Genomic DNA, 72089 nt, shown 5'->3' with positions numbered 1-72089 from the left:
CTCCCCTGGCCCCCAGCCATGTGTGCAATGAGGGATCCACTCCCCACAAGCCTGGGTGGGAGCCCAGCTCAATTTGGCTCTCGATCTTCAGTGCCTAGAAGCAGGAGGCTCTTGGAAAATTCTGGTTGAGCGAATGAGAGTGAATATGAGAAGAAAACTTGCCTCAAAGAGGCGGACAGGGGCTCAGAAATGGCCAGAAACCCAGCCAGCCTCCCGCCTCTGCCTCAGCTTGCCTCACTGGAGGTGTTTCCCTGGGGCACAAGGTTGATGACTAGATGGGCCAGGACCCCTTCCCTCACAGACCTGGCTGCCAGCTTCTGGCCTCTCCTACTGAGGGAGCCAAGCAGGGGCCCACCCTGACCCTTGCCTTCCAGGGAGAGAACGTGTTCTTCTTGGTGACCCATTTCCTTGTGACACCAGAACAAGTTCAGGGCCGATGCCCCAGAGGTAAGGCTGCCTGAGAGCATCCGAGTGAGTCCCTGTTCCTCCACCAGCCCAGGGTCACCAGCCATGCCTCCTTCTCCTTCCCAGGTGACTGAGGGCTCAGTATGTGCTGCTGTGTCCCAGGCACTGAGCTAAAACCTTTTCGTGAATCATTTCATTCAGTCTCACAAACACCCTGCCTGGCAGGAAGTACTGCAGTCCCCGTTTAAGAGGAGAGGACTGAGGCCCAGCCAGGTTGAGTCCCTGACCCAAGACCTCCAGCCTGTGGGTGATGGGACTCCCCACCTCTGAGCAGTCTGCTTCCAGAGCTTTCCACCTTTGTTCTCTGTGAGGCGTCCAGGCCCCTCCGTATCCTGGTCCCTCCTCTGGACACTCTCCAGGTGATGAGTGTAACCCCCAGAACTGGACACAATGCTTAGGTGGGCTCTAATAGCAAGAGCCAAGCTGGATGATCACCTCCCCTTCTCTATGCCCAGCCTCTGTTAATGTGTCCCGGGGCAGCTTCTGTTTTTGTGGGCAAACACAGCACACTCCTTCTTATGCTGAGCTCAGGGTCACTCATGTTCTCTGGGTATTTTTCACTACAACTGGGGTCAAGCCAGAGTGCCCCACCCTCTTCTTGCTCATTTATCCAGAAGTACAGACTCTCCCCTGAAATCTCAGCTTTTCCTCTCGCCCAAAGACGTCCCAGGGATCCAGCGTCTGTCCCAGAGCACACTCGCTCTCCTCCCCAGCTGTGAACTTTTTCCAATTTTTTTATTGCCATAAAATATATGTAACATAAAATTTACCATCTTAACCACTTTCACGTGTACAGTTCCCCAACTGTGGATTTTGTCTGAACAGTTGGGACCCAGAACATAGCCCCAGAAGCCTCCCTCCGTGGTGACGTCTTTCATTTATTGGTCCAACATGGAATCGCTTGCTGGGCTGCAGGGTCACTGTGTGGCCCCCCATCCCCAGAGTCCTGGTCATTGGTCCCCCCACAGTTGCTGGGGGGCACATGTCCCTGGTTGGCCCCGTCCACAGAGGAGATGTGGCAGGTGCACAAAGAATGTGCTGACGTTCGGAAACACACGCGATATCCCCCCCTTTCTGAATGCTCAGAGACGTCTAGTTGATGTTTGGTTTGTAGACTGTTCTGAAGTTGTTCTGGGGCCACGGTTCTCTGTTTTCTGGAATCCACGTGGTTCCTCTTTGCCCGTGTCCAGTCTTCTGGCCCTTCCCTCGAAGCTGCCAGGGCTGGGTAATTCATCAGACCTGACACCCCAGCTTCCTGAGAATAGCAGAGTTCCTGCCAGCTCCTCTCAGGGTCTGGTTGTCTGGTCCCTCCCAGCACATGCTCTGTGCTCCTTGTAGTGTCACAGCCTCCAGGATACACCTGCTGAGCCTCACCCCAGACCAGGCTTACAGAACTCCACCCTCCCCACCTCCTGGAGCTCTTGCACACACAGCCTGGCCAGGGGGGCAGGGCCTGTGATGGGGCAGAAGCTGCAGCTGGGAGACCCAGGGAGGCACGTCAGCCAACCCGGGGCCTCAGGAAGGGTTTCCTGCAGGATGGGAGGCTGAGTGGGATCTAGAGGATGTCCAGGCAGAGGGGCTGCGTGGGCAAAGGCCCCGACTGTGTGAGAGGAGGCCCCTCCAGGGTTCCCTGCTGCTGAGTGGGGTGGAGCCTAGATTTGGACTGGGGCAGGAAGGGGGTAGCTCCAGATCACAGGGCCCTGTGAGCCCCTCTAAGGAGCTGAACTGGAGCCAGCAGCGGCAGGAGCCTCCCATGGGCTCAGGGGAGGGGCGCTCAATCATCTGTCATTGGGATGGGCCACTCGGGCTGCTGGAGGGAGGTGGATGAGGGCATAGATGGGGCCCCGTGGTGGCCACCATAGGGTCTTGTTGGAGGAGGTGGTGGCCCAGCCAGGATGGAGAGGAGAGGCGGAGTCAGGATATAGGTAGGGTCAGCGAGGCAGTGCACGTGGCCTCCCTCTCTGCCCACTTCTCAGAGTCCACCCCCCACAAAGTCCCACCGTCTCCTTTGGCTTCTCAGAGTCCCCGGCCCTTCCTGCCACCTCCTGCTGCCCATGAGCCTGGGGCCCTTGACTGTGGCGTCCACCCTCCGCCAGGCAGAACCATTTCTGTGTGAGTGCCTGATGCTTGAGGGTGCTTCTTCTCTGGGGTCTGGGACTCCCAGAAAGCTCACCACCATCCCCTCCTGGCTGATGCCCAGAACTCTGTGACTGTGTGCAGGCACTAATGTCCCTGTTTTACAGCAGAACAAGCCAGGAAGGGACTGGCCTATGGTTTCTTGGCCAGTGTGTGGGGTCCCACTTCCCTTCAGGCCCCTCTGAGGAGAGTCCTACCCTTTTATCTGCACGCCTAGCACCTCCACCCTGGCATGAACTTACCCTCCCAGAGTCCCTCCACCTTCCCTATTCTGTCCTCTGAATTGGACCAGAGTAGTCGAGGAGTAACTTCTCGAGGAGTAACTTCTGCCCCCATCAGGGATGCAGCACTGCACCCTGATCTGGCCGGGGCTGCTCCCCCTCCCCCCTCTGACCACCTCCTTTTATTTGCACCCTCCAGCTAGCTGGAGGGCTGGATGAGGCAGGGGTCAGGGCCTGCCAGTAGGGTGGCAGGAGGTCACAGGAAGCATGGAGATCCCTTAGGCCCACTTCCTGGGCAAGGGAGGGCATGTTTCAGAGGGGACCCTAATGGTGGGGAGAGGGCAGCCGCAGGGAGCCTGGCTAGGAACTGCTCCAGTGGTCTGGGATCTGAGAGCAGGGTGGAAACCCAAGACTTCCTGGGAGTTGGGCGAGGCCTCCAGGACCCAGAACAAGAGAGTTTCTGTGGCCCTCAGTGTAGCCAAACAGAGGTGTTCATCCCCCCATCCCCCACCTCGCCAGGCTGGTGTATCAGTGCACCCCACCAGGAGTGGGGTGGGCCCTGTGCTGGAAGCCAAGGCCCTGAGCCCCACCACTACACCACTGGCAGAGTCATTTCCACTGCTTCCCTCTCCCCAGGTACCCAAGCCTTTGCCTGCATTCTGGCCTGAGTCTATCCCTGCAGGACTTGCTGTGACTCACCTGCTATCCCTGCCACTGTTCCTCTGCATGCAGGGCCCACCCTAATCCCTGGGTGTCAGATCCAGGACTGGGCCCTGCCTCACAGTCACACATGCACTCAGCCCACCCTACCCATACCTCACACGGTCAAGACCAGAGCTCCCCAGGTTCTAGGGAAGATCTATTACTATGCCGGGTCACAGATGTAGCCCAGGCCACCAGGTAAGTGACTAGCCCAGGTCACTGGGGTGGCCTCAGGAGGCTGGTGGAGGTTAAGGTCCAGGTCTCGGGTGGCTATCTGGAACACACCCACTTTCCACTGCTGCAGACACCCTCCTTGATCCCTCATCCCAACACACATACTCCACCAGCTGGGCACCGTCCAGGCCCCTCAACACTGGGAGGTGTGGGGGCTGTGGGAGTTAGGTGAGACTCTGGTAAGATGAGGGTATGAATCTGGCTGAGAGGCCCTGGGCAGTCCCTGACCTCCTGGCACAATGGGATGTCAGTAAGCCACCCTCATCCACAGACGAGGGAGTGCCCGGCTTTGGGAGTGTTCTGTGAGTTGGCAGAACTCATGCTGGCTGTTCTGAGCTTCTAGCTACAGACAGTGTCCTGAAAGGAAGTGAGCAGACTCCTGGGGACAACCTCCACCCCTCCAGCTTGGGGCACCAATGGCAGCCCCTCCTAGCTGTGGAGCACCTGTCAAGCCTGCAGGACCCCGGGGGAACCTAACGGTAGCTCCTCACTTGTGGATATCCGTGAGACGTATCACAGACTGAGCATCTACTCCATGCCAGTCCCCGCATCTCAGGAGACACATAATATGTCTCATCACATGACAATCACACACCCCTCTCAGGCTTATTTATTCCTGGGGCTGCGGGGTCTTTGTCCTTCTGCTCCTCCCACTTCTTTGAAAGTGGAAAGGTTGGTGTGACAGGTGTTAACTTGTTTACAGCAAAATGATGACAATCCATCCAAGCAAAGCAAAACGAAAACAGACATCATCTTCCCCGAGAACTCTCTCCATGTTGTCAGGTTTAGGGGCACCTGCAGGCTGTCTGGCTCAGTGGGCTGGTGACAGGATGGTGGATTCCCAGACAAGATGGGGCCACTTAGAACACTCTGCCTTAGCCTGCCCCCTTGCCCCTTCTGATATTTGGCTGACATTGTCTTGAGGAACTTCTCAGATTGGCTCCCACTTCCTGCAGGGGTGACATCTCCCTTACCTCGCTCCTGTGGAGCCTAAACATAACTGAGCAGATGTTCCTTATTCTGAAATGTCTTCACAGAAATCCAGCAAAATTCATTTCCAGCCAAGAGGCTCAAGCAATTTTGTAACAGGAGCTCCCCCAAGGCCTTACCAATGACCACGTGAGAACTAGTGTGCAGGGTTTCAGAGCACTGACTTTTTATCACCCAGAGAGGGGTTCTCACCACACCCCTTTTTATAGGCACCAACATTGGTGGATATTCATGGCCAAGCATGGTTGATACAGTGAACTGTAAACTTCCAGGGATATGGCTGGGCCAGGTGCTGAACCTCACTGAGCAAGTCAGTTACACAGAGCAACACCATGAAGACACAGTGAAGAGAAATTACCAAAAAGTACAAGAGGAAGAAGAGAGAACACTTCCCAACTCATCACCCTGACACCAAACCCAACAAAGACATCACAAGGAAAGAAAACTATAGACCAATATCTTTTATGAATATAGATCCAGAATTGCTCAACTGAATACTAGCAAATTGATAGCAACTATAAAACTAGCAACATATAAAAAGGACCACGTGGGATTTATCCCAGCAATGCAAGATTGATTCAACATATGAAAATTAATCAATGTTATATGCCATACTAATAGAATAAAGGACAAAAACCACATGATCGTCTCAACAGACACAGAAAAAGACAGTCAACAAACCTGGAGTAGAAGGGACCACCCTCAACCTGATAAAGACCATCTATGAAAAACCCTTGGCTACTGTACTCAATGGTGAGAGACTGAAAGCTCTCCCTTTGATCAGGAACAACAGCAGGATGTCCTCTCTCACCACTTGTACTCAACATTTTACTGGAGGCTCTGGCCATGGCAATTAGGTGAGAACATGAAATAAAAGGAATCTAAATTGGAAAAGAAGAAGTAAAACTATCTGTAGCCTCAAATGACATAATCTTATGTGTAGAAAATACTAAAGAATCCACACACAAAATAATTGGAACTAATAAACAAGTTCTGCAAAGGTGCAGGATACAGATCAACTTACAAAAATCTGTTGTATTTCTGTACACTAGCAATGAACTATCCAGAAGTGAAATTACTAAAACAATTCTGCCTACACAGCATCAAAAAAATAAATTTATGTATAATCATATTTGGAACAAATTTAACAAAAGAAATGCAAAACTTGTATACTGAAACCTGTTAAACATCATTGAAAAAAATTAAAGAAGTCCTAGATAAGTAAAAAGACATCCCAGGTTCATGGAATGGAAAACTTAATATTATCAAGATGGCAGTACTCTCCAAATTGGTCTGCAGATTCAGTTAAATCCCTATCAAAATCCCAAATGCCTATTTTGCAGAAATTATCAAGTTGATCCTAAAATTCATGTGGAGATGCAAGGGACCCAGAAGAGCCAAAACAATTTTGAAAAGGAACAAAGTTGGAGGACTTACACTTTCTGATTTCTAAACTGACTGCAAAGCTGCAGGAATCAAGACAGTGTGTTACTGACATAAGGATCAATGGAATAGAATTGAGAGTCCAAAAATATGGCCAATTAATTTTAAAAATTTATGGCCAATTCAAATTTATGGTCAATTGCTTTTTAAAAAATAGACTTCATTTTTTAAGAGCAGTTTTAGGTTCATAACAACATTGAGCAGCAGGTGGAGTTCCCATATACCCCCAGCCCCTCCACATGCACAGCCTTCTCCACCATCAACAACCCCCGCCAAATTAGTACATTTGTTCAATTGATGAACAATTGATGTTATGATTGTTGACACGTCGTTATCACCTAAAGTCCATAGTTTCCATTAGGGTGTTGTACATTCCATGGGTTTTGATAAACGTAAAAGGACATGTATAGACTGCTACAGTATGCCGTAAAATTGCTCCCTGCTTCACCTATTCATCCCTCCCTCCTCACCAACCCCTGGCAACCACTGATCTTTTCACTGTCTCACAGTTTTGCCTTTCCAGAATGTCATATACTTGGAATCGAATCATACGGTATGTAAGTTTTTCAGACTTGCCTTTTTCACTTAGTAATATGCAAGTAAAGTTGTCTTATGTCTTCTCATGGCTTGATAGCTCCTTTGTTTTTAGTTCTAACTAATATTTCTTGTCTGGAGGGACCACACTTTATTTATCCATTCACCTACTGAAGGACATCTTGGTTGCTTCCAAGTTTTGGCAAAGATGAGCAAAGCCACTGTAAACATCAATGTGCAGGTTTTTATGTGGATACAAGTTTTCAACCCATTTGGGCAAATTCCAAGGAGTGTGGTTGCTGAATCATTTGTAAAAGTATGTTTAGGTTTGTAAGAAACTGCCAAACTGTCATCCAAAATGGCTGTGCCATGTTGCATTCCCACCAGCAATGAATGGGTGTTCCTGTTGCCCTGCATCCTTGGCAACGTTTGGTGTTGTCAGTGTATTATATTTTTGCCATTCTACACACATTCAGGTGTATAGTCGCATCTCATTGTTTTTTTTATTTGAAATTCCCTAATGACATATGATGCGGGGCATCTTTTCATAGGCTTATTTGCCAACTGTATATCTTCATTGGTGAGGTGTCTGTTAAGATCTTTTGCCCATTTTTAATTAGGTTGTTGGTTTTCTTATTGTTGCTATTTCAGAGTTCTTTGTATATTTTGGATAACAATCCTTTATAAGCTATGTCTTTTACAAATATTTTCTCCTAGTCTATGCCTTGTCTTCTCATTCTCTTGATGGCCAATCGATTTTTGACAAGAGTGCTAAAACAATTCAGTTGGGGAAACAATAGTCTTTTCAACACACTGTGCTGCAACAGCTGGATATCCACATGCAAATGAAGTCAGATTCCTACCTCACACCACACACAGAAATTAACTCAAATTGCATCAGAGACCTAAATCTACTAGCTGAAACTATACAGGCATCACTTGGAGATATTACAGGTTTAGTTCCAGACCACCACAATAAAATGAATTTTGCAATACAGTGAGTCACATGAATTTTTTGGTTTCCCAGTGCACATAAAAGTTATGTATTCTGTAGTGTATTAAGTGTGCAGTAGCATTTCATCTAAAAAAAAATGTACAGGAGTGACATCAGCAACATGGCAGAGTTAGCTGTTCCCTTTGTCTCTCCCCCTTGAAACTACAACTAAAAGGACATTCATTGATCAGTTGAGAATACCCATACAGCACATCAGGATCCCTGAGAGACCCGAGCAGCTATACATCTGAAGGTGGATGGACTACCCCCAGGGGAGTGGGTAAAGATAGTTGAGCACCCTCTAGGCCCCAGGCAGCCCAGCTCATGGGTGCAACTACTTTTCTGGCTGGAGTGATCATAGCACCACTGTGGCCCTGAGGCTGGGAGCATGCCTCAGCATGACTGTGGAAACAGGTGATGGCAGTCCTGAGCCCTCATGTGATTGCTTCCACATCTGGTGGGAGAGTCTCAGGGCCATGCGGCCCACAGAGAGTGGCGCAGGATTGGACCCAGTGGGGAAGCCCCACCCACCAAGCACAAATGCTGATGCAACCTAGGAGCAGAGGGCAGCTGAGCTGCTGCCTGGGCAAACAAGCTCCCAGCTGCTGTGCATACCTGTAGTACTGCTGCAGGCCCAAAGTGGGAAGCGTGTCTCAGCAGAACTGTAGGAGCAGGTGGTGGTAGCCCTGAGCCCCTGTGTGGTCACCCTTTCATCCAGTGGGAGAAACCACAATCCCACTGCAGTTCCCTGGAGTGGCTATGGCTCGGCCCCAGAGGGGAGGTTCTGCCTATCAAGCACAACCACTGGTGCAACCTAGGAGCAGAGGGCAGCAGAGATCCCAGTCCAGGTGAACAAACTCCTGGCAGCCATGAATGCCCATAGTACCACTGCAGCCCTGAAGGGGTAGCACAACTCAGCAGGACTGTGAGAGCAGGCAGCAGCAGCCATGAGCCCCCCTGCATGACTACTTTCCCATTTGGTGGGAGACACCACAGGGCCACTGCGATCCTAAGGAGTGGCCCAGGCTCGGACAGGCATAGCTGACAGGGATTGCTGCAGTGGGCTCAGATTACACAGTTCCTACTGCCCCCCAAATGGTGGCAGGTGGAACCTGCATACAGAAACTATCACTATGTGCTGGCACAAATCCACTCCATCAAATGGTATAAAGAAATAATTAATACTCCAGATCAGAAGGAAAAAGATAAACACCCAGAAATCAATCCTGAAGGCATGTAAATATACAATCTAAATGACAGAGAATTCAAGACAGCTATCATAAGAAAACTCAACAAGCTACAATAGAATTATGAAAGACAGTTCAATGAAATCAGGAACCAGATTACTGAACAGAAGGAATTCTTCACAAAAGAGATTGAAACCATAAAGAAAAACCAAACAGAATTGTTAGAGATGAAAAACACAATGGACGAGATAAAGAAAAATCTGGAGTCCTTAAACAACAGAGCTGACAATATGGAGGTTAGAATTAGCAATTTAGAGGATATGAATACAGAAATGCTTCAGATGGAGGAGGAGAGAGAAGTTAGACTAAAAAGAAATGAAGAAATTCTCCAAATAATATCCAACTCAATTAGGAAATGCAACATAAGTATTATAGGTATTCCAGAGGGAGAAGAGAGGTGAAAATGAGCAGAGAGCTTGTTCAGAGAAATAATAACTGGGAACTTCCCAAACTTGGAGAAGGAGCTGGAATTACATGTAAAAGAAGACAACAGAACTCCTAATTACGTCAATGTAAAAAGACCTTCTCCAAGGCATCTAGTAGTAAAGCTGGCAAAAGTCGAGGACAAAGAAAAAGTATTAAAGGCAGCAACACAAAAGAAAATAACCTACAAAGGAACCCCTATCAGACTATCAGCAGATTTTTCAGCAGAAACCTTACAGGCTAGGATAGAGTGAAATGATATATTCAAAATCCTGAAAGACAAAAACTTTCATCCAAGAATACCATATCCAGTGAAAATATCCTTCACATATGATGGATGAATAAAAACTTTCTCAGATAAACAAAAGCTGAGGGGGATCCTTGCCACAATACCTCCCCTACAAGATTTGATCAAGAAGGCCCTCATACTTGAAAAAAAAAAAAAAAAAAGAAAGAAAGGGTTTACAAGGCCTTGAGCAAGGGGATAAATAGGCAGACAAAATCAGAAAATTGCAGCTCTCTATCAGAACAGATTAGCAAACACTTAATTATAACTCTAAAGATAAAGGGAAGGAAAACAGTGAAAATAAATCTTATCACTTCACTTTAATCATAAATGCACAACACATAACAGAATAAGTTGTGAAAACAACAACTTAGAAGGGGAAGAAGAAAGGGATGAAACCTGCTTAGACTAAGGGAACAGAAGCTATCAGGGAATGGACTATCTCATCTACAAGATATTTTATACAAACCACTTGGTAACCACTAAACAAAAAATCAGAATGGGGGCCGGCCCAGTGGCACAAGTGGTTAAGTGCACGTGCTCCACTGTGGAGGCCTGGGGTTCACCAGTTCAGATCCTGGGCATACACCGACGCACCACTTGTCAAGCCATGCTGTGGCGGCATCCCATATAAAGTAGAGGAAGACGGGCATGGATGTTATCCCAGGGCCAGTCTTCCTCAGGAAAAAGAGGAGGATGGGCAGATGTTAGCTCAGGGCCAATCTTCCTCACAAAAATAAATAAATAAATAAATAAGAACAAAGATACAAATGATAAATAATGAGAAAACCATCATAGAGAGCCACCAAACTGAATTAGCAGTCCAAAATACATGGGATGAGAAACAAGGGAAACACATAACAACTGAAAAGCAAGTGATAAAATGGCAGCATCAAGGCCTCATATATCAATCTATCACTCTAAGTGTAAATGGATTGATTTTCCCCAGTCAAAAGACACAGAGTGGCTGGCTGGATTAAGAAAGAACACCCAACAATTCGCTGCCTCCAGGAAACACATATCAGCTTTAAAGACGAACACATGCTTAGAGTGAAGGGCTGGAAGAAAATACTCCAAGCTAATGGCAAACAAATGGAAGCAGGTGTTGCCATACTTATATCAGACAAAGTAGCCTTCAAGATAAAAAAGGTAATAAGAGAAAAAGAGGGGTAATATATAATGATAAGAGGGACACTACACCAAGAAGACATATCACTTATAAATATATATGCACCCAACACAGGGGCACCAAAGTACGTAAAGCAACTATTAACAAACCTAAAAGAAGATATTAACAACAAGACAATAACAGTAGGGGACCTTAACACCCCACTTACATCAATGGATAGATCATCCAGACAGAAAGTCAATAAGGAAATAGTGGACTTGAATAAAAAACTAGACCGGATGGACTTAATAGATACAATTACAGCACTCCATCCAAACACAGCAGATTTCACATTCTTCTCAAGCATGCATAAAATATTCTCAAGGATAGACCATATGTTGGGAAACAAAGCAAGCCTCTATAAATTTAAGAAGATTGAAATCATAACCAGCATCATTTCTGACCATAACACTATGAGAATAGAAATCAACTATAAGAAAAAATCTGGGAAAGTGACAAAGATGTGGAGACTAAACAACATGCTATGGAACAACCAATGGATCACTGAAGAAAGTAAAGGCAAAATCAAAGAATATCCGGCAACAAAAGAAAATGAAAATACACCATACCAACTCGTATGGGATACAGCAAAAGCAGTCTTCAGAGGGAAATTCACAGCAATACAGGCCCACATTAACAAACAAGAAAAATGCCAAATAAGCAATATTAAACTACACCTAACAGAATTAAAAAAAGAAAAAGAAACAAAGCCCCAAGTCAGCAGAAGGAGAGAAACAATAAAAATTACAGCAGAAATAAATGAAATTGAAATCAAGAAAATAGTAGGAAGGATCAATGAAACAAAAAGTTGGTTCTTTGAGAAGATAAACAAAATTGACAAACCCTTAGCCCGACTCAACAAGAAAAAAAGAGAAGGCTCAAATAAATAAAATTATAAATTAAAGAAGAGAAATCACAATGGATACCAAAGAAATACAAAGGATTATAAGAGAATACTATGAAAACTATATGCCAACAAATTGGACAATCTAGAAGAAATGGATAAATTCTTAGACTTATACAACCTCCCAAAACTGAATCAAGAAGAAATAGAGAATCTGAATAGACCAATCACAAGTAAAGAGATTGAAACAGTAATAAAAACCTCCCCAAAAATAAAAGTCCAGGACCAGATGGCTTCTCTGGAGAATTTTACCAAAAATTCAAAGATTTAATACCTCTCCTTCTCAAACTATTCCAAAAAATAGAGAAAGATGGAACAATTCCCAACACATTCTACAAGGCCAACAACACCCTGATACCAAAGCCAGACAAGGACAATACAAAGAAGGAAAATTACAGGCCAATGTCACTGATGAACATAGATGCAAAAATCCTCAACAAAATATTGGCAAACTGCATATAGCAATAAATTAAAAAGATCGTACACCATGATCAAAGGGGATTTATACCAGGGACACAGGGATGCTTAAACACTCGCAAATCAATGTGACCCACCACATTAAAAAATGAGGAATAAAAACCACATGATCATCTCAAGAGATGCAGAGAAAGCATTTGACAAGATACAACATCGTTTATGATAAAAACTCTCAATAAAATGGGTATAGAAGGAAAGTACCTCACATAATAAAGGCCATATATGACAAACCCACAACCAACATCATACTCAACAGGGAAAAACTGAAAGCCATCCCTCTGAGAACAGGAATAAGACAAGGGTGCCCACTCTCACCACACTTATTCAACACAATACTGGAGGTTCTGGCCAGAGCAATTAGGCAAGAAAAAGAAATAAAATGTATCCAAATTGACAATGAAGAAGTGAAACTCTCGCTGTTTGCAGATGACATAATTTTATATACAGAAAACCCTAAAGAATCCATCAGAATATTATTAGAAATAATCAACTACAGCAAAGTTGCAGAGTACAAAATGAACTTACAAAACTCAGTTGTATTTCTATACTATAATAATGAACTAACAGAAAGAGAACTCAAGAATACAATCTCATTTACAATCACAACAAAAAGAATAAAGTATCTAGGAATAAATTTAACCAAGGAGGTGAAAGACCTATACAATGAAAACTATAAGACATTATTAAAAGAAACTGATGATGACATAAAGAAATGGAAAGATATCCCATGCACATGGATTGGAAGAATAAACATAGTCAAATGTCCATACTACCTAAAGCAATCTACAGATTCAATGCAATCCCAATCAGAATCCCAATGACATTTTTCACAGAAATATAACAAAGAGGGCCGGCCTGGTGGCATAGCGGTTAAGTGCGCGTGATCTGCTTCGGCAGCCCAGGGTTTGTATGTTCGGATCCTGGGCACACACCAACGCACCACTTGTCAAGCCATGCTGTGGTGGCATCCCATATAAAGTAGAGGCGGATGGGCACATATGTTAGCCCAGGGCCACTCTTCCTCAGCAAAAAAGAGGAGGATTGGCAATGGATGTTAGCTCAGGGCTAATCTCCCAACCACACACACATACACAAAAGAAATAGAACAAAGAATCCTAAAATCCATATGGGGCAACGAAAGATCTGAATAGCTAAAGCAATCTTGAGAAAATAGAACAAAGCTGGAGGCATCAAAATCCCTGACTTCAAAATATACTACAAAGCTATCAGAATCAAAACAGCATGGTACTGGTACAAAAGCAGACATACAGATCAATGCAACAAAATTGGAAGTCCGGAAATAAAACCACACATATACACACAACTAATCTTTGACAAAGGAGATAAGAACATACAATGGAGAAAGGAAAGTCTCTTCAATAAATGGTGCTGGGAAAACAGGATAGCCACATGCAAAAGAATGAAAGTAGACCATTATCTTTTGACATACACAAAAATTAACTCAAAATGGATCTAAGACTCGAAGGGAAGACCTGAAACTATAAAGCTCCTAGAAGAAAATATAGGCAGTACACTCTTTGACATGAGTCTTAGAGGGATCTTTTTGAATTCCATGTCTACTCGGACAAGGGAAAAAAAATAGGCAAAGAACAAGTAGGACTTCATCATACTAAAGATCTTCTTCATGGCAAAAGAAACCAGGATCAAAATGAAAAGACAGCCCACCAGCTGGAAGAAAATATTTGCAAATCATATGCCTGACAAGGGATTAATCTCCAAAATATATAAAGAACTCACACAACTGAACAACAAAAAAACAAATAACCCAATCAAAACATGGGCAGAGGATATGAAATGACATTTTTCCAAGGAAGATATACAGATGACCAATAGGTACACGAAAAGATGTTCCACGTCACTAATCATCAGGGAAATGCAAATCAAAACTACACTAAGATATCACCTTACACCTGTTAGCGTGTAAGACAAAAAATAACAGGAGAGGTTGTGGAGAAAAGGGAACCCTCATACACAGCTGATGGGAATGCAAACTGGTGGAGCATCTATGGAAAACAGTATGAGGATTCCTCAAAAAATTAAAAATAGAAATATCTTATGATCCAGCTATCCCACTTCTGGGTATTTATCTAAAGAACTTGAAATCAACAATCCAAAGAGGCTTATGCACCCCTATGTTCATTGCAGCATTATTCACTATAGCCAAGAAGTGAAAGCAACCCAAGTGTGCATCGACAGATGATTGGATAAAGAAGATGTGGTATATATATACAATGGAATACTACTCATCCATAAACAAAGAGAAAATCGTCCCATTTGCAGCAACATGGATGGGCCTGGAGGGTATTATGTGAAGTGAAATAAGCCAGACAGAGACAGACAAACACCATATGACTCCACTCATATGTGGAAGATAAACCAACACATGGACAGAGGAAACAGTTTTGTGGTTACCAGGGGGAAGGGGGTTTGGGGGCACAAGGGGTGAAGGGGTACATTTATATGGTGACTGACAAATAATAACATACAACTGAAATCTCACAATGTTATAAACTATTATGACATCAATTAAAAAAATAAAAAGTGAAAAAATGTACATACATTAATTAAAAAATACTTTATTTCTAAAAAATGCTAACCTTCATCTAAACCTTCAGCAAGTTATAATCTTTTTGCTGGGGGAGAGTTTTGCCTTGATGTTGATGGCTGCTGACTGATTGGGGTGGTGGTTGCAGAAGGTTGGGTTAGCTGTGACAAGTTCTTAAAATAAGATAACCATGAAGTTTCCCACAGTAATTGACTCTTCCTTTCACAAACAATTTCTCTGTATCATGTGATGCTGTTTGATAGCCTTTTACCCACAGTAGAACTTCTTTCAAAATTGAAGTCCTCTCAAATCCTGTCACTTCTTCATCAACTAAGTTTATGTAATATTCTAAATCCTTTCTTGTCATTTCAACAATCATCACACCATCTTCACCAGGAGTAGATTTCATCTCAAGAAACCACTTTCTTTGCTCATCTATAAGAAGCAACTCATCATCCATTACAGTTTTATCATGAGATTGTAGCAATTCAGTCACATCTTCAGGCTCCACTTCTAATTCTAGTTCTCTTGCTATTTCCACCACATCTGCAGTTACTTCCTCCACTGAAGTCTTGAACCCCCTCAAAGTCACCCATGAGGATGGAATCAACTTCTTCCAAACTCCTGTTAATGCTGGTATTTTGATCTCTTCCCATGAATTATGGGAACATGTCATTACGTTCTTAATGACATGTAGAATGTTTTTTCCTTTCCAGAAGGTTTTCAATTTACTTTTCTCAGATCCATCAGAGGAATCACTATCTATGTCAGCTATAGCCTTATGAAAAGTATTCCTTAAATAATAAGACTTGAAAGTCAAAATTACTCCTTGATCCATGGTCAAAATGACTCCCCATATCCTGAAGGCAGAATGGATGTTGTGTTAGTGGGCATGAAAACATCAATCTTGTTGAACATCTCCATCAGAGCTCTTGGGCAACCAGGTGCATTGTCAATGAATAGTAATATTTTGAAAAGAATCTTTTTCTCTGAGCAGTAGTTCTCAACAGTTGTAGTTCTCGATATTACTTAAAATATTCAGTAAACCATGTTGTAAACCAATGTGCTGTCATCCAGGCATTGTTGTTCCATTTATAGAGCACAGGCAAAGTAGATTTAGTGCAATTCTTAAGGGCCCTAGGATTTTTGGAATGGTAAATGAGTATTGGCTTCAACTTAGAGTCACCATCTGCATTAGCTCCTAACAACAGAGTCAGCCTGTCCTTTGAAGCTTTGAAACCAGGCATTGACTTCTCCTCTCTAGCTATGAAAGTCCTAGATGGCATTTTCTTCCAATGTAAGGCTGTTTTGTCTACATTGAAAAATCTCTTGTTTAGTGTAGCCACCTTCATTAAGCGTCTTAGCTAGATCTTCCGGATAACTTGCTGCAGCTTCTACACCAGCACTTGCTGCTTCACCTTGCACTTCCATGATATGGAGACAGCTTCTTTCCTTAAATCTCATGAACCAACTTCTCCTAGCTTCAATCTTTTCTTCTGCAGCTTCCTCACCTCTCTCAGCCTTCATAGAATTGAAGAGAGTTAGGGTCTTGTTCTGGATTAGGCTTTGGCTTAAGGGAATGTTGTGGCTGGTTTGAGATTCTATCCAGACACTAAAGCTTTCTCCACATCAGTAATAAGGCTGTTTTGCTTTGTTATCATTCATGTGTTCACTGGAGTAGCACTTTTAATTTCCTTCCAGAACTTTTCCTTTGCATTCACTGCATGGCTAAAAGTTTGGTGCAAGTGGCCTAGCTTTTTGGCCTATCTAGACTTTTGACATGCCTCCCTCACTAAGCTTAATCATTTCTAGCTTTTGATTTAAAGTCAGTGACATGTGACTCTTTCTTTCACTTGAACGTTAAATGCCATGGTAGGGTTATTAATTGGACAAATTTCAATATTGTTGTGTCTCAGGGAATAGGGAGGTCTGAGGAAAGGGAGAGAAATGGGGGAACAGCTGGTCAGTGGAGCACTCAGAACACACACATTTATCAATTAGGTTTGCTGTCTTATATGGGTGCAGTTTGTGGCAATCCTAAACAATTACAAGACTAACATCAAAGACCATAGATCACCATAACAAATTAATAATAATGAAAAAGTTTAAAACATTGGGAGAATTAGTAAAATGTGACACAAAGACACAAAATGAGCAAATACTGTTGGAAAAATGGCACCTATAGATTTGTTTCATATGGGATTGCCACAAACCTTTCATGGGGTTAAAGGCAGGCCACCCCAAGATTTGCCACTCTAGTATGCAGATTATTTCAAGCTGAAGAAAATTGAGGCCCAGAAGACTCTAGAAGAATATTTGACCTTCCCCCAAATTGTCTAAAAGAATTAAGCTGGAAGGGCCTGTCCTAGGGAAGAGCTCTCACCATAGATAATTCTAGGTGTGGTAGGCAGGAAGGTGTCTTAGGGTCCAAGGCAATTGGGTCCATTGTCTATAGATGGGACAATGCAAACATTTGTTTACCAAACATGAACTCTTCCCATCTTCCTGTAAATTGCCTTGTCCCCCTTTGAAGTCTCAGACCTCTATCTCCCTCTCCTTATTCCAGAAGGACATATATACCTCATTTTGCCTGACTGTCTTTGGAATTCTTCATGCTTATGTGAATTATCCATGTAGACATATTAAACTTTGATTTTCTCCTGTTATGCTGTTTTACGTCATTTTTAATCCTTTGACTGGCCATAAGAACCAGAAGGGGAAAAGGGGGAGAATTCTCCCTCTTTCCCTACAGTGTTGGCATAGTCATCAAGATCCCCACTGGCTGGCAAGCTGCCTTGTCTGGCTGGAAGAACTTCTTTCTCCCTACAACTGCAGATGAGGAGACTTGGGTCACCTGATGGAGGCCGGCAAGAAGTAAGATTTCTGACCATGTCAGCCTCCTGGAATCTCTATCTGTGGGGTCTGGCGGAAGCAAGTGGTGAGAACTTTTTCTCTCTTTCTAAATTTATATTGACAGGATAAAATATTTGGGAAATTAGTTTCTTGTGCTTTTTCATGACTCTGGTAAATTTTGTAACATACTCTTGTCTTTATTGTTCCTTTTCTTCCCAGAGATATCAGTAATGTTTTTCTTTTTTGTCTCTGTCTTTCATGTCATATGTAATAAGAAGGAAATACCACAGGGTAGGACACAGGCATAGGTCCTATAAGCCTGTTGTCCAGGCCAGCCCCACAGGCTGGTGAGTTTGTGGTCTCACCAGACTGGTGTCTATTTAGACAAACTTTGCTGTGGGTTCAGATGCACATGAGGTAAAACCTGTTGCTAAGGGATATCTTGGAACCCAAAACACCAATATTGGTGGGCATGGGTCAAGCAGTTAAGAGCCATTAGGGCACTCGCTACCTCAAGAAGACTCCTATGAGAGCCAGCCCTGATGGTCTAGTGGTTAAGTTTGGCATGTTCCACTCAGTGGCCCAGGTTCAGTTCCCAGGTGCAAAACCACCTCACTCATCTGTCACTAGATGTGCAGTGATGGAGGCTCACATAGAAGACCTAGAAGAACTTACAACTATGCACACTACGTACAGGGGCTTCGGGGGGGAAGGAAGAAAAAAGGAGGAAGATTGGTAACAGATGTTAGCTTAGGGTGAATCTTCCCCTACAAAAAAAAAAAAAAAAGACACCTGTGATAGGATAAGTTGGTCACGGAATGCGGTAGAGTACAAGGGGTCCCTCGACAACCTCAAGAAAATTTCCATGCAATGAGGGACTCTGTAAAACACACACAATTCCCAACCCTGTGGCACATCCTTCCTAGGTGTTACTTTGGCCGCAACAGACCCAAGACATTGCTAAAGCTGTTATTGTGCGTATAAGAAAAAAAAAAACAAAACACAGGGAAGGTTTTTCCTTCCATCTTCTTCTATATCCTGAGAACTTGGCTTTTTGACCAGTGAGAAGATTCTCCTTGATCTCCATCATCTGGAAGGTGCATTTTCCAGAGTGCACCTTGGTGGCCAGTCAAATAGACTGGGGTTCTGAGCACACTTTGTCCAACTGTGCAAAGCTCTCAAGGGAATTTGTCATAAAGGGTCCAGTCCATAAATGCCTTTCTCATCTCAACCCTCCTTGCTTGTTAGTGCTGGAAAAATCCCATTCTAGTAGTGCCTTCCCAGTGTCACAGATTAGCGGGTCTGTGACTGAAAGCATCCCTTGCTCTCATGAGAGACCGGAGACACCATTTTCACTACACCAACCTTACCGTGTGTGCAACGAAGCTCTTTGCTCTCTCTGACTATTTTGGGGAGTGAACTTTTTGGATCATGGAGGATATATCATCTGTGCCTTCCCCAGGGACACTTCCTGTGTCCATGGCAAAGATTTACACAAAGCCTGGAAATTTACCTCCAGGACTTTCCTTAAAAAGTCTCATTGGATTGAGTCACTATTGGAATAAATATACAAATGGAGATCTTCCTCATCAATGGCCAGACAATGGCTCTTTTGAATTCGAAAAACTTCTATATTTGAAAAGTATTTTAAAGAGCTCTCATCACAAGCACCTGCCTTATTGGTATTTATGGGAAGATCAAATTGAAAAGAAAAGCCAAATAATATAATGTCTGGCCTTAGGGATCTCTTAGTAAAGTTAAAGAAGAGAAGTCAGACTTAGAACAAAGATTAAAAAGCCAATTTAATGAATATTCCCCTTCTCCTCCTTCCTCTACTCCCCAACTCCCTGTCCCTGACACCCCAGAAGATCTGTTGGATCTCTGGGACCCTGGTTTCAACTCCTCCTCTCAAGGTTAGCTCCTCAGCCAGCTCCTCAGCCAGTTCCCTCAGATCCTAAAACCCCACCTTCTCCAAACAGCACTCAGCTGCCCATTTTCCCTTCCCTCTCTTTAGCAGACTTACAGGGGCACTCAGGCCTGCCCTCCAAGCCAGGGGCATATAGGCCAATTGTGTAAATGCTGAAAGCTAGGAATTGAATTCAGTAGAAGCAGTGAGGAGAGGCAGGAAGGCTGGCTTTGCTGTCCCTCCTAAGTCCTCCTACTTCCCAGGGCTCTGTCATCAGGCTCAGCCAGCTTCAGGCATTCCTACACAGTGTCCACTGTGAGTGTATCCTGGACCTCCACTGCAGAGAATTCACGTCCCCTGGACGGCAGCCGATCTATTAAATTATAAAACTCTCCTGCCTCCATTGTCAGAAGATCCTACTACATTTAGAGAGAAATTAGAAAGATTAGTGGCTATTCATAACCCCACCAGAGAGATCTTGACTGCCTGCTAAGGGGGGTTTCCTTCAGCCCAGGATTACACTGTAGTTATCAGACAGGCCAGAGGGTCCCCTGGAGGAAACCTCTCACATAGGGGAAATAGATGGCCAGACCCTCTCCCAGGCCCTCCTGCAAATGACCAGGAAGTGGCTCTGCAAGGGGGTGATTTCAAAGTTTAATAGGAACAACTTTAGAGGCATTTTCTCCTAAAGTTAATTGGTCAAAAATTGAATTATGCACTCAGAATGAGGGGAATATCCAAAACCCTTTGTTAAATGTTGTACACAAACTTTTCACAGGCACACTGCATTAAACCCGGAAGCCCCAGATCACAGGAATCTCCTAATTTCTGCTTTAGTAGGAAATTTTCTTCCTGATATAAAAAAACAAATTCCAAATAGTGTGGTTGGTTGGCCAGGGCAACCATTAAGTGTAATTATGGAACCTGATACACAATTCTTTGAAAATAGTCAGCAGGAAAGCAAAAGAATAAAAGAATTAAGAGCAACTCTTCTCTCTTTACAACTTGAATCTTTAGAGAAGTAAAAATACAACCTGAGAATAAGTTAAAGCCCACTCAGAGGCCTCCCTATTTTCCTCCAGACAAGTGCAGGTATTGCAAGAAACCAAGGCATTGGAAAAGAGATCATCCTGCTCCTAAGAGAAGAGAAGTTTAAGACATACCCCCCGTCTTGGCCCCAGCACCCCCAGGATTGTTTTTCTCCTCCTGAGGGCATTTCCCCCTTAAATGATGGGGTCAGCTGACCCTCAGTCACACCCCCGAGCCTACCACTAAACTTAAAATAGAGGATCAGTAACTGTATTTCTTAATTGATGCTAGTGCGACTTTCTCTACTAACCCTTCAGAGGATTTCTCTCTACCTGTCATCTCTGATTCTACTCAAGCTGTTGGAGTCTCTGGGCAATCTGTTTCATGGCCCATATCTCAGCCCACTCCAATATCTTTAGGCCCCTTAACACTCATCATGCCTTTCTAGTCTCCCACTGTTCAGCAAACCTTTTTGGTAGAGATTTGTTACATAAATTTAATGCCACTATAAGTTGTACTGAGAAAGGCATTTTGATCTCCCTGCCTACAGAGCAAACCCCAAGTCTACTACTTTCCTTGCTAGAAGCTCATCCTGATTTAAATTCTTCTGAAGAGGACGAGTCTTTAAAAGATGTCCCAATTAGTCTCTGGGCTACACATGCAAATGAAGTAGGGTTGTTACTGAGTGCAGAACCCGCGCACATTACTTGGAGAAAGAAAGAACCGCGTCCATCAGTAGCCCAATACCCACTCCCCAGAGATGCAGAGGGAGAAATTGAATCTATAACAGGCTCCCTTTTGCAACAGGGTGTACTAGTTTTTACTTCCTTGCTCTGTAATAATTTAATCATGCCAGTGAAAAAAGACGGCAAGTTTGACTCAGAGGGGAACCAAATCTATAGATTTATACAAGACCTCAGGCCATAAAGTCTTTTGTATTCCTCAGCATCCCTGGTCCCCAATCCAGCTGTCATCCTGACCTCAGTTCCTGCAGGTACAGCCTGAGTGACAGGAGTTGACCTGTGCTCAGCTTTCTCTTCAATCCCATTGCAGCCTGACTCACAAGTTCTTTGTGCATCTACATTTAAATGGAGGCAATTCACATGGACTCACCTAATTCAGGGATATTGTGAGTCCGCCTCAATATTTTCCCAAGTCCTTAAAGCTGACTTGGATTCTGTAGTCCTTACTCAAGGCTCTATTCCTGTTCAATATGTGGATGACCTTCTACTCTGTAATCAAACCCTTACAGACTCCCTCATTCTCCTGAAGGCATGAGCTGCTGGAGGCCATAAAGCCTCCAGATCTAAACTTCAGTGGGTGCAAAAGACTGGTACCTACTTAGGACACAAGATATCTCAAGGCATTCCAAAGCTGACCCCCAAATGCCTTGAGTCCATTTTGTCCATGGACAAAATGAGAAAACAGCTACAGGAATTTCTAGGGGCAGCCAGTTACTGCTGCCAATGGATTCCTAATTCTGCAGCCCTTGCTAAATCTCTGTATGCTATTCTTCCAGATATCACCCCAGAGCCTGTTTCCTGGCCTTCAGAGCCATTAAACTCCTTAGAAGCCTTAAAATTAGCTTTGTCCACACCCCTGGCTCTCGGCTTACCTCATTTTGACAAACCTTTACATCTATACTGCCATGGAAATAATGGAATTGCTGCAGGCATTCTAGGACAGTCTTTGCCTCTCAGATATGTCCTATAGCATATTTCTCATGCCAACTAGACCCTGGGTATCAGGTATGTCCCCATGCTTACATGTGTTGGCCACAGCTGCCACCCTGACTGACAGGGCCAACACTCTAACATTAGGCTCTCCCGTTCATCCCTATGTGCCCCGTGCTCTGTCTGCTGTTTTGCAAGTTCACAGGACATATCTCTCTACAGAGTGACAGACCACCTATGAACAGGCTCTTTTAACTAACTATTCCATCATCTTAAATCATTGTAACACTTTACATCCAGCTACCTTATGACCCCTCCCTGCTGACGGGGAGTCCCACTCCATCCCACTGATGGCCTTGCAACTATAGGAATGGTCTCAAAGCCACGAGAGGGTCTCTCAGACGTCCCTTTAGACACTCCAGACTTAATTCTGTATTGTGACGGCTCCTGTAAATGGAATTTCTGGGGAAATGTAATCACTGGTTATGCCATAGTTTCCCCACATGAAAGGTCTGAACCCTATTCTTTGTCCACTATAAAATCAGCCCAAGCTGCTGGACTCGTAGCTCCTTCTAGAGCCTGCACACGAGCAAAGGGAAACTGCCACTCTTTACACTGACTCCAGATATGCTTTTGGAGTCTGCCATGCTGTTGGCACAATCTGGAAATTCCCTGGATTCTTAACTTCTGCAGGAACCCCTATTGCTAATGGACACTTAATTGCTGCCCTGTTACTAGCTATTCACCTCCCTTCTCAAATTACCATTGTTCACTGCTCAGCCCACACTCAGGAGACTGATGTCGTATCTTCAGGAAACGACAGGCTGACAGAGCTGATCAATAGGCAGCTCACCATGGACCCCCTTGTCCTTTCTCCACCCAATTTTTAAACCTGCCTTTATCCCTGACTGATATTATTAACTCTCAGGCAAATGCCCCACAATCTGAAAAAGATGCTTGGATACAAAATAGTGCCAAACAACAATCAGATGGATTAGACACTGAGCCAAAGGACTTCCTGTAGCTCCTTTTCCTTTGATTTTTTGGCTTGCACTTGTCTCAACCCTAATGGGATGTAAGTGCAGATGGGGGATAGTTAAGGAACTAAAAGACGATTGGTTTTGCCCTGGCAGCCACAAAATTTCCGACCCAATTATTTCCCAGTGCAATACTTGTAAATCTCACCAAGTTTCTGGGAGAAATCACTGTACCCCAGGCCCACACTGCCCTTTGTGGCACTCCAAACGGACTTTATAGGCTTGCCCCCATCTTTAGGCTATTCTCACTGCTTGGTTATCATCTACATGGTTAGTGGATACACTGAACGGTATCTGACTAGATGGGAAGATGCCACACAGTGGTAAAGAAATTAATGACTGAAGTTAGTCCTTGTTTTGGCATTCCTTTATGGATTGAATCAGACCAAGGAGCTCATTTTACAGCAGAGATAAACCACTTGCTTGCAGAAACTCTGGGGTACTCATTGAAATTTCATTCCCCATATCATCCTCAATCATCAGGGCAAGTGGAAAGTAAAAATCTACACATAAACGTCACTTTAGGAAAGGTCTGTCAAGAAACTGGACTTAAAGGGCCAGGACCTCTGCCATTGGCCCTTATAAGATCCAGAATACTCCAAATAGGAGACATGAATTGACTCCTTTTGAAATAGTTTTTGGATGCCTGATGCCTACTGGCATCTCTAAACATCCCATTCCCAGATTAAGTGAATATTATGGGAACTTAAGTGAACAATTTGAGGCTAAGACTAGCAATAGACAAAAATTAACTAGAATACTTGAAGCATATCATCAACAGGTAAGAAATGCGTGGCCCCCATCTTCTGACAGCCTTGCCATCCCTTTGGACCAGGAGATCAGGTGCACATCCAGGTCTGTAGAAGAAAACATGTGCTGTCACCTTGCTGGGAATGACCTTATGAAGTCCTACTGACCACCTACACTGCCATCGAAATAGAGGAAAAATCTTCCTGGATTCATGCAAGCCATGCCAGAATAGACCCAGAACATCACTCTCAAGACAACTGGGAGAGTCGCCACAGGTGACCTTAAACTACAGATTTCCAGGGCCAATTCCCAGGCCCCAGAAGCAGCTGGTCTCTTGGAGTAGACAGCTTTTCCCAAGATCATGGATCAAGAAACCTCGCTTTCACCCATTTCACTCATTTGCTTTTAAAATTCCCTGCACACACACACACACACACACACACACACAAACACACACACCCCTTTTCTTATTAACAAATATATATAATCCTGTTAATCATTTATTAGAAAGCTGACTGGAGAGTGCTGGTCTCTATCTGTCCTACCTCCCCTCTCTAAGTTTCCACTATGGGCTCTTTTCCAATCTGTGTCTTGCTCTTACTAACCCTCTCTTTCTCAACAGGTTGAGCACAGACCAAACACCCCCTTATGCCAGTTTACCAAACCCTGGTCACTCTAACTAATCAATCTGACTGTTGGTTATGTCAACAGCTAGAGAGCACAAAAGAACCTGAACTAGTCCTTGTTCCTGCTGATGTGAACACCTAGCGGACTAAGTATGGAAGATGGATGAATGACAGGGTATGGTATCCATGACAAGGAATACATCACTCTGTCTCTTCTCCTGGTGAGTCACTTGGGCCCCAGAAAACCTCTATAGAAGCTCAAGGACTGTCCCTTGCCTAGATAAAGACAATAAGTGAAAGTTTTTCCCTTTGCATTGAAAGTAAACGTGACACTGGACCTTTCCTGGGTGACATACCAGGACAGCAGTGCAATCAAACTCTGTGGTTTGATTCCACAGGTGACATCTTCAAACCTCTCAAGGAAATTGTAAGTGACTCTAACACTACCCCCTTTGGCACAAACATTTGCCAAGTCACCAAATGTTCTGGATGGTTTATAAGCCACCCTTGTCCCACTTGGGGTATTGCAGCTGCCCGCATGGTTAAGCTGCCCAAACCACAAACTATATATGGGTGTGTTGGGGCCCAGGGCAGGGCATTGCAAAATATCCCATAATAGCATACTAATTATTTTGAATTAAAGTTAGTTGAGAAGCAAAGAGGGCCTTCTGACCCCCCCATCTCTGTTCCCCTGAAAGCAGGAAATCAATCTCCCCGTGAAAGGTGCTCTCCCGCCTCCTTATCACCAGAGCTAGGGAATTCAGGGCTGAGAAACTTGAATAAACAAACCTTGCTAATTTACTATCTCAAGCCTAAACTCTGCTTAAATTCCTCCCTAATTACATATCCCAAACCTAAGTTTCTTTGTCCTGTCAATTCTTCACAAATTTATTGTTTCTTTGTGTAAAAGATATATATGCTGCCTACTTTGTTCACTCTCGGAGCACCAGCTTCATGATTCTCCCACATGCATGTAATTAAATTGGATTTTTCTCCTGTTAATCTAGTCCTGTGTCAATTTTATTATAGTCCAGCCACAAGAACACAAGCAGGAAAGAAAGGAGATTTTCCCCGCGCCGACAGTTTTGGCGAGCCAGCCAGGAGAATAACCTGCTGGAAAACTGCTTTCTCCCTGAGGCCGCTGTAGCTAAGAGATCCTGGGCCATCTGACACAGAAGCTGGCAAGAAGGTAACCCTTCTTACCATATCAGCCTGCCAGATCTCTGTCTGCAGACTCCAATGGGAACAAAAGTGGTGAGACTTTCTTTTTCTCTCTCTAAATTTCGATTAGCAGGAGAAAATATTTGTGAAACCAGTTTCTCGGACTTGAGCGACTTTGGCATTTAGTCAACGAGTACTCTTGGTTTTGTTGATCTTTCCTCCCAGAAGAGGTCTTTGTTTTCCTTTTTCTCTGTCTGTTGTGTCATTTGTCATAAAGAGGAAGAACCATAGGGCAGGACAGCAGGTACAGGCCCTTGACAAGCCTGCTGTTGTAGCTGGCCTCACACACTCGGGAGTTTTATGGTTCTCACCAGACCAGTGTCTATTTAGACACACTTTGCTGTGGGTCCTCTACATAAAAACCGGATGAGGTTTTTCCTTCTGTCTTGTTCTATGTCCTAAGAGCTTGGCTTTGTGACCAGTGAAAATATTTTCTCTGATCCTTGCCATACGGAAGGTGCGTTTACCAGGGTGTACCTGGCGGCCAGTTGAAAGACTGCGGTTCTGAGACACACAGTCACAAGCAGCACTCTCTCGGGCTGTGCCAGCTCTCAGGGGAGTTTGTCATAAAGGGTCCAGCCCATAAGGGCCTTTGTCATTTTAACCTTTATTACTTGTTAGTGCCAGAAAAATCCCACTCCAGTAGCACACGCCCAGTGTCACAGATGAGCGGGTCTGTGACTGGAGGTGTCCCAGGCTCCAGTGGGAGACCAGAGACATAGTTTTCACTACACCATCCTTACCACCTGTGCAACAAATGTCTTTCCTTTCCAGACTATTTTTGGGAGTGAGCTTTTGGATCTTGTGAGGGCCGCTTCTTTTGTATGCTCTTTTGGGGATGCCTCTTGCGTTCATTTGTTAAGCCACTAAAAGCTTATTGGTTTGAGTCGCTATTAAGATCCCACTCATCAACGGTTAGACGATGGATCCTTTAAATTGGAAGAACTTCTAAACTGGAAAAAATTTTTTAGCGACCTCTCATATTAGCATAACAGCTAGCCATTAAGACTTCCTTAATAAGTTGGAAAGACAGAAATTAGAACAAAAATCAAGTCAACTCAGACCCCTTCTTATTTGCCTTCATACATTCACAGATATTATTTTTAAAAATCAGGACATTGGAAGTACAATTGTCTAACACTTAAAAAGGAAAAGGAAAAAAATAATATAACAGCTAGACTTAGGGGCTCCCCAACAAGATGAGAGAACAAAAATTTAGACTTAACACAAAAATCCAATGTAAAACCCCCCTTTTAAAATCTGGCTCCATCTGCCTATTTTAGCTTCCTTTTCCTACAAGATTTAAAGAGAGCACTTCAGCCTAATCTTTAGGGGTATAGAGGTTACTCACGTAAATGCTAAAAGCCAGAAAATAAATTCAGCAGTAGCACCCAGGACAGGCAATACAGCTTGCTTTGCCAGACTCTATAATCAGGCTCTGACACTTCAGGCCTTCCTATGCAATATCCTTTGCAGATTTATCCTAGAACCCCCTCCCAGGGAATTCATGTCCCCTGGACAACTGCCCTTTTACCTCCACTCAATGGCCATTCTGTAATGCCCACTCAAGAGAAAAAAATTTTTTTCACTTTGTCCCTTCCTTTCCCAACCCAGGCCCATGGGTCACTGACCCTTTCTCCCCCGGGGAGAGCAGTTAACCTTGCTTGCCCTGCTCTGTGTCCTAAGGGCTGCGCTTAACTTTCCGCCTGCCTGGACATGCACACAGGCTGTCGGTTCTTTCTTTTATCTACCTTTGGAATGACTCTGGATCTTGGGAAGATAATAATCTTTGAGGACATCTCTTGAGTCCACGGAGTTGTTTAACACTGCCAGAAATATTGACTGTTTGTCTCAGCTGAAAACTGACAAGATATTTAAAAGGATTTTTTAAAGTATCTCTATGGTCAAAACTTGGCCAAATTAAAAACTAAATTCAGACACTGACAGAAAATTTTCTATAGGCCTTCTTCCCTAAGTTAAAATAAAACTATGTACCCAGAGAAAAGAAGCAAGTTAGGAATAATGTCATTGGATGGGTAGATCAACCTATGATGTTAAGTTACAACCCAATTTCTGAGGAATTGGAAGCATCTGTCCTTGTCTTACAAATCTGTGCAAAACTGAAAATGCAGCTCTATAGGCCGTTCAGATTCCTCCCATTTCCTCTCACCAATTCCAAAACCTCCCGTTTATCTCAAAAGACTTGAAATCTCTCTGAGAACACTTATTTAGACCATTCTCGATTCCTAGGACTGAAGGAAAATTTAAAACAAAATTACCCTGAAACTCCTATTAAAAAGATTGCATTTTTTTCTCTCTGTCCCTTGAAGTTATAAATTTTACCATGTCTTTCAAAATGTAAACACTACCAAAGATAACAGCCCACAATTGCCTGAGACTAAACCTAGCTAACCCAATTAGTAAAGCCTAAGGTTAAAAACAAGTTTGTTTTAAATATAGACTGCTGGAGGGGCCGGCCCAGTGGCGCAGCGGTTAAGTGCATGTGCTCCGCCACTGCGGCTCGGCCTTCACTGCCGGTTTGGATCCTGGGCGCACACCTATGCACAGCTTGTCAGGCAGGCCATGCTGTGGCAGCATCCCACATAAAGTGGAGGAAGATGGGCACGGATGTTATCCCAGGGCCAGTCTTCTTCAGCAAAAAGTGGAGGATTGGCAGATGTTAGCTCGGGGCCGATCTTCCTCACAAAAAAAAATAAAAATAAATAAATAAATGAATAAATAAATATGGGCTGCTGGAGAGGCTCTTTTGCCCCAAATCTAATTCACTGTCTCCTGTCTAAAGCAAATATAAATCTTAAAAGTCTTCTCCACAAATATTAACAACAAAAAAACCTTTTAAGTAGGTAATCTTAACTTGTTCCATGTTGTGGAGACAATTATTTATAAATTAATGAGTTTTGTATTATACCTGATTCATGGCTGAAATTTTTAAAATAAAAGCTATAAGATCTCTGTCTGTGTCTGTCTATGTATATGCATGTACGTTATAGATATGATAGTTTTCTACCTCCAGATGGTATTAACAAAATTCATTTCTAAAGAGCTCTATTTAATTAATGTAACTGCTTATATAAATTATTTTAAAATACAATAGAAACTAATTCAAATGTTTTTCAAGTTAACGTAATATAAAATAATCTTTGGTAAATAAAAGCTTGCTTAAGTTTGCTGGTTTAGTTAAAATAAACATGTCTTCAGAGTTATCAGCATTAGATATAATACAAACATACAACTTTTATTCTGCCTGGGTTATTAATCAAATAAACTCACGTTATCCCTGTTATAAAATTGGTTAGCAAAAAAATAGTAATAATAACTTAAAATTGATGGCTAACTGCTTTAATGTCATAAAATTTTCATAAATAATCTAAGTATTATTGTTAAGAACAGATAAATCATATAAATGTTAATGAAATAAAGATTTTTAGGTACGATAATTACGTTTTATGATATATGTACCTAAAAATAACTTCCCCAAGTCTTCTTGACGGCTTAAAACTTTAAAGTTTTACTAAGTAAAGTTAAATAACAAAAAGTTCATTAAATATCTATATCATCTCCAGATGAGATAGAACGATAAAACATTAATTACTGTATAGGAGTTCATCTGCTTTTGGCTTCTTACTACACAAAAACTAAAAGATAAATTTGGGTCTCTTAATAAACATGTTTTGTGCTTTATTAATAGATTGTACTATTAAAAATGTTTCTAAAAATTATAAAATATATTCATAAATTTGCCAATCTAATGAATACGGACATAACATACAGTTCATAATTGATTACTTCTTAATTTTTGCTGGAAATTAACGTTTCTAAGGGTTAAATATTCTAATTATTATATGTAGTTAAAGCTACTAAAATTAAAAAGGGAAAAGTCTCTGTCTACAAAGAAAATAACATGTATGTTTTTCATAAAGGTATAAAGGCTGGAAATACATTTTGTTAAAAAACGATAGTAATTTTGTCTTGAAATAAAACTCAGGGGACAGGGGGCCACACAGTGACCCTCCAGCCCAGCCAGTGATTCCATGTTGAACTCAATTAAAGAAAGACATCGCCATGGAGGGAGGTTTCCAGGGCTATGTCCTGGGTCCCAACTGTTCAGACAAAATCCACAACTGGGGACCTGTACGCCTGAAAATGGTTAAGATGGTAAATTTTATGTTACATATATTTTATGGCAATAAAAAAATAGGAAAAAGTTCACAGCTGGGGAGGAGAGCGAGTGTGCCCTGCGACAGATGCTGGATCCCTGGGATGTCCCCAGGCGAGAGGAAAAGGTGAGATTTCAGGGGAAAGTCTGCATTTCTGCATGAATGGGCTAGAAGAGGGTGGGGCACTCTGGCTTGACCCCAGTTGTAGTGAAAAATACCCAGAGATCATAAGTGACCCTGCGCTCAGCATAAGAAGGAGTGTGCTGTGTTTGCCCACAAAAACAGAAGCTGCCCCGGGACACATTAACAGAGGCTGGGCATAGAGAAGGGGAGGTGATCTTCCAGCTTGGCTCTTGCTATTAGAGCCCACCTAAGCATTGCACCCAGTTCTGGGGGTTACACTCACCACCTGGAGAGTGCCCAGAGGAAGGACCAGGATGGGGAGAGGCCTGGACACCTCACAGAGAATAACAGTGGAAAGCTCTGGAGGCAGGCTGCTCAGAGGTGCGGAGTCCCATCACCCACAGGCTGGAGGCCTTGGGTCAGTGACTCAACCTGGCTGGGCCTCAGTCTTCTCATCTTAAATGGGGACTGCAGTACTTCCTGCCAGGCAGGGTGTTTGTGAGACTAAATGAAATGATTCACGAAAAGGTTTTAGCTCAGTGCCTGGGACACAGCAGCACATACTGAGCCCTCAGTCACCTGGGAAGGAGAAGGGGGACACGGCTGGTGACTCAGGGCTGGTGGAGGAACAGGGACCCGCTGGGAGGCTCCCAGGCAGCCTTACCTCTGGCCATCTGCCCTGAACTTGTTCTGGTGTCACAAGGAAATTGGCCACCAAGAAGAACACGTTCTCTCCCTGGAAGGCAAGGATCAGGGTGGGCCCCTGCTTGGCTCCCTCAGTGGGAGAGGCCAGAAGCTGGCAGCCGGGTCTGTGAGGGAAGGGGTCCTGGCCCATCCAGTCATCAACCCTGTGCCCCAGGAAAACGCCCCCAGTGAGGCAAGTTGAGGCAGAGGCGGGAGGCTGGCTGGGTTTCTGGCCATTTCTGAGCCCCTGTCCGTCTCTTGGGGGCAGGTGTTTTTTCTCATATTCACTCTCATTCGCTCAATCAGAATTTTCCAAGAGCCTCCTGCTTCTAGGCACTGAAGATTGAGAGCCAAATTGAGCTGGGCGCCCACCCAGGCTTGTGGGGAGTGGACTCCTCATTGCACACATGGCCAGGGACGAGGGGAGCAGGTGGTAAGCTCTGCCAGGGACAAAGGCAGGGGACTGTGGGGAAGGGTGGCTGGCACCTCTCTGCTGCCCGTGAAAGCTCTGCACATTTCAGGGGAGGCACACCCAGGAAGGGGAGGGGAGGGCTGGGCAGAGGGCAGCGGTGTGGCAGAGGTCAGGATCTGCAGGGACCTGGTGGCCACCACCATGCGGCGGGAGCCTTCCCAGCGTGGAAAGCAAGGGCTGGCAGGCTCTGATGGTGTCACCTGTGAGGGCTCAGCCTGGCTGCTGCGTGGAGCGCACCTGGGGGCCCACAAGCAGACCACAGGCACAGCGGGGGCAGCACGGAAACCCGTCAGGAGAAGGAATGGACAGGAGGGGGGCAGGGAGGTGGGGAGCAGGGTCCAGCTTTGGTCCTGGTAGATGGCATGGCCCTCAGTGGATGGAAAGAGGCTGCACTGGGAGAGGGAGGGGGTTTCTCCTTGGACGTGGTGGGTGCGCATCAGGAGGCAGCTGTGCTCAGGGCAGGTGGTCACCGGGGCTACAACTGGGGCATCAACAGAACAGAGGTGGAAACTTAGGCTGAGAGGATCTGGGTGGATGGAGAAGGGCCCAGAAATGCAGTGTGGGATGGACAGAGGAGCCAGACCGCAGGGCCCAGGTCAGGGAGGAGAGCACTCAGGAGCTCCAGGCCCTGGGCCCCCTGCCCCTCCACCCCTCCCTCTAGATCAAGCCTTGAGTTCCCAGACCCCCCACTCTTCCGGATACAGCCCTTGTAAATGCAGTACCTCTGGCCTGGCTTCCTGTCCCCTTGTCCACCTGGAAATCTCTTACACATCCCCGAGAACCCTGCCCAGGGCCACTCCTCTGTCAGGCCCTTCCTGAGGCCAGCCCTGTGATAGCGCCAGCACCCCCTCTGGCATCACAGGCCCCTCTTGCACACACTTGTTGCAAGGGTGGGGTAAGAGGTGTCAGTGCCTGGTAACAGCAACAAGGCACCCACCTGGGGCGGCTTCACAAAGTCAGCCACATCCCACAGCCAGTTCCCCAGCTCCTTGATCTGGGTCATGGAAGCCCCTTTGAGTTTGGGGATGACAGATACCTGGGGGTCCAGGTCCTGCTCCTGGTGTGGCAATGACAGCCCACCTGGGGAGGAGGCGACGGGCAGTGTGGTGTGTCCCCGGCACTGGGTGAGCAGTGGCAGAGCTGGGCCCCACCCACTCAGCCCCTATACCCTGTAGGCTCCCAGCACAGCGTTCAGGGCCCCCGCCTCTTCTCCAGCCTCATTTCCACCCCAAACACCCTGCACAGCCCAGAAGTTCTTGCCGTGCATCAGAGAGCCAATGCTCTCAGACCCAGATGCCCACCACCACCTCCTTCCCCAGCCTTCACCCTCCCCTGCCCCGGCCAGACCCAGCTCCCTCCTTAAAGGCTCCCCTGACCCAGCCACAACTGTGGTCTTTCCCAGGGGCCCCAGAGCTCCAGCTCTCACAGGAGTCAGGGACTACCTCCTGCCCCTCCCAGGGCCTCCTGGGCAGAGTGAGACCCATCCTGCTCCGTGCCCAGAGCCCAACACGGGGCTGGGGACAAGGCCCAGGAAACGAGGCAGATGGGCACACAGGAGGACACGAGCACATGGCTTGCTCTTGTACCTGCTGCCTCTAGACAGACGGAGATCCTTCCTTCTGCCCCCATTCTGTCCCAACCTGCCCCCTCCACTACCACCAGTCCAGCCCCTGAGGAGTCACACCCCCACCCTCAGCCCAGCAGGAACAGTCACGGTCCTCCAGCCAACCTGTCCAGGAGCCACTCTCTTACCCCCACACAGAGATGATGACCCCGAGCTGCAGCAGCCTCTGCAGGGCGCTCACCCCCCAGTTCCTGGTCACCACCTACTTCTCAGTTTGTAATCCAGAAGCCCCCAGCCTGTCACAGCCCCTGGGGAGCCCACACCCTCAGCTCCTGCTGGCTGCCGGGGAGCAGGGTCAGCAGAGCAGCTGCAGCCCCAGCTGCACAGGAGGAAAAGCAGGGGCCCAGGCCAGGCCAGGCCAGCAGCTGGTAAAGGGACACTCCCACTGGGGGCAGGACCCAGCCCCATCCCCGCCCCCACCCTGGGCTCAGGGCCCACCCCCAGCTGCCCTGGGCCTCCCTTCCTCTCCAGACTCCCTCTGCCAGGCCCTGGGGCTCATAGAGGAGCAGCCCCTCTCCCCTGCCCTCTGGCCCCACTTCCTTGGGGCTGAGGGGATGACAGGTGTTATAGGTACTTTGAGAGGGGGACATGGGGGAGACAGGAGCCCAGAGGAGGGGCCAAGGAAAGCATAAGGAAGAAGGCACCTCTGAGCTGACACCTGCAGATTCTGAAGTTCAACAAGCCCAGCTGGGGAGGAATGTTCCTGGAGGAGGAAGCCGCATATGCGACGCTGGAGCCTGAGAGAGAACTGGGACCCACAGAGTGGGGGCGTGACTGGGGCTCCAGAGAGGAGGGTGGCTGGCTCTGCAAGGTTCCCCAGGCCCTCCTGTGCGATGCCCGGCAAAGCTGCCCCACCTCCCGAGCGCAGGGACTAAGGCCCAGCTCTGGAGTCAGGCACGGTCCCCAGTCCACGGAAGGGGGCGATGCTGGACCCACACGGGACGGCAGGGGAACAAACACCCGCGAGGCGCCCAGCCCTGCGCCTGGCCCGCGGCGCGCGCCCTTCTGCGCCCTGGCCGGGAGCAGGCAAGGGTCAGCGCGGGCCAGGGAAGGTTTCCACAGCACCAACAGCACGGGGTTACCGGGTGACTGTCCACAGGGAGCGCGTCTCTACTGGCTGAGGGGGCGCATGCTTACTGCACGCCACATTCGATTGGTCCATGCAGCCGGCGTTCCGCCCACATCTCCAGGCTGCATTCTGGGTGCAGCCTGGCTCAGTCCCAGCCTCAGTGGGCATGACTGGGAAATGGGCGTAACCATGAGGTGCCCCTGGGAGATGTCTGGGTACAATGAAGAGCAGGAGGAGGAGGCGGTGGCGGCCACTGGGTATCCTTCAGGGTTCCCAGAAGCCAAGGAGAGGTCGGATGTGGATTCGGACACTGAACTTAAGACAGAAGGTGCCTGGAGCCGGGGCTTCAGGCCTGTCTCCTCACCTTGGGGGCTTCTAGGCAGGGGTGGAGGGGGCAGGCTGAGGCCGAGGGGGCAGGCTGAGGCCAAGGGGGCGGGGGACCCCAGTGCAGCAGAGAGCGCATCCCTCCGTGGGACACCTTCAGGGCAGCCGGCGGCCCCTCCAGCCTCCTGCCCTCCCAGAAATGCGCTTGGCAGCATCAGTTGTTCCACTATTAGAACACGCTTCCAGAATGATGTTAAAATACAAAAACCTAGTCAAACCATCTAAAAAGGGGTGTCTCACCCCTTCCTGAAACGGCATCAGGGCTGGGTTTCCCACCCCATGGGAAAACTATGCTGATGGATGTACAGAAATATAGAATTATTTCAGTGTTTTCCCCTATAAAATGTTCATAAAAGGTACGTGGTCTGTGATCCCACAGAAAAGACACAGCACGCACTTCGGTGTCAGGCAGGCGGGGTCCTAAGCCTGGCTCTGCCGGGATCAGCTACTCGCTGTGTGACTTTGGGGCAAGGATTTGCTGTCTCTGAGGCTCGATGTCCCCATCTGTATATGGGGCAGGAGTCCCTACCAGCCCAGGAAAAAATGCCTCTAGAGGGAAACAGTCTGGGTAGTGAGAGAGGGCAGGGGAAGAGGCAGGCGGCTGTGCCTGGGGAGGGGGCCACATGGACCCCTGTCTCTATCAGGCACCCATGGGCTCAAAGAAGTGGTCAAGGACACCGTCCACCTGAGGTCTTGCCAGGCCCACAGCCTCGTGCCTGCCTCCTGCTTCCTGCGCCAGGGACGCACCCCAGAGCTGAGCCTGAGGCGTCGTGGCCTGAGGCCCCTGGTACCGCTGGAGGGACCCTGGGGCCAGGCTTGGAGGGGAGGACCTGGGAGGAGCAGCCATGGAGTGGCCCTCCCTGAGCCCACCCCACACATTCCCCAGCCTTGCTCTGTGCCAGGTGTGTCCCATCCCCCACATCTGGGTGACAGATGGGATCCAGGCTCTGATGGAGATCAGTGTAAGGGTTGGGGAGCCTTCAGGGGGCCCCTAACGCACTGGGGGGTCAGGGAAGGCCCCAGGAGGTCTGGTGGAACCTAGAAGGAGAAGCAGGTGCCCCTGGGCCTGTGGGAAGGGGGATCCTTCCAGTTGGAGGGCATCGAGTGGGCTGAGCCCTGGGAACAGGAGCCAGGGCAGAGACCAGCTATATGTGGGGCCTTCAGCCCTGGGAAGGACCAGGCCTCTCAGGCCCCTCTGTGTCCCAGGGGGCCCGGGCTCTGGCTTCCACAATGACCTCCAATCTCGATGTCAAGCGGCTGGACCTGCGGGACAATGGGCTCTGTGGGGCCGGTACAGAGGCCCTGGCAGGTGCCCTGAGCCAAAGCAGCAGCATCTGTGGGAGGTGCCAAGACTGGGACAGGTGGGCTGACTTGAGTCTTCCCTTTCCTGAGGGCTGTGGGGCCCCCACAGCCAGGCCTTCTCCCCCTGGACCTGCTGGGTTGCTGGGGGAGGGGCCTCAACACAGGGTGGGGTGGGTGGGGATGGAGTTAGACCCTCTGTGGTGCACCCAAGGCTGGACGCCACTCCCTTCCTGACCCGCCCCACCTGTCCACCCCCTCCTCTGCTGGGCAGCACCCCCTGCAGATGGTGGCCTCCCTGTGCCTGACTACAGAGTGGGAGAGTCCTTCAACACAGAGAGATGGGGGCTGGCAGTGGGAGAGGAGGGAGGGCTGGGGGAGTTTGGTGGAGCTGGATCCAAATGCCACCTCTTCCACAGAAGATCAGGGTGACCCTGGGCAAGCAGCTAAACCTCGCTGAGCCTCAATTTTCAATCTGTGAAAATGAACCCAACAACACCACTTAGCCCTTGGGGCTGTGATGAGCATTAGATGCTGAGCAGAGAGTCTAGACCATGTAAGTGCTCCGTGCATGGCCTCTTGGGCTGTCATTGCCAGTCCCCGGAGATGCGGCTGTGAGGGCTTCTGTGGGGGTTATATTGCTGCCAGACACGAGTCATCAACAGGGCGGCTGCGGTTCCATCACAGTATTCTCCACAGCACCACAAAGGAGGTGGTTTAACCCCTTGACAAAAAGCTTGTAGACCCATGGGGTGGGGGTGGGGTATCCAGCAGATGGGTTGCAGAGTTGCCATGCAGCCCCTGGACAGTCCATCTGCAAAGCCCCTTCTACTGCCTCAGGCCTGGAGGTTTGGGGGATGGAGGAAGGTGGATGAGGGTGGTGCCTGACTTTAGATCTCACTGACTGGGGAGTGGTTCCGGCCCCCAGATGTGGACATTTTGAAGAACCAGCTGGGAGCAGTGACTACCCAGGGTGTGTTTGCCACCCTTGTGGTGAACCTGGTCATGCAGAGGGTATAGCTGGCATGGAGCAGCCTGGAGGAGCAGGGGGCCCATTACCTTGCTGAACTCCTGCTGGCTCACAAGTGCCTGAAATCCCTGGACCTTCTTTCTGGTGATTTTAGGTTGCTTTCTGAAACAGGTGGGTCTAGGGTGGCCTATAACAGCTGAGGGGCCAAGCAGGTCCCATCCAGCCTGGGCCACCATGGGACCCATCTTCCTGGGTCAGGGGTGGGTGGAGGTTGGCAGGACCACTCTGAGCATCCATACTCTGGTGTCTGCTCCCCACATCCCACTTCAGGTTCCCCTTTACCACTCCTTCCACACAGAACTCTTACTCCATTCCCTGGATATCTAGTTGCCCGCTGCTGCCTGTGCTGGGCACTGACTTAGCCACTAGGGACCCAGGGTGAACAAGACAGAGGCCTTGGCCTCAAGGAACACACATTAACAAGGTCACTTTGGGCCGGCCCCATGGCTTAGTGGTTAAGTGCTCCCACTCCGCTACTGGCGGCCCGGGTTCAGATCCCGGGCGCACACCGACGCACCGCTTCTCCGGCCATGCTGAGGCCGCGTCCCACATACAGCAACTAGAAGGCTGTGCAACTATGACATACAACTATCTACTGGGGCTTTAAAGGAAAAAAAAAAGGGAGGAGGATTGGCAATAGATGTTAGCTCAGAGCCGGTCTTCCTCAACAAAAAGAGGAGGATTAGCTGGATGTTAGCTCAGGGCTGATCTTCCTCACAGAAAAATAAATAAATAAATAAAACTGTTAAAAAAAAAAAAAGGTCATTTTCCATAATTATTGATGCAACAAAAGAAATGAATAGAACGTGTCACTAGAGAAGAATGGGAATCCCTGCTTAGATGGTGGCCAGGGTGGCCTCTGTGAGGAGGTGACATTGAAGCTGAAATAAGCAGGGTAGGGAGGAATCAGCCACGGCAAGACCAGAGGGAGTGCATTTCAAGCAGAGGAACAGAGAGACTGCTGGGAAGATGGCAGCATAGGAGGACTCTGGACTCCTTGCCTCCTACAGACACAGTAAACCTACAACTACCTTTGGAACAATTACCCCTGAGAGAGAACTGCAAACTGGATAAATGAACCCCCACAACAAGGGACAGTGCTGCCTGAGGTGGAAGAGGCAGAAATTCCTTTCTGGAGAGGAAAAATGGCTACCTTCTAGCCATTACATTTCAAGGCCTGGAGTAATTTTAAGGCATGAAGAATTGTCTGGAGGAGTGGGGCATCTGAGTGGAAGAGCTTTGCCACTACAAGCAGCTTTTGGACTCAGCATAACTAAGAAAAGTGTCATAATATCTGGCTTTGCTGGCTATTAACAACAATGGGGAATACCCCCAGAAAAGCCATCGAATGTAAGGGAAAGAAAAAAGCCTTCTCTTAAAGGGCCCATGAACAATTCCAACCATTTTGGTAAGCAACCTAAAATCATCAGAAAGAAATGTGTACAGTCCTTTGGTGAAAAGAGACTCATTTGATAGTCTCTGGGTACCTCTCAGTGAGAGGTGAGACCTCCCCAGGCTGGGACCACCTCCCAAGGGACTGAGACTTTGGTGGCAGCCATTATTGTGACCTAGTACAGGTGTGCTGACACAGATGCTGGCAGATGCCGTTGGAGTTCTTCCCCTGGCCTGATATCCCAGGGGTCTGCCCCACCCACTAGAGCACTGATTTAATCCAGTTCAGCCAGGGCAGGCAGCCCACCCTAGGGACTGGCCCCACCTAACAGCAAGCCCTGGGGCAACTGTGGGCCCACATAGGCAGGGTGTGTGGGACCTCTGCAGTGGGGTGAATACGTCTGCTTCAGTCGGTCAGGTTATGTGTACAGAGCAGGATTGTATTTATAGAGTGTGAGGGCCTGCAGGTGGTGGGGCTTGTCAGCTGAAGCAGACTTATTCTTCTCAGACAGCCACATAGGGGATTGGCCCCACCTTCCAACACCTGAGACAATTGTCTGCTGCCATGCCTGGGGCCAGCCCCACTCAGCTGCACTACTGAGAGCTGACATCCTTGCAGGCTGCATGCCTACAGCAATTGTGAGCTCCTGAGTATAGCAACCAGCCACGCTGGGGGCCTACGCTCTTAACAGATAAACTGCAGCAGGAGTGTGCTATTAGACCTTGTAGCTAACTGTGCTGAGGCTTTCCACGCCCGATAAAGTGACTGAAGTGATCACAGCAGCTGCACACAGCTGAGCATTACAACCAGCCAGCCACGGGGACAGACTAGCCTCCCCATGCACCTGCAGCAAGAACAACCCTACCACAACAGAAGGACACATGTAGCCCACACAGGTGACACTCCTGGAACATTTGGAGCTGGTGATGAGAGGGAAGCACACTGCTGGGCCTCATAAGACATCTCTTACATAGGGCCACCTCTCCAAGATCAGGAGATGTAGCTGATCTACCTAATACATACATATAAGCACAGAGAAAGAGGCAAAATAAGTAGACAAAGGAATATGTTCTAAATAAGGGAATAAGACAAATCATCAGAAAAAGAACTAAACAAAACAGAGATTAAACAACCGGCCTGATAAATAGTTCAAGCTAGTAGTCATATGGATGCTTACTGATCTTGGGAGAAGAATGGATAAATTCACTGAGAACTTCAACAAAGAACTGGAAATATAAAAAAGAACCAATCAGAAATGAAGAATACAATAATGGAAATGAATAATTCACTAGAGGGTCTCGAAAGCAGAGTAGATGATACAGAAGAATGGATCAGTGAACTGGACAGAAGGCTAGAGGAAATCACTCAAGCTGAACAGATAAAAGAAAAAAGAATTTAGAAGAATGAGGACAGTCTAAGTGACCTCTGGGACAACATCAAGCTCACTAATATCCATATTATAGGTGTCCCAGAAGGAAAAGAGAGAGACAAAGGGGAAGAGAATCTATTTGAAGAAATAAAAGCTGGAAACTTTCCTAACCTAAGGAAGGAAACAGACATCCAAGTACAGAAAGTACAAAGAGCACCAAACAAGATAAACCCAAAGAGGTCCACACCAAGACACATTATAACTAAAATGTCCAGAATTAAAGATAAAGAGAGAATCCTAAAAGCTGCAAGAGAAAGGCAACAAGTTACATACAAAGGAAACACCATAAGGCTATCAGCTGCCTTCTCAAGCAGAAACCTTATAGGCTAGAAGAGAGTGGCATGATATATTTAAAGTGTTGAAAGGAAAAAACCTACAGCCAAGAATACTCTACCTAGCAAGGTTATCATTCATAATGGAAGGAGAGATAAAGAGTTTTCTAGATAAGCAACAATTAAAGGAGTTTATCACCAATAAACTAGGCTTACAAGAAATGCTAAAGGGACTTATTTAAGTGGAAAAGAAAAGACCACAAACAGGAATAAGAAATATACCAACAACAACAACAACAACAAAACAATAGAATCACTGGTAAAGGCCAATATACAGTAAAGGTAGCAGATCAACTACCTATGAAGCTAATATGAAGGTCAAAAGACAAAAGTACTAAAATTATCTATTTCCATGATAAAAGGGTAACATGCACACACACAAAAAAGAGTTTAGATATGACATCAAAAACATAAAGCGTGGGAGGAGGGGAGCAAAAGAGGGGAGCTTTTAGCAAGAGGTCAAACTTAAGAGACCATCAACTTAATATAGACTGCTATATACATTGGTTACTATATATGAACCTCATGGTAATCACAAATCAGAAACCTATAATAAATACACAAAAAATTAAGAGAAAGGAACCCAGACATAATACTAAAGAAAGCCATCAAACCACAAGGGAAGAGAGCAAGAGAGGAAGAAAGGAATGGAGAAGAACTGTTAAATCACCTAGAAAAGAAGTATCAAAGTGCCAATAAGGCGCTGGCCCCATGGCTTAGCGGTTAAGTGCGCACGCTCTGCTACTGGCGGCCCCAGTTCGGATCCCTGGCGCACACCGATGCACTGCTTCTCTGGCCATGTTGAGGCCGCGTCCCACATACAGCAACTAGAAGGATGTGCAACTATGACATACAACTATCTACTGGGGCTTTGGGGAAAAAAAAGGAGGAGGATTGGCAATAGATGTTAGTTAAGAGCCTGTCTTCCTCAGCAAAAAGAGGAGGATTAACACAGATGTTAGCTCAGGGCTGATCTTCTTCACACACACACACACAAAAAAAGTGGCAATAAGTACATACTTATCAATAGATACTTCAAATGCCAATGGACTAAATGCTCTAATCAAAAGACATAGGGTGGCTGATCAAAAGACATAGGGTGACTGATTGGATAAAAAAACAAGACCCATATACATGCTGCATACAAAAGACACACTTCAGACCTAAAGACACTCACAAACTGAAAGTAAAAGGATGGAAAAAGACTCCACACAAATGGCAATGAAAAGAAAGCTGGGGTAGCAATACTTATATCAGACATAATAGGCTTTAAAACCAAAACTGTAACATGCAACAAAGAAGGGCACTAGATAATGATAAAGGGAACAATCCAACAAGAGGATATAACACTTGTAAATATCTGTGCACCCAACATAGGAACAGCTAAATGTATAAAGCAATTATTAACAGACATCAAAGGAGAAATAGATGGTAACACAATAATAGTAGGGGATTTGAACACTCCAGTTCACCAATGGATAGATCATCCAAACAGAAGATGAACAAGGAAACATTGGCCTTAAATTACACATTAGACCAGATGGACTTAGTAGATATATACAGAATAGTCCATCCAAAACCACAGAATACATTCTTTTTGAATGCACCCAGAACATTCTCCAGGATATATCACATATTAGGCCACAAAACAAGTTACAATAAATTTAACAAGATTGAGATAATACCAAGCATCTTTTCTGACCACAACAGTATGAAACTAGAAATCAACTACAGGAAGAAAACTGGAAAAGCCACATATATGTGGATATTAAACAAAATGCTACTGAACAACGATTGGGTCAATGAAGAAATCAAAGGAGAAATCAAAAAATACCTGGAGACAAGTGAAAATGAAAATACGACACACCGAAATTTATGGAATACAGCAAAAGCAGTTCTAAGAGGGAGGTTTATAGCAAAACAGACCTACCTCAAGAAACAAGAAAAACCTCAAATAAACACTCTAACGATGCACCTAAAGGAACTGGAAAAAGAAGAACAAACAAAGCCCAAAATCAGTAGAAGGAAGGAAATAATAAAAATTAGAGCAGAAATTAATGAAATAGAGACTAAAAAAAAATTAGAAAAAAATCAATAAAATTAAGAGCTGGTTTTCTGAAAAGATAAAGAAAATTGAAAAACCTTTAGCTAGATTCACCAAGAAAAAAAGAGAGAAGGCTCAAATAAATAAAATCAGAAATGAAACAAGAGAAGTTACAACAGACACCTCAGAAATGCAAAAGATTATAAGATAATACTAAGAAAAGCAATACATCAAGGTAGATAATCTAGAAGAAATGGATAAATTCTTAGAATGATACAACCTTCCAAAACTGAATCAAGAAGAAATAGAGGATTTGAATAGACCAATCACCAGTAAGGAGATCAAAACAGGAATCAAAAACCTCCCAAAAAATAAAAGTCCAGGACCAGACTACTTCCCTGGTAAATTCTACCAAACATTCAAAGAAGACTTAATACTTATCCTTCTCAAACTCTTCCAAAAAATTGAAGAGGAGGAGAAGCTTCCTAACTCACTCTGTGAGGCCAACATTACCCTGATACCAAAACCAGACAAGGACAACACCAAAAAAGAAAATTACAAGCCAATATCACTGATGAATTTTGGTGCAAAAATCCTCAAGCAGAGGAATAGTGAACACATGGACCTATTTCTCAGACTGACAGACACCACTGTGACGGGGCTATTGGGCCAGGGCACAGTGGACAGGCTGTGGGGTGGAGAGGCAACAGGGGGCTACAAATCATGGAAGAAGGCATGAAGATTTTATTCCGAGTCTGTGGAAGACATCAGTGGTGTTCCTTTCTCTTACCACTTTCTCTCAAGTCCCAAGGCCTTTTCATGGGCTGTTTGCTTTGTGAGGTACATGGAGGTCTACTTGCCTGTCCTCAACCACTCCAATCAATTATAAGAATCACCTGGGACCCTGGATTAGGAATACAGATTCCTGGGCCTTGGACCTGCTGCACCAGACTCTTGGGGGGGATGCCTGTGCATCTGCATGTTAGCAGGAGCCCCAGGAGATTGGTCTGATTGAGAAAGTTTGGGAGTCACTATTCTCTCTCAAACTGCATAGAGCATGTTGTGTGGCACCAGCTTTGGCCTGTGAGAATCAGCCCTAGAATCTAACTGCCAAAGAACCGGTTTAGATCCTAAGAAAATTATCGTAGAAAGTCAGTGAAATTAAAAGAGAAGCTCATTTCAGACTTTCAACAAAACAAGTATTGGGGTCCCTCTGGACCTGCACGGTCAGAGGGCGAGCACCAGAGAGGCAGCCAGGAGGGAGGGGCTGGAGGCTAAGGCCCTGTGGAGGCTGCACAAGTACGGGACGGGGGCGGTCCCCAGCCTGGAAAAGGACAGACCCATCAGGGCCGTTTTGTTTCCCCAAGTGGAGATCTGTGGGTGAGCCCAACTCCCTGGAGGGTGAAGGAGCTTGGGTCTCAGTCTCCCCACCTGACCCATGACGATTGTAGCACCTGCCACATAGGTTGGCTGCAGGGATCACAAAGACCAAGCTTTGGAACTGCAAGAGGCTGATTCCCGCCTGTAAAAGAACCTTCTCATCCTCCAGCTGTCTCTTCTCATCCTCAAGCTCCAGGAAAGAAGGGGCTTCCCTACAAAGTGGGAGACCACTGCCCTCTCCTCCCAGCCCTGGAAGTGTCTGAGGAGGAGGAAAGTACCCCTATCTGGAACCTGTGGGGGTCAGACCCAGTGCTGGGCATGGAGTCTGGAGCCCTGTTCTCAGGGAGGCAGCACAGGGGCCTCCCTGCCTTGCAGGGAGCTCTCCAAGGTGCTGAAAGTGTCTGACTAGGTGTGTTCTCGCCCAGAGGGCTGGCTGAGCACCCTGCTCAGTCAATGCATCTGTTTTCCTCTGTGCGTTTCTTCAGACCAGACTTACTAGACCTGTGCTCAGTGCTGGGACCGTGGAGAGGGGTCAAATTCAGACCCCTGAGGGACTCCTAGGCTGGTGGAGAGACTGGCCATGCAGAGAGAGGTCTAACGGCTAGAGTCTGGAAGGATGGAAGCACAGTGGACATGGGGCCCAAGGCGGCCAAGCCCAGCTAGGAGGGCAAGCCTTCCTGACACTGTGACCCCAGGTTAGAAGGATGAGGAGCTGTTAGCCGAGAAGGGAGTCGACAATTCCACATGGGGGACAGCCCAGAGGCATGTTGGTCCCGGCACTTTTGAGAACTGGCCGCAGGTCAGACTGGCTGAGTGCTGACAGTGGAGAGCAGGGTGTGTGAGTGGGTGGGGCTTCTGCCCATTTTAATTACTGGATATCTTTTTTTTTTTTTTTTTATGTGAGAAAGACTAGCCCTGAGCTAACATCCGATGCCAATCCTCCTCTTTTTGCTAAGGAAGATTGGCCCTGGGCTAACATCCATGCCCATCTTCCTTTACTTTATATGGGACGCCGCCACGGTATGGCTTCACAAGCTGTGCCTCGATGCCCTCCTGGGATCTGAACCTGAGAACCCCGGGCCGCCGAAGCAGAGCATGCGCACTTAACTGCTGCGCCACCTGATGGCCCCTGAATATCTTTTTTACATGCTGACTATCTCTCAGGGTTTCTTAACCCCACAGGCCCCCACTTTCCTTTCTCTACCACCCCTGCCTCCTCTCCACCACAGCGGGGCTGGCCTTGTCACTTCTTGCCTATAGACTATGGTACAAGCCTTGAACTGTCTCCTGGCCTCTCATCTCTGCCCCTGCCCACCCCAGTCCATCCCTCCACCCACTGCTAAGGAATGCAGCCTTGTCGCTTCTTAAAGCCCTCCCTGTCTCCATACCCCTGATAGGGCGGTGCCCAAGACCCTTGTCCTGGCATTCAAGGCTCTCAGCATCTCTGAAGTACCCATAGCTCCTACCTCATTTCACTGCCTCTCCCCCACCCACCACCAGTGCCAGGCCTGCATGCATTTCCACTAGTGCCCCATGCTCCCTCAGCCTCCACACATTCTCTTTCTTGTGTCTTCCCTCCACTGTGCATGCACACATGCATGGGGAGTCCCTCAGTCCTCAAGGTTATCTCCTCTGTCCTCACTTTCCTGGCCACCCCCCAGCCAGGGTAAGCCCCCAATCTGTTCCCACGCCTCCCTGTTTGTAGTCTAGAATAGTTCATATCCCATTCATTTGTATTTATGTCTCCCCCATTACATGTGAAATCCTTGAGGGCAGGGCAGGCCCATTTTGGGTTCAACTCCATGACCCTCGTGCCCAGCAGAGACCCCAGCACACAGCAGGCATCAGTATCATTTTCTGAGGGAATAAAGAGTGAATAAGAAGGTCTCTCTTGGTGTTTCTGAAGGAGAGATGCTTGGACCAGCCCTGGCAGAAAACACAGGATTCACCGAGCTTAACATGAGCTGGAATCACCTTCGAGGCCCAGGAGCCTTGGCCTTTGCCAGGGGACTGGAGGTATGAGGCCCCCACCCATCAGCCTCTCCAGCCTGTTTTTTGGGGGCAGGTGCCAACTCCCCGTCTCTGCAGCTCTTCAGAAATGAACCTTGGATCTTTTCAGGAGAGCTTCAAGAATATTTCTTTAAGTGACTTTGATGTTCCCAGCTCCACTTAGTGACGACAGTGTTCCATCTCTCTGTGTCTGAAGCTGACTGTCACACACCTTCTCCAGATGTCACAGACACTCGGCTGCTGGGGACATGGTGCAGTCCAGTGACACATGCTGGCTGTTGGGCGTATGCAGATGCTTCCTGAGAGGACACCCTGGCACCCGTGGGTCCCAGCACACTCTCAACAGCCCACCTACTCCCTTGGAGGTTGTGGCTTGTAGGCCACAGGAATGGGTGGCTCCAGCCCCTACCATGGTGACGCAGGTGCCTGCAGTGCTCCTGGAGCCGGCTCCCTCTGTGGGTCCTTTTCAGGGAACGGCAGGTGCTGCCATGCCCTCTGACAGGGGCTGACCTGGGGTCCTTCCCACAAGGTGGCAGGTCAGACTTTGTCTTCCCAGCACATCCACAAGCTTCACCCTTCTACCCATCACAGCCCCACAATGGCCCTTCGCTGGAGCCCCCCTGGGCCCCTGGGCTGCTCTGTGCCTTGGGGTCCCGCCCATTGAGAGGCCCCGGAGTGGGCATGTGGCCTGATCACTGTGTCTCTGTGGTCTGCTGCCACATAGTAGCCCTCCAGTCTCTGAGGGTCATTCACATCCACACCCTCTCTCCTCTGTGCTTCCAGGGGTTCGGCTCCACTGCTCACCACCATCCAAAACGTAAGACACTAACCTGGTCTCTGCCCTTCCACACTGAGCTCTTTGCACCTTGGGCCTCCTGGGCTCTGAGGCTGTGGCCCCTGACTTTCTCCACTGTCACATGTGCTCCCATGTCTTCTCTCTTTTGCATTCCAGCCAAACATCTTCCTGAGAGTCCTGGACATCTCCAACAATGGCTTTGGAGATCCGGGAGCCTCCGTGGTGGGTGAGGCACTTCAGACCAACAACATGTTGGAGGAACTCAACATGAGGTGAGGGACACGGGGTATCCCCCGTGTCACAGTCTCCAGGCCCAGAGCCACCCCAAGGACCAGGGGCTCCATGGCCTTGCAGCTGTTCACCACTTTACTTTCCAAACCTACCACAGTCTACCCATGATGGAGCCTGAGCCACAACACAAGAGCACCCAGCTCCAGAAGGACGGAGCTGGAGTTCATCATTCGAACACTGGGGCTCGTAATTCCCACGGCACAGGTGGGGGGCTGGGAATTGCACACATACGTGTGAAGCATCTTCAGAGAGCCTGGTGCAGGGTGGGTGCTCACATGCTCTGCTCGGCACACGGCTGCTGGGGACCTGCTGTGTGGGCTGCTCCTCCAGACCCAGGCAGGGTCCCAGGCCTCAGCAGGTGACCAGAGAGGGGCCGCAAACCAGAGGGAAGGAAAGAGGCAGAGACCCAACAGGTGATGGGCTGCCAGAGTGATCAGGGCCTGCCCACTGCAATCTTGCCCACCTTTGCTCCCCATGGAAGGAGCCAAGGCCAGAGGAGACCACAAGAGATGCTGAAATTTGAGGCCAGAGCTGGGGGCTGAGGAGTCAGGGAGAAGTGGGACTGGCTCCAAGACAAAGTGGCCAAGAGCAGTGCTGAGCCCTGGAGCTCAGGTCCAGCAGGAGGAGGAGGAGGGGGAGGAGGGGGAGGAGGGGGAGGAGGGGGAGGTGGAGAGGACGTGGGGAGGGAGCTGGGGGGTTTTCCAGAACAGATGCTGTCATGGTGATAGGTACAGGGTGCCAGCTGGGGCAGAACATGTGGGAGCAGCTGCTGAGCTCTGAGGGCCAGGGAGCAGCTGCTGGTCTCCACCAGGGGAGGGACGCTCTAGGCGTGTTTGCTGGGGGATCTCCCTGAACACTGGGAGCCTCCGATGAAGCGGGGTCCTCATCCAGCTTTTACACACTGACCTGCCCCGGGTCCCTGGGGCGTGTGTGGAGGCTGGAATGTGAACCCTGACCCAGTGGATGCACCAGCAGCTCCAGCTGGGAGCCTGGGGAGATCTGTTGCAAGGCAGCGCAGTGCGCATGTCTTTCTGTTGCAGCAACAACCGCATCTCTGCGGCGGGAGCCCTGAGCCTGGGCCTGGGCCTCCGGGTCACCCAGACACTGAGGATTCTTGTTGTGAGTACTAGCCTGATGGGGGAGACCCCAGCACAGGGCTGCCTGTGCCTGTCGACACAGATGCCTCCTCTGTCATGTCTCCCCACCCCAGTGGCAGCAGGGTACAAGGGTCCAGAGCACAGATGGGGAGGGGCCTCCTGGCTTCTTCTTGTGACCACTTCTTCCTTTTGCCATTCACTCACCCATCTCTGGCGTGGCCCATGCCCTTCTGCAGACTCCTCCCCCTCCCTCCTTCCCTCCCAGCTGCGCTTCCTCCATCTCAGCCCACTGGAGAAGTGGTGGGGGGACTCCTTCCCATCAGAAGCTGGGGCCCAGTGCTCGCCCCTCCCTCTCTTTCCCACATCTTCCCTCCTCCATCTCACCTCCTGCAGCGCGCCCAGGCTGCCTGCTCCTCCTTCTCACTTCCCCTCCCCCAGTCCTGTGGTCCTGCTGCTTTCTCCTCTCTGGCCCTTCCTTCCCACCTGCTTCCAGGTGATCTTCCTAAACCAGAAACGTGCCCCTGTCCTTCCCTCCTCTAAGCCCATCAGCAGCTCCCCTCTGGATAAATCCGAGCTTCCCAGTGTGTCACTCACAGCATGTCCTCAGGATCTGGGCTCTGCCATCCCCCTCTTCCCTCCCACCTTGAAACCCATCCTCTGACTCCCAGCTGCCTGGGATTCTCCGTGCACACGGGGCGGGTTCTCACCTCTGCTTTGCTCCTGCTGCTCCTCTTGCTGAAGTGCCCAGCTCCGCCCACCTCACCTGTGGAGCTCAGCTCAGGGGCTCTGCCCACATCCGACCTTTACTCCAGGGGGAGCTGGGGCACACTCTCTATTGCACTTATCACACTGCATTTTAATGATGCTCCTTTTCCTCTCCTCCCCCACTGGGTGAGCTCTTTATGGGTGGGGTGTGTCTTGTGTGTCTGTACCTTTGTCCCCAGCACAGCCGGCACTGGGTGGGCACTCAGCCAGCATCCACTCCCTTCCTCTCTCCTTGGCCCCGAAGCCTACCCAGGGAATCCTGTCCCATGGAGACACCTTCTGAGCAGAGACAGTGGGGCTGTCCTCGGCCTTGTCACCAGAGATGAGGAATCCCTCCTTCCCTTCACGCTGCTCACCCCCCTTTCCTGGGCTCCACTGTTATCAATGTGTGTGTGTGTGGATTTCTTAGCTGTCCAGGAATCCCAGGCGAAGTGCAGGCTGCTTTGGTGTTCTCAGGTCTGTCCAGGAGAGTCCAGTGTCTGCCCTGGAACTGCTGGACTTCTCTGTAAGAGCTTTTCATAAACCCTGCATGGGATCCTCCCAACAGCCTCAAGAGGGACCATTTAAAGAGAGAAAGTGGGGATCAGAGAACTAGAGCGCCCTGCCCAGATCCATGGTGTGGCAGAGTCCACGTTCCAGCCCAGGCCTGACTGTGGGTCATGACGCCCCTCCGGATCCACTCCTGCTCCTGACTGGGGTACCGCCCCAGTCCCACCTTGGACCCCTGTCTGGCTCTTCACTGGCTGAGAGAGAATTGCTGGCTTGGGGACACGATGCTCACCATTCTCTGATGTTTGGATTTGCAGGTTCAGCCCTTGCAAGGCAGTCCCTCCCTCTAGCCCATCCTGCCTGCAGGTGGATCGTGGTGCTGGAAGATTTCCTTGCGAGTCTGTGAGGGAGATCACGACCCTTTTTCATTCTATTTTACCTTTTTTTTTTTTAATTTTTATTTATTTATTTTTTTCCCCCAAAGCCCCAGTAGATAGTTGTATGTCATAGTTGCACATCCTTCTAGTTGCTGTATGTGGGACTTGGCCTCAGCATGGCGGGAGAAGTGCTGGGTCTGTGCACGCCCGGGATCCGAACCCGGGCCGCCAGCATCAGGGCGCACGCACTTAACCGCTAAGCCACGGGGCCGGCCCTCTATTTTACCTTTTTAATGTAGAAAATATGTCACTGTCTTCCAAGGCAGTCAAACATTAAAGAGAGAATCCTCAAATACAAATTATTAAAAGAAAATGTAGTCACAAATCACTGCTTTTTCTTACCCTGGTTTATTTCCATCCAGACTTGAGTCAAAGCCTCTCCAGAGATGTATTTTCACAGTTCAGCCCTCAAGCTTCGGACGCCTGGTGTCGAACGTCCTTGTTTCCTTCTACCTGCCTCGTCTCTACAGCTCCACAGCCAGAGGTGAGCTTGCCTTGACCGTGTTCCCTCTGCTCTGAGAATGCCTGTCAGCACTGGACCTTATCATTCTAAAACAAATGGAGTGATAAATGAAATTGTCCTGCAACAATACAGCTTATTTAATATAATGTATGTTTATTATCAGAAGCTTTAGTATAATGGAAATCCCATGGGGTTTGCAGTCAGAGAGGCCTGGGACCAAATCCTGATCCATCAATACTGGATCTTGACTCTGAATCAGAGATCAGCGCTTGTCTAGGTACAATGTTCTATTTCCTGTTCCTTCACTGTTATCATTAGTCTAATCTGCCAAACCCAGATTGTATCCTCAACTTTAAGGGAAATCCTTCAGTCCATGTAAATCCCTTCCCAGGACTCAGCCTTGTGTTTGTGTGAAACGGGGCTCGTACCTACCAGCCAGGGTCACTGTGAGACGGGATGAGATGACAAAGCCCATGGAAAGGGCCTGTGCAGAGAAAGGCTCAGTGCTTGTTCTCTTCCCCCAACCTCTTCGGTTTTCATTTTTTGTTGAGGAACAACGTTTATGCTGAAAAGTGCACCTGGATTAAGGGCAGAGCCCGGTGAATTTTCACAAACAGCATAGACCTATGTAACCAGCCCCCAGATCAAGAAATAGAGCAGGCCCCCAGAAGCCCACTTGAGCCCCTGCCCTTCTCTATTGTAATAGTTTGGGGAGTAATGACGTCATCCATAGGAGAGAAGCTGTACTAAGGAGCTTCTTCGAAGTTAAGTTCTCAGAAAGTGACCATGTGCTGCCTTGTCCTGGGTGTCTCCTCAGGATGTCCAGGTGAGCAGAGAATTTGACAACCTCACTGCTCAGTGAAGGTCATTCTCCCAGGGCTTTGCATAAAGACTGCTGCCCACAGAGTGGAGTACAAAAAAGAGTTGCTGCCAGTCTTCAGACCGTCCCCACCAGCGTCCGCCGCTAAATGACTGTGGAATGTGGCTTCCTCATCTTCTATTGGCCACTTCAACTTACACAAGGAGAGTTCTGGAACTTGAGGTGCCTAGTTACCACTTGAGTCTGCACTGAGTCCCATGTCAACTAGGGGTAAGTCCTACGGAGCTGGCCTTCACAATGACTCAAATACCTGTACCCTCCTTGTCCCCCACGGTCCCTGCATTAACTGGGCTCTTCCTCTGCTCTCACACATTTGTGTAACATGAACTTGTACTATGTGCTGCACACAGAGCTGGGCACAGGGTCAAATACACCCAAAGTCCCTACCTGGTGACCTCAGGAGACAATGAAAATACAAGGTGGAGTGCAAGTGGTATTCCCAACCTCAACGTGTAAGAATACAAACTGACACAACTCTTTGGAAGACAATTTATCATTATGAACCAAGACCCTTAAAACTGCTTGTGCCTTTTGACCCAACGGTCTGACTCATCTGCTCTACAGAGATAACTAGAGATGCAGAAAATGATTGATGCCCAAAGATGTTCACTGAAATGCTGTTTATCATATGAACATTGGAAATAATCTAAATGCCCGGTAACAGGGGATTGTTTAACTAAGATTTGGGTCTCCGCAAACATTAAAGCAAAATGTTCAAAGAACATTTTAGAACTTTTGAAAATGCATATGGTTAAAAAAGTGAGAAAATCTGGATTAAAAAAGCACATGGTTTGTCTGGCAGGTCCTCAAAAGGGTAAACATGGAGTTGAATATACGATCCAGAAGTTCCACTCCTGGAGGAATTAAAGCATATGTCCACACCAACGCTTGTACACAGTTGTTCATAGCAGCATTCTTCATAATATCCACAGGTGCAAAAGTCCACCAGCTGATGAATGGATAAATACTGTGGTACAGCCATACATTGGAATATTATTTGGCAATAAAAAGGAATTAAATTTGGGGTGATGAAAATATTCTAAAATTGGTTATAGTAATGCTTGCACAACTCCGTGAATATACTAAAAGAAATTGAATTGTGGACTTTAAACAGATGAATTGTATGGCGTGTGAATGGTATCTCAATACAGCTGTTTAAAAGAGAGAGGAATGGATCATGTATCAGGAGGAATGTGTCCTGTACAACATGGATGAACCTGGAAAATTCTGCTGAGTGAAAGAAGTCGGTCACAAAAGACCACATTGTATGATTCTGTTTATACAAAATGCCCAGAAAAATCAAATCCACAGAGACAGAAAGTAGATTAAAGGTTTCCTAGGGCTGGGGAGATGGGAGGGACTGGAGTTGACAACTAAAGAGTATAGATTTCTTTTGGAGATGATGAAAATGTTCTAAAGTTGTTTGTGGTGATGGTTGCACAACTCTGTGGATATACTAAACACCATTGGATTGTACACCACTTTAAATGGGTGGATTGTATGGTATGTGAATTACATCTCAAGAAAGCTGTTATCAAAAAGAAATTCATGTTGTTTGATCCAAATTGTGTAAAAAAATATGTTAATGTATATACACAGGAAGAAAAGACCAAAAAAAAAAAAAAAAAAAAAAACCCTGGCATCTTAATAATCTTTATCTCTAGGTTCTGTGTTTATGTATTTTTATTTTCTTTATATCTTTCTGCATTTTCCACACTTTATACTCTAAGTATGTATTACTTTTAGAATCAGAAAAATAAATAGTACTTAAAAACACAATGTGACTCAGGCTACACTTCAGTTATGTGCATGGTGTGGTTGGAGCCCTGAGGAAGGAGGGTGCTATAGACTGAATTTGCCCCCCAAAAGTCATATTCTGAAGCCCCAACTGCCAATAGACTATATTTTGAGACAGGAAGTAATTAAGTTTAAATGAGGCCATAAGAGTGAGGCCCTGATCCGATGGGATTAGTATCCTTATAAGAAGAAGCACAAGCAAACTTGCTCTCTCTCCCTCCCCCCATGTGAGGACTCAGCAACAGGCAGCCCTCTGCAAGCCAGGAAGAGAGGCTTCACCAGAAGTCAACCCTCCCAGACCTTGATCTGGGACTTCCAGCCTCTAGAACTATGAGATATTGATGAGGAAAAATTCACTACAATTGAAATGGCAGGTATTTATTTGGGCAATTGCGAGTCAGGAGACACTGATTCAGGCAGAAATCCAAAATGTGTTCTAAGGAAAACAAAGGAGGCAAGGGTTTATAAAGGCGAAAAGAGATAAATTACGCAGGTTGTTTTGCAAGATTTGTGATTGGTGCTGCAACAACTGTTACTTCTTGGCTATGTGTGATCGGTTGCTAAGGCCATCTCTAAGGAAGAACGTTCTTATCTATGAGAGTAAGCATATTTCTTGGGAGAAGGTCAAGATGATAGAAGTGAAGCACAGTTCAAAAGTTACATTCCCTCTGGGTAGAGATGTGGTGTGTGTACATTGGCCCTCTTTCATTAATGGCCTCCCAGCTCCATTTTGGAAGCCTTGACATATGTTACTCTATTTTGTTATCTCTGTCCACATTCCTCCTTCTGATCAAGATCTTTCAGCAGGAAGCATCGTGGATCAACTGTGTGATAGATTGATATTTCCCTCGTTGCCAGGAAGGCTCATTCAAGAGAAGTCATGTCGCTCATGGCGGGGGAGGGGAGGTGCCCAATCATCAGTAGGAGTAATGCAGTCAGAAGCCCTAGCCCCATCTGAGCAGTAAGGAAACGGTCAGGAAATGAGTCTTAGGCACAGTTTCTATCTGGAAAAAGTATCAAGTCCTTTGTTTGGAGTTTCAAGTTTGGTTCATCATCTCAAGTCCCTAAGGTAGATATAGACACACAGCATCAAAAAATACAAATTTTTGGTAGCTTGGGGCTGACAAGTATTGTGCAAATCAGGAAAATAATCATTAGTATAACTTGGAGCAGATCTGAGTGAGTAGTAGCATAAGAAGATTAAATACAAATACATATAGCAAAATTCTGATAATAATCATAAACAATATTTGAAGTCCTGATCTCCTCCAAGCCATCTGAAAACCTCAAGAGAGAAACAGAGGGTGTCATTAAAAGACATTGAACCAGAGACATCCTGTGATATTTTTATAATTTTTCTGAGTACTAACTCAACTTTACCAGAAGAGTTGATGCAGGTACAGCAGGAGGTGTTGGCTATGACACAGATGCCATGGTGTTCTGCAAGGAGATAATCCAGAGCCATAAAATTATCTAATACAACCCTCACTAGGGAAGCAGGGATTGTTGCTGTTGAGCTAAGGCTCAAGTAGTAGAATTTGCTAGTTTAGCTATGGTTAGGGATAAATTATTTATCAACAGGTCATTATGGACAACATCAATCCAAGGAATAAAGCTTTTGGCAATAGTAATCAATGGAGAGGTGATGGGGTGTATAAAGGGGATCTCCAAACTTGCCTAGATGTATGATACTGTGGTTGAGTTTTCCCTTTAAGAAGAAATTGAATAAGAATATTATGATATCCTAAAGGCATTGTCCTGCCATATACCAGCTGTCTAGACATTCATAAGCCCATGGTTCCCTGTAGTAATCACACACAAAGGTGTACCCAATAGGGGCACATAGAATACAATGCCTTCTAGCTCTGTAGCGGTATCGGTGGTCAGGAGCACTTGGTAAGGTCTTTTCATTGAGGCTCTAGTGCTGTCTTCCTCTGATGATGCTTCCAGAATACCCAGTCACCAGGCTCTAGACTGTGACCAATAGAATCCTTTAAATTAGAATCTGGGAAAGTGTGTTTAACCTGTTGATGATGGGCTTGAGCATAAGACAGTAGAGACTCACAGTAGCTGGTCAGACTCGCATAAGACAACACGGGATCAGCAGGAGACTTTGTACCAACAGACACTGATCTGCTGGTGACTGTGTCATGTGGAGTCAGTTTGTGTTTTCCAAAGAAGGCACTGCGAACAGTCAGCAAGACTGAAGGCAATACCTTAGGCCAGGGGAGTCCAATCCACAGTATATAACAAACCTTGAAGACAATTAACAGGACTAGAATCTAATATCTACAAAGGTGCAAACATAATTTTTCTCTCTATGATTACCCTCAATATTTTTGCCAAAGATAATTACAATAAAACTAATTTTTCTATATTAAAAACTTGACCTGATTATTTATACAAGTGAAAATAAGATTACACACTGAAAGTTTCTGAATTCTGGAGGGATCAGGTAGAGAGAAAAAGTCAACGTTTCATCTTTGTTCACAAAGGTATTTCTTACCAAATTACTGATAGATTAAGAGAAAAGGTTTCTTTAAATCTGGAAAAATAAAACATTAGGGCATCTTTCTCAGCTCATGTAGTCCCATGTAATTTAATATTTCTTCTGCTTGAATCCAGTTTTTCCATTAGTTTTCTTTACTTTGCCTGATGACAGAGGGTGATGGGGACAGTGAGAATCCCAAGAAGTTTGCAAAGTTTTCGTTAAGGTTCATATGATTTGCCCAGTGAAGTGGGTGCCTTGTTCACTGGAGATTGTGGAAGGAACATCCCAAGTGACAAGCACGTGTTCTAACAGTTTCTTTGCCATTGTGAGGGCATCAGCTTTGTGGCAAGGGAAAGGCTTTAACCCATCCAGAAAACACAGACAATAATGAGAACATATTGATGAGCCATAGGAGTGGCAGTTGAATGAAGTCCAGCTGCAGGTCCTCAAAGTGACATAGTAGAAACCTTGTCTATGACTCATTTTACAATTTCCATGAGACAGTCTCTCATGCCCCTACTTACTCAATCACCTCTGGCTAGGAGTGAAGGAATTTACCTCAGGAGGTGATCAATGACTTTAATCTCCTGCCTACATGTTCGTTGAAGCATATGGTACCTTGGAACACAAGGACACATCTCATTCGTCAGCCTGCATGCCCTAATCTTTTTTCCTTTGACATTTCTATAGAATAGTAAAATAGCTAAAAATCATATATGATGGCCCCACACAGACACTTCCATGCAGCTTTTTACTGCCCATGGGTCCTGTCCCCATGCTGAACACAAAATAAAGGTGCACAAATGAACAGCTCTTGTCTGAAAACTCTTTTTTGACTCATGACTCAGCGACCCAACATCAAAAGGACCCAGAAGGAGGACATCTGAGGCCTCTTGGGACAGAAATGGTATTTCCTATAGTGGGTAAAGGAATGTAAAAACTGAAAAATGGGGTTTGTCAGAGAGCCAGGAAGAGCCCAGTGGCCATCTTGGGTTTTCCACAGTCCTGACTGTTTGCTGAATTTACAGCCATTGTTTACCCACCTTAATTTCTCTGCTTCAGGAGCAGACTGTTGCCATGTTATAAGGACAGCAGGATGGCAAAAGTCTGACAATGAAGGACTGGTCTTTGCAGAGGCAGGATAGACTTCATTCACCTATACCAATCTTTGTAGATCCTGTTGTTGCTGCCTTTACAGGAAAGTCAGCTAAGGAGCTTTCCTGATATCTAATGTGAGCCTCAATTTTGATGACAGGCAACATTTTATACCAGGACATCTTAGACTTCCAGAAATTTCACATAATTTCTGGAACTCTTATATACTTGTGAAAACATAACATGAAGAAGGCTTAATGTTATTTATTATTTGGCTTCCCATGTAATTTATCATATCAGACAAGCCTAATTAATTTAATATCCCTCTTTTTATGAGAGAAAACCAATTTTTTGAGATGTTTCAGGGATCCTCTGAAAGATCCCAATGTGAGCCAGAGGTCAAAAAAGCCTTCATTTAAAATCTGATTTTGAGAAGTTTGTCAATAAGATCAAAGAAGGACTGAAAATACTTGCCTAAATAGGATCACAGTTCATTATAAAACTTAATATTTAATTATCTATTTAACCAAGGTGACAAAAAGAATTCAAAGACCAATACTGAAGGTTACATAGCTGCAGAACTTTAGCTCTCTGTAACAGGAAAGACTCAGATTTTACATAAAGCACAGGAAATTATTTTGATAAAACATAAAATCCCTCCCTTTAGGTAGAATACTCAAAGATAAGGAAAAACTTTTCATAACCACTTTATCAAGAGTAGTTTAAAAGCCCAAGAAACCTTTTCCTCATAACAAAAGTAGAGAGAAAACCAAATTCTAATTTTGCACCAGCTTATTTTTGATATTAAAACTCATTTACTTAATTAAATTCATTCCAATCTTAGCCAGCTCAACCATGTACAAGACTCTTTTCTCAGGGTTCCTCTTCCACAAACTTTCTTTTTCACATTAAGAATTTGTCTTTTCTTCTTTCCCATAACCAGTTTTCCTTAAGTCAAATTTACTTTCTTAACAAAAATATCTCCATTTCTTATACCTTCTTTCACTGAAACCATACATTTTCTCATAGCAAAAAATTTTTAATGTGACACAAGATGTGTTTATTAATAGACCCAAACATCTTTATTTTTTCTGTAAGAAGAAGCCAAAAGTAGAGAAACCCCTGTTTAGTAATTAACATTTTCCTGTTTTATCTTATCTGGAGATCTGCTTTATCTTTCCTAGATATTCAATGAATTTTCCATTATTTACTTTCATTTAGCAAAACTCTTAAGATTTGAAGTTACCAAAAGATTTGGGGAAGCTGTTTTAAAGTACACATACCATAAAACATAATTATTCCACTTAAAATTCCTTATTTCATTAACATCTATATAATTCGTTTATTCTTAACAATCATATTTAGGTTATTTGTGAAAATTTCATGAGACATTAAAGCAGCTAGCTATCATTTTAAGTTAATTTTTCTTGCTGACAAATTTTATAACAGTGATAACACGGGTAATATGACTTATAACCCAGGTAGAATAAAAGTTGTATGTTTCCATTATATCAAATGCTGATAACTCTGAAGACATGCCTATTTTCATTAAACCAACAAACTCAAGCAAGCTTTTATTGACAAAAGATTATTTTATATCATTTTAACTTGAAAAACATTTGGGTTACTTTCTATTATATTGAAAAATAATTTATAGGGCCGCCCCGTGGCTTAGCGGTTAAGTGAGTGTGCTCCGCTACTGGCGGCCTGGGTTCGGATCCCGGGCACACACGGAGGCACCGCTTCTCCGGCCATGCTGAGGCCACGTCCCACATACAGCAACTAGAAGGCTGTGCAACTATGACATGCAACTATCTATTGGGGCTTTGGGGAAAAAAAAAGGAGGAGGATTGGCAATAGATGTTAGCTCAGAGCTGGTCTTCCTCAGCAAAAAGAGGAGGATTGGCATGGATGTTAGCTCAGGGCTGATCTTCTTCACAAAAAATAAATAAATAAATAAAGATAATTTATACAAGCTCGTACTTTAAGGTCATTAAATAGAACTCTTTTAATAAATTTATTTTGTTAATACCATCCGGAGGTAGAAAAATATCACACAAATATAATGTAGGTACATTTATATAGACCAACACAGACAGAGATCTTGTAGCTATTATTTGAAAATTTTCTGCCATGAATCAGGTACAATACAAAACTCACTAGTTTATAAATACTTTTGTCTCTAGCAGATGGAATAAGTTAAGGTTACCTGCTTAAAGGTTTTTGTTGTTGTTGTTGTTGTTGTTAATATTTGTGGAGAAGACTTTTAAGATTTATCTTTGCTGTAGATAAGGAGATGATGAATTAGATTTGGGGCCAGAGACCCTCTCTAGCAGCCTGAATTTAAAAGGAAACACTTTTTTTCTTTAACCTCAGGCTTTACTAATTGAGCTAGCCAGGTTTAGTCTCAGGCCACTGCGGGCTGTTATCTCCTGGGGTGTTTACATTCTAAAGATATGGAAAAATTTACAACTTCAAAGGACAGAGAGAAAAAATGCATGTTATTTTTAGGAGATTCAGGGTCATTGTGATTTTAAATTTTCCTTCAGTCTTAGGAATTGGGGATGGTCTAAATAAGAGTTCCTGGAGAGGTTCCAAGTCTTTGAGTCAGATCTGGGAGGTTTTAGGATTGGTGAAAGGGAATGGGAGGAATCTGAACTGCCTTTAGAGCTGCATTTTCAGTTTTACAAAGATTTGTAAGACAAGGACAGTTGCTCTCAATGCCTCAGAAATTGAGTTATAACTTTTACGTACCCCTAATTTGCTTCTTTCTCTCTGGGTACATAGTTTTATTTTAACTTATATAACCACAGGCCTTCCAGGACCAGTTCAACTGACATCATCTCTTATCAACAAAGTGATTAATAATTGCCTTTCAGAAAATGTGCAAAGTCATGTAGCCAGAGCATGTGCAAAGGAAGAAATCTTGACCTGGAATGACTGAGGAGCCAAAGATTCTCACGTGGAACCCAAAGGACCACGACACGACTGGAACTTGAAAGTTGGACTCTTATCATAAGCAAGAAGTCCCTCATTCAGGAAGATCCTGTGTTAAAATTCCTTCCCCACATCATCATAAATGTTTAGAGCCCTATCATAAAAGTTTAGAACCTCATCATAAATGTTTAAAGCCTTACCGTAAATGCTTGAAGCCTACCAATCAAAATCTGTCCCACCAGCATTTCCACATGCCGCCCTGTACTCCTTAGCCTCTTAAATTTCTCCTGAAGTCCTGAATCAGGGAAACAGATCTGAGGGCACGTGCCCTATACCTCCCTGCATATCGATCTTGCAGAATAAAAGCTGGTTTCTCCCCCAAATGGCTGATATCATAATTAATTGGCTGTTTATCCACTTCAGGCAAAAGAACCCCAATTTTGTGCAGGGAGCCTTGTGTTTATTGTGGCATTATTTACATTAACCAAGATGTGGAAGCAACCCAAGTGCCCATTGACTGATGTATGGATAAAGAAGATGTGGTATACATATACAGAGAAATACTACTCAGTCATAAAAAAGACAAAATCATCCCATTTGCAACAATATGGATGGAACTTGAGGGTATTATGCTAAGTGAGATAAGCCAGACAGAGAAAGACAAACATCGTATGATTTCACTCACATGTGGAAGATAAACAAATACATGGACAAAGAGAACAGATTAGTGGTTACCAGAGGGGAAGGGGGTTTGGGGGGGGACATAAGGGGTAAAAGGGCACATATACATAGTGACTGACAAATAATAATGTACAACTGAAATTTCACAATGTTATAAACTATTATGACATCAATAGAAAAAGATTTTTGTGTTCTAAAACGTCAGGAAAATTTTTCACACCTTTAAAAAGTCTGCACAAAGTGTTTAATAAAGGCCCTTTTTCCAAGTGCACAATTCAACTCTAGACCAATTTACCCGAAGAGGTGGAGGTTTCATTAGCATCTGTAAGGCCATGGGATGAAGCTGAGACTCCAAATTTGATTAAGGTCTTAAGACTGGTCATGACAATGCTCCCTAAAATATTTTTCCAATTTAGAAGTTTTCCAGTTTAAGGATCCATCCTCTGACCAGTAGGATATTAATAGTGACTCAAACCAATAAGCATTTATGGCTTAACTATGGACGCAAGGGGTGTCCCAAAAGAGAGTGTTGCTTGCCATGATTCAAGCACTTACAGCTCCCCACTATCAGTTGTAATCCATAATCTTATGGTCCTTATTGGGAGATAGGGTGTTGTACATCTTCTAGCTACTTCCTGCTGAATCAGGGCTATGTGAGGGGACCATATCATGAAAGAGGGTTACTTTTTCTTAAAGTGGGCTGTGGGGAGTGTAAGGGGGAATTGTTACATCAGTGTTTTAGAGGGCTTGGTAATTAAAGCAGATATACATCTTATTCCTAATTTAATACCAAATATATTAGTAGACCTATTAGTAATATCATCAGACCTCCTTTTATTATCCTTATAGGAATAGAATGAATTTCTGCTGGCATCCAAGAAAATAGATTAGTAAATCAGTCACTCAAACCTGTAAAAAAAGAGATTTGGTGATTTAACGTTGTTTGTATCCATGTGGCTTGTTCCCTTATTTTATTAATTAATGCTGGTTTCTACTTGGGATGAGGTATTAATATATGTACAGCAGGGAGCATTGGCTACCATACATGCACCACCCTGTTCAGCAAGAATATAATCTAGGGCTATCCTATTATCTAGTACTACTTTAGCCAGGGAGTCAAGTGATGTTTGCAGGTTAGCAAGGGAATTGGTGGTCTTATTTGCTATAACCTCCAGGGTTCAGGATAGACTGCAAAGGACATGTTCATGAGTAGCCACCTCCTGCCAGGACAAGAGGCTCTATCCAAAAAAGTATCCATCTCCATCAGGGATTCCACAGGGCAGGTCTCAGTTGACTCTAGTGAGTAGCACTAAGGAGTTTGTCCAATGTTTAGTTTCTTCATTAGATTATAGGTTGAAAGGCATCACTAGGGTTTCTAATAGGTATTGCCCCAAATCTGCCAGGCTGCATGGGCAATCATGAGCCCAGGGTATTCCGTTATGGCTGCATATAAATATGTATCTTTTTGGAGGACAATACATATGGTCGCTGTCTATACTGATAGCGAGTGTGGCTTTTTCTACCCGATTATGGACTGGAAAGTTAGAGTCTGTGGGTTCTCCAGGGGAGATCTGTACAGTAGGAGTAGATGGTTTGGTGTTTATAATAAACTGGGTGCCAGACTTAATCATGATGTCCGGAGCGCCCTTTTGGAACTTTGTACAAAAATGTAATCTATGCAGAAATAGAAGTACAATGATGTACACCTGAAATTTTTACAATGTCATAAACCAATGTTACTGCAATAAACAAAAAATTAAAAAAAAAAAATAAAAGAGGCATAGTAACCAGTCACCATACATGGACCTTATTTGGACCCCAATTCAAACAAACTGTTAAATAAATTTATGAGACAATTGGCGAAATTTAAAAAAATAATAATAATAAAAAAATAAATAAATAAAACCCAGCACCTTGAGAGGTGACATTGATAATACAAATTGAAAAGTCTAAATTACTTTTTTTAGCATTATTGGCAACACTCATGTCCCAGGGGAAAGTGCATCCATTGAAACAACAAAACAGTTCTCGTCCTATTTCAGTTTCTGTGAACCATATAACAGGACCCACTGGGGAGGCAGGAGTCAAAGTGCAGGGTCAAACGGCAGTTTCATCAGGTATAACATTGAGCACTCTTTTTTGTTAAATTATCTGGGGGGCTTTAGTGTCCAATATTTGAGTCCAGGGGTGAGAGCTTTTGTTTGAAATTGACAGTAGGGAGTTCTGCAAGCCTTGTTGACCAAATCCATAGGCAAGAATTTTGATTGAGTTGGTGTCGCATATGGGCAATGTATGATTTACTGGAGCATACACCACATACTTGTTTTGTTTCCTTTTTAAGGGTATAGTAAGACAGAGAAGGGTATTCTCTTTTTCTATGGAGAATTGAACTATCCTAACCCGATATATATATATAACTCATTTGGTTATGAGCTTTTTAGTCCAACCTGGAGGTAGTTGGGAAAAGTTATGTATGGATTGGACCAGTGGATCCTCATGTTCAAGAACCGAAGAAGTCTTGGAGTGGCAAACCCAACAGTTAGTAACATTGGTAGAGGATGCAATAGCCTGGGTGATATGAATAGAGCATTGCCTTTCCAGGCTAAAGTACTAGTAAGGGAGATACATATATATAACAGGCTAAGGTTTTTTCTGGAATACATATCTGAGATCCTCGAGGGGCTCACACTTCCACTTGGTGTTACATACATTGCTTGAGGTCTCAGGAGGTGCTGCCTTGGTCCAGGTGTGATGTATCCATGGTGTCACACCAGCCAACTTTATCACTGTATGGGTTATCAGCAAGATGTCAAAGGGACCTGTCCACTGGGGTATGAATTGGTCCTCGGGGCCTTGCTCTCTCCAGGTCTTTAACAGGACATGATCTCCAGGCTTTTAAGAGTATAGGGGCATGTCTAATGGGTAGAGAGACCTGTTAGAGACAAACTCACTGGGGTATGAATTGGTCCTCGGGGCCTTGCTCTCTCCAGGTCTTTAACAGGACATGATCTCCAGGCTTTTAAGAGTATAGGGGCATGTCTAATGGGTAGAGAGACCTGTTAGAGACAAACTCATGGCTAGAAGTTAGTACAGACCTGAGTGATTTCACATATCTCGATATCATAAGGTCCTGCATGGCATCAAGGGAGCCTGCTCTGAGGGGGATACCTGGAAGAGTCGACCACATGAAACGCTGAAAGGGTTTAATTGAAGCCTGCTTTTGGGGGCAACTCTAGTATGTAACAGGGCAAGGGACAATGACTTATCCCATGTTAGTTGAGTTTCTTGACAAATTTTAGCAATAGCATTTTTTAAGGTATGATTCATTTTCTCAGTTTTTCCTGTTGACTGAGGTCTCCAGGGCGTATGTAGTATCCATTTAATGGCCAGCACCTTAAACACTTGTGTGATTTGTGACACAAAGCCAGGCCCATTGTCACTCTGTAACACATTGGGCAACCTGAATTGGAGAATTATCTCTTTCAGTCAGCTGCAGACCACCTCTGAGGCCCATTTGGTTTGGGTAGGAAAGGCTTCCACCCATCCAGAAAAGGTATCTATGAACACTAGGAAGTACTTGAAATTTCCTGTTGCCTGCAACATCTGAGTAAAGTCTACTCACCAGTCTTTGGTGGGAGAGTCCCCTTTGTATTGAATCCCCATTGGTGATGGGCCTAGAGTCATTTTAGTGTTGTTTTTTGCACACAGCATTCAGTTCCCACTCACCTGTTGTATGGTTTTCTGTAGATGGGGCCCTGTGATATACTTCTGGTCCCATTGTAAGGTCGCATCTCTTCATAATGGGTGCTCTCATTTACATGCTTTAGCATGGAGTGTAGGAGGGCCTCTGGAACCAGGATTATCCCTTGGTCATTGCATTTCCAACCATTTGGGTGCTCTATATTGTAACTGTATTTTTTTGCTTGAGTCAGGTCCTTTTCTGTGCAATGGGGCTGATACCCAGACAAGTCTTCTTGTGGCAGCAGTGGGCCCATCAACGCAGGAGTCTGTCCTAGTGGCCCTTTTTGCTGCTTTGTCAGCTAATCAGTTGCCATTGGCTACAGTGGTTTCTGTCTTTTGATGGCCTGGGCAATGCTTTATGGCAATTTGGGAGGGCATGTTGATGGCTTCCAACAGATGTACCACCTCTAGGCCATGTTTAATTTCTTTTTGGTTTGGTTAACAGTCCTCTCTCTTTCCAGATTGCCCCATGGGCATGTACTACTGAGAATGCATACCTGAATCGGTATAAATATTTACCCTCTTTCTTTTTGCTAAGAGTAAGTGGTGAGGGCAATAAGTTCAGCTTTCTGGGCTGAAGTCCCAGGAGGCAATGCTCTAGCCTCTAAAGTTTCCTGTAGGGTCACAATGGCATACCTGGTGTGCCTCTTACTTTGATCCATGAAGCTACTATCATCTGTGAAAAGTTCCAAATCAGGCTCCTCAAACAGTTGGTCCTCTAAGTCAGGTTGGCTGGAATAAACTGTCTCAAAGAGCTGTAAACAGTTATGCTTCAAGGGTTGTGAGGTCTCATTAGGAAGTAAGGTGGCTGGGTTTAGGGTTGAGGTGACTTGTAACCTAACATTTCGGTTGTCCAGTAGAATTGCCTGATACTTGTCCATTCTCCTGGCAGTGAGCCAGTATCCCCCCTTTTGTTCCAACAGCGTGAGAATGTAGTGGGGGGTGTATATGGTGGTAGCCTGGCCCAGAGTAAACTTTTTGGCTTCCTGGAGAATGTCACATGCAGCTGCCACTGCTCTAAGGCAAGGAGGCCATCCTTTTACTGTTTGGTCCAGTTGCTTAGAAAAATATGCCACCTGTCTGGAAAGAGCACCTAATTTTTGAGTTAATACTCCCAGGCTTATGCCTTGCCTCTCATGCACATAGAGGCTAAAAGGCATGTCTGGGTTGGGTAGTCCCAAGGCTGAGGCTGAGATTAGCTTCATTTTTACAGTGTCAAAGGCCAACTGGCACTCTTTAGTCCAATTTAATGGTTCTAAGTCTGAGCCTTTCAGAGCCTCATATAGGGGTTTTACCACGAGCCCATAATTGGGAATCCAAATCCTGCAGAAACCTGCCATCCCCAAGAATCCCTGTAATTGTCAGTGGGTCTTAGGAGGACTCAAATGTGCTATGGCTTTCTTTCAGTCTGGCGATAATTCTCTCTGGCCTTTGGAGATTGTGAATCCTAAATAATGTTTAGAATTACATATTTGTTTACTTTTTGTTTACGTATTTGAACTTTTTTCTGTGAGACTTTGTAATCCACACTCTGCCAAGTAATTTAAGGTGTTTTTGGTATTAGCCAGACATAGTTCATCAGTGGGACTTGCTATCACTAAGTCCTCCACACACTGCAACATCAGTACTTCCTGTAACTTTAAATGACTTAGGTCTCTGGGCTAAATCTTCCCCAAATAGAGTGGGAGAATTCTTGAATCCCTGGGGAAGGACCACCCAACAATATTGTTGAGTTGCCTCAGTATCTGGATCACACCACTCAAAGGGAAACAATTGTTGGGCCTCCTCTACTAATGGTATGCAGAAAAAAGCATCTTTTAAATCCAGGACTGAAAACCAACCATATCCTCTCGGTATATTTGTCAGCAAGGTGTAAGGACTAGGCACCACAAGGTGCAAGTCTTAAATCACTTCATTTATGGCACGGAGGTCCTTCGCAAAATGCTATTCACCCAAATTGGGTTTCTTGACTGGGAGAATAGGGGTATTATATGGTGATTGGCAAGGCCTGATAAGTTCAGTTGCTAAGAATTTCTTTAAGATTGGCTGAATGCTGGCCTCCTGTTTCAGCCCAAACTGTTTCAAGTTGGGCTTTCTTTCCTGGTCCTTTAAAGGTATGTGTAGTGGCTGGATGTTTTTGGCTCTCCCTGGTTTCCCATCAGACCAAATATCCGAACTTACCTCATGGCAGGTTTCAGGTGGCAGGGATCTGAGTGTGGCTCCTGGATATCCAGTAAGGCAATCTGAAACCACAACAACTGTTCTGGTGGTACCTGTATGTCTAGTTGTCTTGGGGCAAAAGTCACTTGGACATTTATCTTACAAAGGAGGTCGTGGCCCAAAAGAGGGATGGGGCATTCAGGCATATATAAAAAACTGTGTTGCAGTACTCTATTTCCAATATGACAATATAGTGGTTGTAAAAAGAAAAAAGGACGACGTGGGGCTGGCCCCATGGCATAGTGTTTAAGTTCAATGGGCTCTGCTATGGTGGCCCAGATTCCTGAGTTTGGATCCTGGGCACAGACCTGCACCACTCATCAGCCATGCTGTGGCAGCAACCCACATACAAAAATAGAGGAAGATTGGCACAGATGTTATCTCAGGGCAAATCTTCCTCAGCAAAAAAAAAAAAGAAAAGATGATGCTGTTCTTCCCTCAATACCCCAGTGATGGGGGTAGGCTTGGCCACTTTTTCTGTCGATTTGGTGTTTAGGACCGAATAAGTAGCTCCTGTATCCACTAAAAAGTCAATCAGTTTATTCCCTACTGTTGGTTGTACCCAAGGCTCTTGTGGGGAGATACAGATAGGATGAACTGAGTCTAATTGAGCCCCCAGGCACCTTCATTTTTCATCAGAATATTCTTACCAATTGACCATCACAGTGACTTCATTCCTCCCACCATCAGCACTTCCTTTTACTCTCTCAGGGCATTCTCTCTTCCAGCATCCCTCCTCCTTACAGTAAGCACATTGATTCTCCCCAGGGGAAACCATCCTCCATTCATTCTGGCAAGATTCTTTCCTTTGGGAGCAGTTCTTTCCCCTGTCATGGTGGCTGCAAGAAGAGCTGCACTCCTCTTAGCATCCTTCTGATTCATCTGGCGTTCCTTGTTGTTGTAAACCTTAAAGGCAATGTCTACTAACTGAGAGGGATTCATTTCTAGAGCCCTATCAAGCTTATGCATTTTCTTCCAGATATCAGGAATGCTTTGGCCTATAAATGTCAGGTTAACCATATGAAGATTTTCAGGACCCTCAGGACTGGCATCAGTATACTGCCTGTAAGCCTGATATATATGCTCAAGTAATTCAGAGGGGTCCTCATCAGGCTTTTGTTGTATTCCCTGGACCTTATTTAAGCTCTTTTGTCTAGGGACTCCTGTCTTTAGCCCTGCCAAAATACACCTCTTATAGTGTTCTAATCTGGCTCTTCCAGCCACATCACTGGGGATGTGGGCTCAGCAATGGGGACAGCAGTGTCAGCTTCAGTATTCCATCAGGATCCACTGGATGGAGACTGTTAGCCTCTTCCTGGACCTCATCTATTACCATCTGCTTCTCATCCCCCATGAGAAGCATGCTCATTAAAATATGAATGTTGGCCCAGGTGGGGTGGTAAGTTGCAAAGATAGAGGAAAACAGATCAGTCATTCTCTGTGGATCCTTGTGGTAAGATACATTGTTATTTTCCAATAAAATAATTGGAATAAATCAGAGGTGTAGAAGGGGGTGTGCATCCAGACAAAGCCTGCTGGCTGTCCTTGCCCATTGATGCCTACTAAGTAGTGTTGCAATGGATATTGCGCTGCTCTGGGAGGAGCCCCCTGACTGAATTGTGTTCCCTGCCAGGTTTGTGAAGGGGAAGACCCCTTGGCTGGTCCTGACACTTCAGGTGGCCCCCCTGAGCTTGTTGAGAATCAGAAAAAGGAGGAGGAGGGATAGCAGGTGGTGCAGTAGGTGGATTTAACGTTTGTAAAATCATCAGATCCTCATCCTCCTTTGGCCTTTCTGATAGTACCGGTGCTCTTTGAACCATCACATGATCTCCCCTTCCATCTCCTTTCCCTTGGTCTAAATACAATAACATAAAAGCCTGTATGTAGGGGATTTCATCATCTTTTCCTTCTTTCTTGCAGAACAGCTCTAGTTGTAGGATAGTATAATAGTGTAATGACCCATTCTGGGGCCACTATTCACCAGACCCAAGCTAATACTGTGGCCAGGCTACCTTGCAATAGAAAATCATCTTTTTCTTAGTCATTGGTTCATAACTAAAATCATCCCAATTGGCTAGTATGCACCCTAGAGGATTTTTCCTTGGCATGGATGAGATGGAGCACATGGTAGTGAAGGCAGTGCCCAATAATTAGTGGCCCTGGGGAGAGGTGCAGAGCCCAAATTTGGGCAACCAAGTAATGATAGGATTTATTCAAATCCCACTCTGCCTGGATGTATAGGTCCTGGGCTAATGCAAGGCAGGCCAGAAAGTCAAGCTGCAAGGGTTTTACTGGGCCAGAGGTTGTAGCTCCTAATGCTGGTGGAGGCGGTTGGGTGCCTAGCAAAAAGTTTTCAAATCCTCTATCTTACAGAAGGTCCCAGTTCTACTTACTTCAAGTCCAAATTTAATCTCTACTTGATGTCAACAGAGGAAGTGATGAACAAGACAAACAAAGGGGATAGAGATGGTCAGTTCATGCCCGAATGGCTTCTTCCCAGGAGTCAAAAAGACAAAGGACACACAGGCAGCAAGTTCCACATCAGAGTATGTAGCTTCAGTTAGACAGTTTACAGAAAATATCACCCAGCTTGTGTCCCCACAGACAATGTAACAAGCACCTAAAATGCCTAACAGGATCCTGACAAAAAGTAAAGCAATCATCCAAACTGACAAAGTGATGACCACGTGTAGGAAATACCATAACAACAGAAAAACTCATGACTAATCTTCAAGATGTATTACTAGGTGGTCTATACTATCCTTAGTCCCCCTTAATGGCACCAAACCAGACGGACCCAGGCACAAACTGGATCCCCAGTCAAGGAAAAGGGATATAGTACCCAGGAGTGTACCCCAAGATGACTCATCTAGCATCCAATGTGAGCTTGTCAGCTCACGGTCCAGGCCCCATTTATCAACCACTGAAAAGCATCTGAGACAACCAGTCATTGAGGAAACTGCAGGGGGGAGATATCCAGGTGGAAGAAGCTGCCCAGTGGCTACTGGGAAAATCTTGAGACAGCTCCCTCCAAGTCGACTAGCCATGGGCAGAGGCACGTCCCATCTGGGTCACTAGAAATATGTTGCCAAGCAATGAGGCTCACTCTACTCGCCACAATTCAAGCCAATCCAACCACAATGAGTTAGTGATCAAGAAAGGGAGTGTTTATTCAATTAGCCAGCAAATCAGAAGATGGTAGACTAATGTCTTAAAGAACCACCTTAAGGGTTACAAGTCTTGAAGCAGTTATATAGGGAAAATGGGCAGTGGGAAGGGGATTCAGTAATGTTGGTGTCTGGCATGATGGACTCCAGGGCACTACATTGTTTTTTTCTTCTGTTATCTGTGATGGATATCTCGCAGGTGCTTGTTCTGCTTTAGGTCAGCCTATTCCTTGAGAAATACTCACAAGACAAAGTTATCAGTTTACCACAGCCGGGAGGGTATGTGCATAATTGGAGGCCATAAAATCACCAAAGCATGCTATGAATGTAAAGGGTACATGCAGAGCAAAGAGCAATCAAGCAAGGAAGAAACCAAGGTCATTCACAGTTACAAGATGGCATTGTCCATGTCAAGCTTATCACACTTACACTTATATAAATTATTTCTAAATGTAATAGCAACTGACCCAAATGTCTTTCAAGTTACACAATATAATAAAAATTAATCTGGGGCCAACCCAGTGGCATACCAGTTGAGTTCACGTGTTCTATTTCGGCAGCTCACTGATTCAGATCCCGGGCGCAGACCTATTCACTGCTCATCAAGCCATGCTGAGGTGGTATCCCATATAGAAGACCTACAACTCTACAACTACGCTACACAGCTGTCTTCTGGGGCTCTGTGGAGAAAAAGGAAAACAAGAGGAAGATTTGTAACAGATGTTAGCATAGGGCCAATCTTCCTCAAAAAAAAAAAAAATTAATGTTTGGTAAATGAAAGCTTACCTAAGATTTTTAGTTTGATTAAAATGGACATGTCGAGAGAGAAGTCAAAGTGGCAGCATAGGCGGACTCTGAACTCACCACCTCCTGCAGACACAGCCAATTTACAACTACTCTTGGAAAAATTACCCCTGAGAGAGAACTGAAAACTGGATAAGAGGAACCCCTGCAACAAATGACAATCCTAATTGAGGTGGAAGAGGCAGAAACTCCCTTCTGGAGAAAAAATAACGCCACCTTCACAAGCTGAAGCACTTCACCACTGCCCAGGAGCAACCCAAAGGTATGCAGCCTTCCCTGGAGTGCCTATATAGGCATTTTTTTGGACCCAGAACAACCGAGATGAGTGGCATAATATGTGACTTTGCTCTCTACTAACAGCATTGGAGAGTACCAGCAGAAAACCTGGTTCACAAAGAAATTAAAGCTGGCTCTTAAAGGGCCCACAAACAAATTCTCAGAAAACAACCTAAAATCACCATAATGAAAAGCGCACAGTCCTTTGGTGAAAAGAGACTCACTTGATAGGCTCTGAGTGCATCTCAGTGAGAGGTGACACCTCTCCAGGGACTGGGACATTGGTGGTGGCCATTGTTGTGGCCTGGTGTTGGCATGCTGACACAGATGCTGGCAGATACCATTGGCATTCTCCCTGGGGCCTGCTAGCCCAGGGTCTGCCCCACCCACTAGAGCACCGATTTAATCCAGCTCAGCCAGGGCAGGCAGCCCACCCTAGATACTGGCCCCCCCAACTACAAGCCTGCAGGCAACTTGTGGGCCTGCATAGATTGGTGACTGGATTCTCCACAGCCTGGTGACTGGGTCCACCTCTGTGGGGCAGGGCGTGCACAACGAGCATGTGGAGAGTGTGGGGCTCCTGCCTTGGAGAGACTGAGTCCACTTCAGGGGGTCGGGGCATGCACTTGGGGCAGGACTGTGTTGACTGTGTGTGTGGCCCTGTGTGCTCAAGGGCTTGTCAGCTGCAGAAGACTTGTGTTTCTCAAAGACCCACATAGGGGATTGGCTCTACCTTCCAAAGCCTGAAACAATTGGGTGCTCCCATGCCTGAGTCCAGTGCCACCCAGCTGCAATCCTCAGAGAGCTGACGAGAGCCTTATAGGCCAGAGGCTTATAGAAATTGTAATCCCCTGAGCCTAACAGCCAGCCATGCTGGGGGCCTACTCACTTAATAGAAAAACTGAAACAGGAATGTGCTATTAGATCTTGCAGCCAACTGTACTGGGGCTCCCCACACCCAATAAAGAGACTGAAGGACCCATAACAACTACACACAGCTGAGCATTACAACCAGCTGGACAGGGGGACAGCTCAGCCTCCCTGGACAGCTACAGGAAGAGTAACCCCTCCTCAACAGAAGGACACATGTAGCCCACACAAGGGTCACTCCTGGAACGTTTGGAACTGGTAATAAGAGGGAAGCACACTGCCGGGCTTCATAAGGCATCACTTATATAAGGTCACCTCTCCAAGATCAGGAGATGTAGCTGACCTACCTAATACTTAGACACAAGCACAGGGAAAGAGGCAAAATGAGGTGGCAAAAGAATACATTCCAAATAAGGGAACAGGACAAAACCCCAGAAAAGGAACTAAATGAAACAGAAATGAGCAACTTACCTGACAGAGAGTTCAAACAAAGGGTTTTAAGGATGCTCACTGATCTTGGGAAAAGAATGGATGAACTCAGTGAGAACATCAACAAAGCAATGGAAGATATAAAAATAACCAATCAGAAGTGAAGAATACAATACTGGAAATGAAAAATTCACTAGAGAGACTCAAAAGCAGAGTAGAGGATACAGAAGACTGGAGCAGCGAGCTGGATGAAAGACTAGAAGAAATCACCCAAGCTGAAAAGAAAAAGAGAAAAGAATTAAAAAGAGTGAGGACAGTCTAAGGGATCTCTAGGACAACATCAAGTGCACTAACATCCATGTTATAGGTGTCCCAGAAGGAGAAGAATGAGACAAAGGGGCAGAGAATCCATTCAAAGAAATAATAGCTGAGGCTGAGAGGCGGAGTCAAGATGGCGGCGTAGGCAGACTCTGAACTCACCTCCTCCCGTGGACACAGCCAATTTACAACTACTCGTGGAAAAATTACCCCTGAGACAGAACTGAAAACTGGATGAGAGGAACTCCTGCAACAACGGACAATCCTAACTGGGGTGGAAGAGGCAGAGACGCCCTTCCGGAGAGGAAAAACGCCGCCTTCACAAGCCGCCAGCGTCACGGCCGCCGGGAGCAGCTCACAGGTACGCACCCTCCCTGGAGGCGTGGGGTCCTGAGCCGGGGAGCGCCCCCGCTGTGGGCATTTTGTGGACCCAGCACAATCGACACCAGTGGCATAATATCTGACCTTGCCTGCTACTAAAGCATTGGGGAGACCCCCAGAAAACCTGGTTCACAAAGAAACTAAAACTGGCTCTTAAAGGGCCCGCGCACAAACTCACCCGTTCCAGAAAGCATCCTAAAATCACCAGAAAGAAAGGTGCACACTGCTTTGGTGACAAGAGACTCACCTAATAGGCCCTGAGTGCATCTCGGTGAGGGGTGAGACCTCTCCAGGGACTGGGACATTGGCGGCAGCCATTGTTGTGGCC

General features: G+C 45.7%; 1 protein-coding gene across 1 annotated transcript; it reads left to right on the top strand.

The window, feature by feature from the left end:
- The first annotated feature begins 34224 nt into the window (after window positions 1-34224).
- LOC101387348 (leucine-rich repeat-containing protein 74B) lies at window positions 34225-51879 on the top strand. The gene is given in 12 exon segments (XM_087423604.1): window positions 34225-34363; window positions 35064-35206; window positions 35626-35755; window positions 36005-36007; window positions 36647-36842; window positions 36890-36900; window positions 45233-45342; window positions 46289-46404; window positions 47464-47542; window positions 48695-48790; window positions 50492-50525; window positions 50528-51879. Coding segments are annotated over 12 exon segments (1176 nt in total). The 3' UTR covers window positions 50647-51879.
- The last annotated feature ends 20210 nt before the right edge of the window (window positions 51880-72089 follow it).

The sequence above is a fragment of the Ceratotherium simum genome, chromosome 35 (genome assembly GCF_057802395.1).
Source record: "Ceratotherium simum simum isolate JZ-2026a chromosome 35, ASM5780239v1, whole genome shotgun sequence".
Classification (NCBI taxonomy): domain Eukaryota; kingdom Metazoa; phylum Chordata; class Mammalia; order Perissodactyla; family Rhinocerotidae; genus Ceratotherium; species Ceratotherium simum.
Note: the sequence above shows the minus strand (reverse complement) of the source record. Positions and strands in the feature narration are given on the sequence as shown.